Below are 72,089 nucleotides of genomic sequence, written 5' to 3' on the forward strand. Positions count from 1 at the left end.
ATCCTAATGTGAAACCATCAGTATATAACGAGTTATATACATATTATAGTTGCGTTTATGTTTTTTTTAATGCTCAAGGAATCAAGAAGGAAAGGGGAAGAGAAACCATTACTTATTAATTTAAATCCACCATCAGGTGGTCTGCCATTTTCGTCTTGACAAAAAAAAATCTTAATGCCCCTGACGTCATTCAGGAAACCATTAGTCAAATGAAGTTATCTCAAGAAATGTGGCAAAAAGCTTAATGTGCACAAGTATGCAATTTGTTTCGTAATGTGGCTAAGTTACTGGCCATTAGTGGCAAATCGCATTAAAATGTTAACTACACGAATAATTTGAAAAGTTTTTGTATCGTACTAGCAACTACACCTTGTTTGTTGGAATTATTGACAACATTACATGGAATTATTGAGGTTTTTATTCGACAGTTTACTCCAACATGGGGCAATCATTAGCGAGGGGGTATTTAATTACAATAAAACTCTCACAGATTTTATGTTCATGAGAACTGCATCAAGTTGCGTTCGTAATGTGTTCGTGAATTGAGTGTGTTTGACTTATGACTCTTATGGCTTATGACTTATGGTTCTTTGCTGTAAGTCATGAAACTTACAGGTTTAAGGGATATGCATCTTTTTAAGAAGTAAAATAAGAAGTAAGATGAGATGAGATAAGATAAGATAGAATAAGATAACTTATTTCTGTACCTAAGACGAGTCATGTAAATCGGATCAGTGTTTCTTAAGTTATCAGAAGTCGAACAGTAAGAAGGTATAATACGCATAATGATGAACAGTCATTAATAATAGTGTGAACCTAAAGAATGGGTATTAAAATGATGTTATCTGGGTCAAGACTAACTGACAACGTAAGCGTGTACTAATTCCAATTGTTTAACAGCAATTGTTCTCACAGAAACAAGTAAGTGCAGACAGCGACAAAAAATGGAGCTAATAATGCGAGTCAACCAAAATTGTTGAAAAGCGGACAATTCAGCGATATTGAGATTAGTTTTTTAATGAGATCGGATACAATGGGATCGCTGAATTAAAATGACGATTTTAAGAGTGGTAGCGCTCTTTACGGTCCAAGTCTTTTTCGACGACCTTGAAGGCATCACCACGATACCATTTTTTTAAAGTAGTGCCAAACGCTGCTTTATTATCGTTTAAAGCAAAGTGCAAAGGCATACACAAAATATTGCTAATTTGGCCTCAGGGTAGCAAAACGCAAAAATTTGACTAAATTCAGTGGTCAAATTCAGGAGTCCAATCCTATTAATTACCGATGTACATAAGCAGCAGTGACTACTTCCCATCAGGTGGTCTGCACGCTCGTTTGCTACTTAGTCATAAAAAAAACGTTAAGTATGGCAAAAATTGGTAATCGTCCGCGCGACAGTGCTTCGGCCGAAATCTTTTGTCATTTCACAATTGCGTTTTTTTCAAGCGTTCCTAAAGGATAACAAAGGACGTTGTCGCGCTATGGAGTCACAAACAAGCTGAAGAATCAACCCCCAATATAAATAAAAATAAGTAGGATAGGAAATGAAAAGGGTCAGCCCTCGGCATTCCCTGCTGACGTAGGGATGGCAGTGGAGTTTAATTACATATTTTTATTTTAGTGGCAAATTATGATATGCCGACCAGCTGCGTAATGTAAAGTGTTGGCTGATTAACGTATTGGTGGACTGTACATAAGTTTGTACCCCAAAAAGTACCCCTATAAACAATGTTACAGTACCCCTAGCGCAAAGAAAGATAAAAGGTTTCATCCTTGAAAATTCAACCTATTTCTTAAAATATATTCAAAACCAACATACTTATCACTTAAATATATAATACAATGTCTGGGTTACCTTACAATTCCTGTTATAAACACTGTTATAAGTTGTTTCATAAAACTTCTAAATTGCACATGGCTGAAGTTTGTAACTAATCAAAAGTTTAGTGAATATTAGCAACCTCACAATTCAACATCTACTCTGATTTTAACTTTGTAAAAAACCCATCGTATCTCCTTGTGTAAGAGTACTCAACTTGGCAACATCACTATTTTGGCCGAATTTATTTACTTAGCTTACATAGACTCGTGTATTTTACAGTTCCACAACCCTAGGTAAAGGCAAGTATCAATAAACTGTCTGAAGTTATGCTGTCGACGGGCGCAGTGAATCTGTAGCCACGTATAAATTAGTTTCTGCGAGATATTGGGGTGGAGGCGTGTTTATTTTATCTTCGGTTATGTTAGAGATGATGCTCTTAAGATGACATCTGAAAAATATTGAGTCTACTCTCTGTAATAAGAAGTTATTAGCTTACGCTTAATGAACTTATTCTTTCTTGTATTAAAAGATAATATTGTAAACTAAGTACATGAACCACGTATAAGTAGACATCAATAGAATATTATTATTAAACGTAACGTAACATTACTAAGCTATCTATAGTTGTAAGAATCGCTATAAAAAATGTTACTTTAAAAGGTCAAAATAAAAGTATGAAAAGAATATGAAAATAAAAGAGATATCTATTAAAGAACGTTAAAAATTCCTTTTTGTAAGAGATTGCTTTGTAAATTTACATATTCAGCAAGTTTATTGTGAGCAACTATTATCCCAGTTAAGGTGCAGACACTATTGTTACGTTAGGGTGATTTTAGGGCCCGTTATAGAGCGTTACAAAAGGTTTGATAATGGCATTTACAAAATTAATGAAACTGGCTAAAAAAGATTTACTTTTTGTTAGCCCTTGTAAATTCCCTACTTATACTGACGCCGGGATTAAACCTGTCTGGGATCTACAAAGGACGTGCAGCTGGGTTTTAGTTGGAAACCTAACGTCCGAATGAACTGAAAATTATTCTCTCGGTTCTCTCTTTTTCTACGTTTATATTAGTTTCGACATTCATTTCTCTTTAAAGTTTAGAGTTTGAGAATTTAGGTATATATAAGAAATAAAATTAAACCCTTTGAAATAGAACCCAACAATATAGTGCATTATAATTATTGTTATAAGAAACATATACAATTTTTCTTTCCCTAATTAGTCACAGGTTATGTGGGCTGCTATACTGCCTATTTGTAATAAACAAAAAAAACCTTGCTTCTGTACATATTTATAAGAAAAGTTATAAAAATACAACGTGCAGGACACATAAAAAGTTTATACATCTAAAATGTTTCCGTTTGAGATGTTTTTATTCATTCCTATATTTCATCTGAGGTACCTCCATAAATAAGGTACGGTCTAGAGAGACATTACTGTAAAGGGACAATTTATTCATCGAATAGCGAGGTGAATTTTGTATTGAATAGAGTATTAAATATTCGCTGTGCTCTACATTTTGTAGAGAATATTATGTAGAGTATTTAGCGTAGTCATATTCATCAAGACCCCTCTATCAAAGCGTCTATAGATTAATAGGGGCGGCACGTGAGTCGCCTTAAATAAGGCCTCATTAAGGCGCTTGGGAACGGCAAACTGGGTAAGGCACACGAATTAAACACCACATGTAGGTATTAGATCGTTATGCATATAGGGTGGGTAGAGTCCGGCTTTGTATCTCATTGGACCCCTGCTGGAGACACATTCATAAAGGATATGTACCTAGTATGTGTGGTAGTAGATATATTGATGTTCAAAAAGAGTTCTGTAAAGTATCTATTTTGAATAAAATATTTCTGACTTTGACTTTGACTTCACTGTGCGTAACCAAATTGTTGGAAGTATAATACAAATGAAATATTAAAAAAAATTGCGGAATATGAGCTCTACGCGAGACAACAAACGACACTTAAGTGTAAAAAAATGTGGAAAAAAATAAACAATTATTATGTATACAAATACAAATATTCTTATAAAATTTTCATATTATAGATGTAGGTAACATTTAAACACTATATAAATAATATAAAAATGACTGTTTTTGTATTTGTTTTCATATTTGCTCATACATTTCCAATCAGCACCCCTAGCGGACTGTATCAGAATTTATTCATTTTTGTAAAAACGTAAAAACTCATACTAAGGGTACAGATATTTGTGCTTGTAACTTTTACAGTTATGTGGGTAAAACCATCTGTGCAGGGTTGAATTAATACTCCATACCCCTAGAAGATATAAGTCATAATAATAATGATTCCGCCGTGTTCATTCATCTGTACCGCCGATTCGCTACATCGATTGGCAACATGTTTTAACGGCACCCCTCAGGCATCGATGGAATCGAATCCGTGACCGATCTACGAGCTTACCATGAGCTACGGTATCTTTAACCCCCATAGATCTGAGTTTTATCGCAAAGATGCCGTTTGATGAGTTACTTTAACTTACTTTGGCTTGCTTAAAAATATTCTATCCTGAAAGTTCCATGAAAATGTACTACAAAATATGTTTCCGGAAAATAGATTCTAGCGAGATAGAGGAATAGTTATAGTTATTAAGAATAGTTATTCTTTCTTAGTCATCGAGCAATAAGCATATGTTTATTCACCTACTATTTATTGTTGTGCGTTCGTTAAACTTACAATAACTAAAGCATATTAATATTTTGAGAGACGAAATACAAATGATATTTTTTTACGTTTATATGTCCAACAAATGAGACCACCATTACATAGAGACGCATTTTTGTGAAGCCCCTTTAACGCTCATAGCTGTAACTTTAATTTGTCTGATGATATTCTAAAGACAGCTTTTGATAAAGCGCACAAAAGGAGTATGGAGCCGCAGTGATACAAAAACATTTTTCATTATTCAGTACAAAGGCGGCCGAGCAATTTTTGGAACGATTGCAATCAATCTTTTGTATGTTGACTAGGGTAGCGCGTTTTGACAAGTTTTTAAAGACATTCCCATGGCGAGTTCCGCAGACCAGCCCGAAACGAGCTACGTGTAAATTTTTTCATAAAACAGACGTTCGTCCGTCAAGAATAAATCTGCATCTTCTGAAAGGAGCTCTCAAATCAAAGTTATTCGTTTCGGTTTTTGTAACACAAATGTTATTGTGTTCGCCCGCTGTCCCGCGGTCTTGTACCCCTTCCACCCTTCTGAAATAATATCAAACTCGTTCTAACCCTTCAGATGAATCTCTGAGGAGTTGTAGAGAGAAAAATATCTTCTGATGATATTTGTTAAGATCTCTTTGTGAGAATCCCGACGTAATGAAATTCTAAGCCCGCTCCGCAGGGGTTGTCTGTTTTTTTGACATGTTACAAGCAGATGCAATTTTAATCAAGAACTGGGAGTCAGTTTACCGGAAAATTAGTTACTAACGTAATCTAAGAAGTAAATATATATTGAAGTAACATCGTAGGTAATATTTTATTGGATAGGGATTTTTTTTTACCTGAAAGTACTTGTAAATTAAGCTTTTATATTTACAAATTCTAATTCAAGTGAAAATTATTAAAATTCTTGTCGGTATTACCTTGTTACACAATAATATATTTATTTACATTCAAATACTCCTCTGGTGTTGCAAATGTTCATAGGCGACGTTGACTACTTTCCATCACGTAGCACGTATGCTTCATCGTTAGGCTCAAATTATTAAAAAAAACTTATTTTATCCATATTATTTTCAACATTACATAGACACACAAAGTAGGTGCTTCGAGCAATTACATACGTACCGACAATGGAAACTTAAGAAAAGTAGACACTTCATTGTAAGTATTGATAGAGCGGAACAAAGATGTTATTACCTAATTATCGATTGATAGAATGCTGGGAACCGTATTGTGCCTAGCTTCACGGGACACGTGTGACTTCCGAGCCTCCAATACACACTTAGCACACTTACATTATACACTTAGACTTACATTTTACACTTAGGGAATCACTGCGTTTACACTTGAGAAATCACTTTAGTTGTTGTATGTTTTTTCACAGATGTTGAAATTGGAGTTGGTAAGTTGAATGACGTCAAACTTTTAAGGTTAGTTACAGTGACTACTAAGAATAAAATGTTTGCCTCCCACTCTTTTTATCCGTATATAGACTAGACACAAATAGAAAAAATACGATTCAAGTGTATTTTCGTGATTTACTATTATGATAAATGTCATTTGCTAAGGTGAAATATAAATAAATAAAGATATTTCTGTTATATTTTATGATTCTATATATTTTATGATCTGTGGGGCATCTTAGAAATATTAAGTACAGATGTTAAAACTGATATCGAATATATTTTAACCAAAAATATCCGCTAGTATTTTTGTTACTTACTTTGTCTTCTTTGAGTTTTAGTCTTTCTATTTTATATCTAAGTATGACATAAGCGTTCTTGAGACAAATATATAGACTTAAAGCTTACAATCAACAAAGTTACTAATAACCAACCATAAAATACGTTTTTGCTTTCAAAGCAAGAGACTGCGAGCGTTCGATAGAATTATTCAAGATATTTAATCAGAATCAATCTTACTTAGCGCCGGAGCGGTGGACGAGAATATAATTAAAAATGGGATCGTCCCTGGACTCAGGGAGGGGCTTAGCTGGATTATGCTTTTTAGGGATCCGTGCCTAAAGAGTACGGAACCGTACTAAGCCTCCGTTGTCTGTTCGTTTGTCAGTCTGTCATAGGGTTCTCTTGACCGCAATGATAAATACTTGATTTTTTAAACAGTAGATAGGTATTGCTATGACAATTACAAATATCAAAATAAAAAGTAAAAGAGGGCCCTCATACAAGAAACCGATATTTTGCGGCATTTTTCGTACTACAGATTTTGATTCATCAATACTAAAAAATGTTGTACAGAACCCTCTCTGTGCGTGTTCGACTCGTACTTTGCCAGTTATTTCTCCTGATCACTAAGTATGTTGTCGTTTCGTCATGAGAGCGGAGATTATCTGACAGGTCTTAGTAAAAGAGAGACTCAGGTATAAACCCGAGTATTTTCAATCGTCAAACAATACGAAGTAAAAGAAATGTGATTATCCCTTATTAAAAGAACTTTTTGTAATGTCATGGCGTGTTTTTATAGAATTAAAGTAGGAAACGAGTGTACAGTACACACTGTCGCTGTGTATGTGTATAACAATCTCAAATAGGATGTGAGTCGTACCTGAGGTTGGTCACAGACGCATTGATTCTCCTAAGGTCATACCTGAAATTTCACTTCAATATTTTAGCGTCATTGCGCTTTTCAAACTAGACTAGAGTTTATTACCCTCTTACGAATCTGAAAATGTGTTGTAATGTAAGGAGTTGCAGACATTTTAACACAGTCTACTGGGATAGAATCGTATCGTATGTGTGATCCACTAAAGGTAGAAGACCAATTCTATCTGCGGTCGGTTATAAATATTAACGTGATCGTTGAAAAACATTGATTCAAAGAGATTCATCATAAAGCATATTCTGCACCATCACTTCTTCAATGAAAAGTTATTCAGCGCTTAACCAAAATCAATCTTCTTTTCCCCGAAGCGAACGTCAGTATAATTAAAAAATAAGATCGGGTAAGCTCGCCAACGAGCCGGATTATGCTTTCATTAGGGTTTTATCGTTCCCGGCGCAGCAATCGATCACTGCCCACGATTCAATTAACGATTTAACATTCTGTAGCGCTGAGATGCTACAGTTTAAGTAAAGTAATAAATTTTATTCATGAGGTTAGATATTCCTTCATCATCATCAACCTATTACAGCTCTTTAAAGGAAGATATTTAAGAATTTGATTTTGGGTATGTAAGTTTTACGCACTTTTGAGTACTTGAGAAGGTTGTTTGAAGATAGGACCCTTTGTGGTTTGACTATATGGTTTGACTATATGCACCCAATAAAAGCAATGTTTAGCGCTGCTAAGTTCCGCTTTGAAGTTTATGGTAAGGGATACATACTTACCGGAAAGGTTCCAACTTGAGTTTGAGTTTGAGATTATCTTGGGTTGATTACAGGTGTCCAAGGATGGCAATAGCCACTTACCTACTTACTTATTGGGTGGATTGTATACGTAATGTTATGATCATAGTATGTTTATGTTGCAGGATTACTTTCTGGATAACATTTTCGTAGGACTAACATGTAATACGTGTTTTATTTACTGCTGATAAAGGTTTTCCGAGAATCATACAAAGAATTTTCTGATTCCATCTATTCATATAATTTTATGCTTCGGAGAAACACAAACAACAAAACAAATTATTTCTGCTATCCTTTTTGCTGACGGTACTCATACTGAAAGGAATATTAATTTGTAAGCAACTTTACTATTTGTATGATGTTATATGTGTACCAGGGATGTTATGAAGATCCATAACCGTAACCGAAACTATCGGTTATCCAAAATAAAAATACGTATATACGAAATCGTAACGGAATCTGATATAAGTTTCGAATAAATTCAGACAAGCGTGGAGTCAAAATGGGACACTTTTATTAAGAGTTTACTTGTAATTTCTTTACTTTTACAATTACTTAAAATCTAATATCCATAAGCGAAACTATCGGAAACTTCGGGACAATTCGAAATGATTCCATATCCGTAACCGTATCTAAAACCGATATAATATTTCTATTAATCCGTATCCAGATCCCAAATATCATATCCATAACATCCCTAATGTATTCGATACGTGACTAGATTCCGTTTAAGATTTCGTGCGGATTATGTGTCCTTTTTTTAATTACGAAATAATCCTTAAGTAATGTATTGAAAGTAAAAACATGTCTTAATGTATTTCACGTAGTAGTATGTGTAGTAGTAAGGATTATACCTTTGCATGTAAGATCTGTCATTAGTGACTAACAATCACATTTTATCCATAATCAATTAAATACGACAATTTTCAAAGAGGATTCAAAATGTATTTTTAAGTTGATTTACAGTTACAAACGGTCAGTCAGAGTCAGCCTTTAATTTAGGTAATTTGTATAAAAAAAAAACAGACTGCTTAAAAAAAATAGTCATCCCAATTTAGACAATTCCATTGACACCACATAAGTTAAAATCCATGAAGCCATTAGAGCCTACACGCCCTACAGCGTGTCAAAAATGGGACTCACATACTCTTGAAAAATATTACCCTTCGCATCTGGGTAAATAAATACACAAAAATATTTATTTTTTATCTGTACAGATACTTGTAAGTGTTCGTGGAGTTTGCTAGATATACGGAGTATACTTACCAAACTGAATTAATCCAAAATAACTTGTTGGCTGCAATCCATGTTCGGAGTGTCTCCTGATTACTACAAAGCCTTGGGAATACTCTACCTCGCTATTTTAGACCGAGGGAGGAAAAAAGTTTCCTGTTAGGTAGGTACTTATAACAACAGTGTTAAGTTTTAAGTGAGTGTTAAGGGAAATTTGCTATTTCGAGACGTTTTATTTAAATCCTTAGAAGCAGCAGACATCTGTTATGGACTTCAGATTTCCTAATTGTTATGCGGACTATGCGGATGATTATCTAGTTGTTGAAACTTGGCTTCTCTTCTAGGCGTCCAATGTTGGAAACCCAGGCACGCATCGCTGGTGTTTTTTTTAATTATGTACGTGTTATATTCATTGTCACTTGTTTTAACGGCGAAGGAAAAATCTTGAGAAAGCCTACACGACACTACACGTCAAGTTATTCTTAAGGCATTTCAAGTCTACCAATCTACACTTCTCAAACGCGATGAACTATGGCCCAACCCCTCACCTCGAGAGAAGACCTATGTCCTGTATTAGGACCTTAATAGTTTCAAGACGATGCTGTTGGTTAGACATATCCACGGGTGGCAGTGACCACTTAATATCACTTGCTCGTCTGCAACTTCTATCACATAAAAAATCATAACTGGGAACGGCCGTTTAATGTAAATTAATGCTTAATATACCCCACGAAGCAAAGAAACTCATGAATATAACTCAGTTACGGGTGGAGCAGGAAATTTAATAAAACGCAAACAAACGATTAAGGCAGCCTGCATGAGATAGGTTACGTTTTTTCTAATAGAAGTAGAAAATGGGCATGTTCACCTGGTTTTAAATGGTTACTGCTGCCCATCGACATTATAACCGATCAAAAAAAAAGAAAACCTTTATCTTGTATTTGATCATGATTGGGCAGTAGCCCAATGGGCCCATGTACAGTAGTACATGAAGACTAAGTTAGAACGACTCGTGTTAGTATTTTGACAAGTTACTAACTCAGACTCGACCGATGTTCTGTGTACTTAAGGCAAAAATCGTTGCCACCGTCGAAACTCGAAGTATTCTACCACTAAATGTTACTTATAAAGGCAATGTTTTTTGTTATAAAAAATATAAAAGAACTAAAGTCGGATTCAGCATAATACAGCTTCAACGCTGAAACTCCACATCTCTATAAATGGTCCTAGCACGTAACCTGGAGAACCAGTTGGCTATTTGCATGACATTACAGGGTACAGCTGTGTTTGTGTGCGTGACATGAGTGTGGCGTTAGGGCTGTGCAGATTGGATGCCGAGATAAATGTATGTTGTGGTGATAAGGGTATTAAGGGATATTTATACGATATCGGAGAGCTTAAAGCACTTAAAAAGCGCGTGGTATTTTTAAGATAAAATATTTATTATATTAAAGGCGGAGTAATTCTCCCCTTTTAGACATAATTTATTGAATGCATTAAATATTTTTGGATCAATGTCAGTCTAATCAATATCTAGTCGCGACCTTTGTGTCACCAATTTATACCTCAGTCATAATTTTGTACAAATTGTTATAATTTCTGTACATAATGTTAAATTACTTAATTAAAAGTTAGAGTTTTAGTATAAGGGGTAGAATAGAATGGCTACTAACTACTAGTTTACCTATTATTTGTTTACCTTATCTTTCGAACAAGAAAAAAAAGCTCAAAAAAGATATATGTCAGCGACGGTACGTCTTATATATAAAATTATCGTGTCACAATATTAGTTACCGTACCTACTCCTACGAATTATTTAATTTACCAAATTTCACCAAATTTTATATGCATATTCAGTAGGTCTGAGAATCGGCTGCTATCTATTTTTCATACCCCTTAGTGATAAGGGTTGTTCAACCTTAACATTTTTTTATTTATATGGTAACACAACGTTTGCCGTGTCAGCTAGTAATACTATATCTATTATGTATATTATGCACTGTACTATGTACTACAGTTTGTAAATCCAATTACACATAATTATGTATTATATTTACATGTATTATTAAATAATAATTCAACTAAACTAGGGATTGGCAGCCCTAGGTGTATGTTTCTGAAGCCGGGCTCGCGTGTCGGATTACGTCGGCGTCTCAGCGTCCGTGCCTGACTCTCATCTCTGAATCGTATCTGTTTTGTTTTTGCCCCATTTTATTCCGCCCAAGGAATCCTTCACTGAATGGACGGCGCGCGAGATACAAACTGAATCGGATTTAATGATCTTGAAGTTGCTAAGGACGAAATTATGAAGTTTTTCCGACCAGTGAACTTGACTAGGCAAATTATTATTATGTAACATATATATAAATTTAACTTTATTTATTAATTTTGGGATTCTGAAAATCTTTTGGTAAGTTATCACTGTGCTGTTCTATATGTATTTTAGAAAATTAAGGAACATATTTTACTTTTCAATAAATGTTACTTTTATTTTATTACAATTAGGTTTAGACCAAATTTACCTGAACTGTCTGCAAATGACGAGTTTCATCTTAATAAGATAAAACTCATTTCCGACAATAATTTAATCGCCTTTTAATTACGGGTAGTGCAAGTACTTGATTAGATATCAGAAACGGCAAAGCGACAGGGCCGGATGTTTCTTGTTTACGGAACCCACACAAGCACAAAGGGCTACCCACAGACTACCCCTTGTGCGGTCTGCTATCGTGCGCATTGTTGCCCTAAGTACCCAATTACTGTAAGAAGCTTTGGGTACAGTAATTAGTTAGAAATTATGTGAACTGTTATAAAGAGGTTTCTGGGTTCAAGAAGTTGCAAGTTGCAAAAGTTGCGAGTCCATAGGTTGGTGATAAGGTAAATAGTTACTAGCTCATGGAAGTAAGTAATTCTTAATAGAATACATAAGTAAAATTGTCATTAGGTACTAAAGATCATAATGTAGCAAAACTTTAGCCATATAGGCTTCCTTAGGATTGTCCCTGTAGTACCGGGATCAGAATAGGGCTACGGTATCCCCTGCCTGTCGTAGGAGGCGACTAAAAAGGGGCTTCCGGGGTTGCGGGCGGCAGGAGTGGGAGCTCGAACCGTCCAGCAAGCGACCGCGGGAAGGACGGCGGTATGTGTGGTCGCTTACCGTCGTAAACATCAGACGGTGTGGAGAGCGCCTGGGCTCACCTGGGCAGAGCCTGATGGGGCAACACGTTCAGAGGACTCCGGTTGCGTTAAAAAGTGCAGTAAAAATCCCAAATAACCTCGTGTCGCTCCCACGACACTGGGTACCTTTTGAAGGTTTCCCCCTCGTCAAAAAATAAGAGGCTTCCTTAGGATGTTTACTTTTCTTTCCCATTAAATTAAGTAAAAAATTATGTTCAGTAGATACACACTAATTTCTAAAAATTGTTGAAGATAGAATTTGAACCCAAATCTCTGTACTGAAATGTAATGTCATTGAAAGATTTTAAGGTCATCGACAGATCTTATGATTTTTAATTTTACTTCAATTACAGAGACTTCCGAACATCATTCAAAATATTTTCCATTTATAATAATAATAAACTACATAAGGCTCAACACTCAGTTAATTCATTTTCACGATACGTTAATCTCACAAATTTTATTTGTAGTTTATAAATCTGCCAATAGATGGCGTTGCCTGTAGCGTTTGTTGAAAGCGAAGTATCCTACTGCCTTACTTTACGACTAGTGTAGCAGTTTTACTACAGACCAATAACATTCATAATAATTATTACTACTACAATGTAGTGGTTCTATCTTTAGTATTTTGAGTTAATCTTTGATTATTAATTAACATCATTTTAGTAATAAACGTCACATAACCCAAACACAGTATGGGTAGCCATTTAAAAAAATAATGTTGACTTTATTATTTAAATTACGCATAATTATGTAAAGTAAAATATACTTAATTATAATGTTATAGCTACCTACTTCAAATAATGGTGTAGATTACAAAAATAGAACATGTTTAACAATTTGCAACGTACACTCATAATTATGAGATACTGTGATTAGCGAGCGAGATAGCTGGATTACCTGTCTTATTAAGCTTTCTAATTAGCCGGAGTACACTTGCTTTGTTCTAGCTAATTATTTACCAAAACTACCTAGTTTCAACCTGTTTCGTCTGCGTCTTTTTATTATTTGATTTCGTAATTTTCACATCCATTTACTAAATTGAAAATACTTAGTATTGTGTACAAGTTTTTCAAAAAATCATGTTTTTGTAAATGGGAATTGTGATCTCATACAAATTAATATATTCGTCAGTAGTTACGACTTTTATGTACGTAAATGAATCTATTCAAGAGTTTGCAGACCAAAGATCATAATTGGACGTATGATGAAAATGTTCATCTTTGGTTGCTTCGATCAACAATACCAACTTTCTTCTTTGTTTTCTTGATCGAAGTTTGGCAAAAGTTGGATAAATCGTTAATTTTTAATAACGGCCTTTAGACATTCAGAGATGCTTATGAGTAGGTCAGTGACCCAGGTACTTAAATATTATTATTAAATTCTACTAGTTATACAGAATATATATTTAGTTTAGTTGTTACTCACATATTGTAATAAAGATAAGAAAATAAGCTGGTTTTTAACCGACTTCAAAAAGGAGGAGGTTATCAATTCGGCCGGTATCTTTTTTTTTTTTTTTTTTTTTTTTTATGTATGTACAGCAATTACTCCGCCGTTAGTGGACCGATTTTAATAATTCTTTTTTTATTGTGTAGAGACGAGCTGCGAGTTGGTCCCATTTAAATATGGTTAGGATCCATCGATTGGTTCTGGAGAAAAAGAGGGGAACTCCTCCACCCATGTAAATATAACAGCCATAACTTCGCCGTTTATGAACCTATTTTAATGCCTTTAATTTCGTGTGTGGACAATTGCTACAAGTTGGTCCCATTTAAATATGATGAGGATCAGAGTGGGTTCTGGAGGCAAAATATGTAACTCCTCAACTGATGGGTATAATTGAGTTTTGTTTGAAGATATTTGGTGTAGGTTCTAATGAAATTGAAAAACCAGTTTATCTTTGACTATTTAATATGGTGTAGGTTCTAATGAAATTGAAAAACCAGTTTATCTTTGACTATTTAAGGGTCTGATAATGTGGCTCGGAGTCAAAATATGTAACTCCTCAACCGATGGGAATAATTGACTTGTGTTTGAAGATATTTGGTGTAGGTTCTAATGAAATTGCGAGGCCAGTTTATCATTGACTATTTGAGGATCTGATAATGTGGCTCGGAGACAAAATATGTAACTCCTCAACCAATGGGAATAATTGAGTTGTGTTTGAAGATATTTGCTGTAGGTTCTAATGAAATTGCAAAGCCAGTTCATCATTGACTATTTAGTTAGGTTAGGTTGGAACATATAAGACAATATAAAACTAAGCGAGCAGGGCGCGGCAGCGCCCTGCGAGCGGGCGGTTCCAATCAATGTAAATTCAGACCTTACCTTAATTCGTGATCTCGTTTATACAATTTTATATTGTATTAATATAAATGTTATTATGTCATCACTAAAAAGGGTGAAAAAAAATTTTTAACAAAAAATACAACCGACTTCTATGTCACTACAAAGTAAAAAATAATTCAAATAAATGTTGGTTTAGTACATATTTCTGAAGTCGGCGCTCAATATATTTCGTTGGATAACGATGTCAACAGCGTATCTAATATGAGCGTATCAATATATTTCGTTGGATAACGATGTCAACAGCGTATCTAATATGAGCGCCGACTTCAGAAATATGTACTAAACCAACATTTATTTGAATTATTTTTTACTTTGTAGTGACATAGAAGTCGGTTGTATTTTTTGTTAAAATTTTTTTTATTATAATCGTAAAATGATGTTTATACTTTTTTATTGTCGTCAATGAAGCTTAGGGTCAATAGGGGTATTAGGGATATGGCATTGTATTCTTTTATCTTTTGGGTTCCTGTGAAAAGGACAGATAAAAACATTAGTTTGGCATCTCGTCACACGGCAGTGATGGCCTAGTGGTTAAGAATCGCGGCCGCTTGATCATGGGGTCCGAGGTTCAAAACCCAAGCACGCCTCGAGTACCCATAATTTTTCAAAGTTATGTGCGTATTACAAGTTAATTATCACTTGCTTAAACGGTGAAGGAAAACATACCGAGGAATTCTTAAAAAAAAAATTCAAAGGTATGTGAAGTCTACCAATTCGCACTTGCCTAATTCTTCTCATTCTGAGAGTAGACCCGTGCCCAGTAGTGGGACAGTAATGGGTTGATAATGACATGGTAGAATAAGGATAGATAGGTATAAGATTCTAATCCAAGTACAGTGGTGTCGAGGTGACCGGCCACTGGCTGCAATCGATACCAGCGCAGAACAAGCGGTGCTATCAGATAGCTGATATCAGTTGACATTTATATCTCGTGTCGTATAACTTGGCGGCTCCATGTGAAATGTATCGGAGATTTTGTTCACACGATACGTACACGCTTGAAAAATGTATGTACCCCTGGGTTTCTTGTTACGCAACACTCCTAAATATATTCCTTAGTACCTTATATTCTAGTACTCGTTTAAATAGCTTATCTTATTTCATTTAATACATTATCTTATTTCTACCTTAAAACGGAATGACATTAAAATTTTATATATTTGTATAGGTTAAGGTTTAAGATTGAAACAGCTGCATGTTGCTGTGTTTTAATTGCGCGATAACGTCAGTAAGCACTGCAACTTTGTTTTAAGGAGCAGCATTTCAGTGATAGCCTAGTGGTTTAAACTCCGCCTCTCATTCGGAAGGCCCGGGGTTCGAATCCCAGACGCACACCACTGATTATCCAAGTGACGTGCGTATTAGAAACTAATTATCACTTACTTCAACGGTGAAGGAAAACATCGTAATAAAACCTACACGTCTATGTTTTTTTTTAAATCTGAAAGAGGTGTAAAGTCTACCAACACGCACTTGGCCAACGCTGTGGACTATGGCTTTAATTCTCACTTTGAGATTACCCGTGTCTAGAATTTTGATATCTAGAATTTAGGACGGACAGTAATGAGCTAATAACATATTTTAGTAGACTTTCAATCAATATCAACTATAGTTCTATAGTAGTTTAGGACGTTGATGCATGGGCCGGAGTGGCCCCTGTAACATATTTTGTTAAGTACCTGATTACATATTTAAAACTATACGAAGATAATATAATTGCGGACAGAGATAATTTATTTCAACCTCCTGAAGCAGTAAGAATGTAATTAGGTCGTTTTTAATGATCAAATGATCAAATGATCGGAGCAATTATTCGACTAAGTAAATGATGAATATTGTTCTTAATACTGTTTTCCTCTACAGTTCATTATAATTGGTAATGGATATAACAAATTAAACTACAATACAATATATTTAGTCGTTTTATTTTAACTATATTTAGTAAAATGCAGCTCGATGCATCAATTCATCGACTGCGAAGGTGGTAGTACGCTTTGTGGTTCGGCCCCGGTGGCACCAGCGCTATACCTTTTACTGCCTCATAACAGCAGCGTTAAGCGCTGTGTTATCGTCTAAAGAGTGTGGTCTCAGATGTCTATGGGCGGCAGTAGCCTAATCATCAAGTGGATTGCATGCTCGTCTGCTACTCGTGTATTATAAAAAATACTCATTGGTAGTTAGCATACCAGTAGGTATTGGATAGTTCTTCTAAAAAAAGTAGGTGTTTTGAAGTCTCTGCGTTTAGTTGTAATTTGGTGATAGCAGTAACTTTGCTGAGAATCTGCCCTTTGATTAGTTATCTAAAGTGAGAAGATAGTAATACTCATCGAGGTTCGATTCCTGAGGCCCACCGGCACACGTGTTTCTGCCTTTGAACACCTGTATTAAGAGCTGCTGTTTTTTGGTTTGACGGGTATGGTAAGGAATAGTTAGATGTACTAAACACAAAGTGCTGTCAATATCCCAGGGCCAGCAATTCATCTGTGGCTAATCTCATGTATGCTTCTATTATTTAGTATTAAGGGTTGATTAGGAATGTTTATTGCTAGCTGCCCGTCCCATTAAGTGTACCTAACTAATGTATACTAGTTTGCTGCTGCAGACAAAAATGAGTTGGTAAAATAATGTTACCTACCGACCGATATTTATAAGGATGTAGTCACGCAATCTGACGGCACCAGATACCATAGCTATCACGATTTTCATAACATTGTGTCGTATTGCAGATACAAAACATAATTATTCACAACACAGTCGAGCGAAAAACAAAACATTTGTGGGTAAGATAGGTCCTTACTATCAACAGCGGGATATCTAATTGTTTACCAAGGCAACCCATATTCCGTACATTTGCTTGTGTAAATATTATATTACGTGGGTAATTTAAATTTACCTACCCAGTATGACGTGAGTTATGTGTTTGTGAATATTGATAAAGTAAACTTCCAAAATATTATTGAGATTTGTTGATAATGAGCACCTTTTTTGTAATGTAAACGTCGGTTTGACTGTAAATTAAAACAAGTGTCACTTAAAAGGTCCCTCATGTCATTACCCGCAGATAAAACAATAGAATTGCGTAGCGTCTAATGGATAGGTAGGTAGTCACCTTTACTCCTGCAATTACCAAGTATAATACTGTTCTCATTGTTGCGTCGCGTAGTGCAACAAACTTTAAAAACACATCATTGTTACGGTTCGAAATTCAACAGTGCGACTTCCATTGTGCGCGCTCGGAGCTCGGACCCACTGCGGCGTTTCAATAACAAGCGGTCGACGAAACGCATCAAATTCCCAGCACCATTCCAGAGGCGCACAATGCGCGATGTGCGCCAGTTACGACGCCGCTCACGAATGCACGGGATTACATCTCCAAACGTAACGCCGCCGGAACCGGCCCGCTCCTCCGCGACCCCGAGACGCCGCGCGCCTCCTCCCACGCGTACGGAGTCAGCTGTTTGACATTCGCGTCACAGCACCCCCGCGCAGGCCCGCCGGCCGACTCTCGCCGCCATTTTTATCGACCCGCCGGAGCTCGCGCCGGCCGCAGCCGCGCACGGCACTGCACGCAGACACGGAGCAGAGCGCCCGGCGCCGCCGCACCTCTCGCACCGCGCCGCAAGCCGCAGCCGCACACCGCAGCCGCAAGCCGCACGCCGCGCGCGGTGCACTCCGCCCGCACCGCTCCCGACGCATCCTGCCGGATCCCGCTCGCTGCGCCGCGGCGCGTCTCCGGGACCGGGACCCCCGGCGCCGCCGGGCCGCGGGAGGCGGGGCCGGGATGAGCGCGCGGTAGGGGCGCGGGGAGGGCCACGGCGCAGGCGCGCGCGCTCGCGGCCGCAGTCTCGCGCCTGACGCCGACACGCGCGCACGTCCGCGCGCCTTAGCTCGCAAAATCAGCTGATCGGCGCGCGCCCCGCGGCGCACATGCCGTGAGGCCGCGCCCGCCACGATGACGGGCTACGCCCGCGGCGAGGCCGACTACGCCGCCGACCGCTACCGGCGGGACGCGCGGCCCGCCTCGCTCGCCCCCAAGGATTACTCGGTGCCTTTACACGTAGACTGCAGTATCGAATACGAGCTTCCCGACTGTGCCAAGCCGCCGCAGGGCGTCAAGATCGAGCCGCTGCTCATGATCCACCCTTCCCACTTCCGGAGGCTCGAGAGCCTCCGGCGGGTGCCGTTCGTGAACAACCTGCCGCGAGGAGACGTTGGCGCGGCAGGTGCGGCGGCGGCAGCAGCCACGGCAGCGGCGGTGGCGCCGGATGGCCGAGCGCGGGCGCGCACGGTGAGGCGCTGCTGCCGCGCGGCGCCTGCGCCGGCCGCGCCGCCGCCGCAGCCCGCCCAGGCGCAGCGCGCGCGCGCCCCGGCGCTGCCGGAGGAGCGCCGCTACCGGTTCGAGTACGTGGCGGAGGGCGGCAAGCTGGCGGCGCGCGCGCGGCTCAAGCCGCACCCGTACCTGCCGGCGGAGGCCCTGGACTGTGATATCGCGCGCGCGCTGCCGCCCGCCGCGCACTACGAGCGCTTCGACAAGCGCGCGCTGCAGCAGCTGCCGATCTACATGTAGCCGGGGCCGTCTCTGTGATGTTTCGTTGTAATTAGTTAGTGTGATAAGTGCCGCGTAGCGCCACCGCGCGCGCGAAGGACCCGAATACCAAATAGTACCTATGTACGTTGATATCGTTTAAACGTTGTTTTATGTGTTGTTGTGCCGGACGATGAGACGCGCCGAGCGTCCCGCGCGGAACGCCGAAGCCCACCAACGAAAGTATTTATTCGCAGACGCAGTAATCGATGCTTCATGATAAATTATTGTACCGTTGCTGATTCGTTGCGTATTTCTGTATAAGATATCATATCGATAATTATATGTTCAAAAATTGTATTATAATGAATATGTACCTATAGAGTAAAAAATGAAAGTGAGAAAAATATTACGAATAAAACTAGAAATAGTTATGTTTTCGATTAGGCGACGTGTTCTAGACAGTCCCGAGTGGTATCTAGAGACGTACTCTACTCTCATTTTGTAAGCAGTTATGTTTGTTAAAATTATATATAAAAAGTCCTCTCATGAATAGTCTGATTAACAAATATTCGGCATGTAAAAGTCTTTATAAAACGCTTACTTAGCATATCATAGTATTATATTGTGTCATAGTCCAATGCCAAAAATATAACTATCTTTTTACAAAAATCCCTAAAGCATCGTTTTATTTACCCTCGCGTGCGTGCCGGCGCCGGCGACCTGTGCGTGTGTGCGACGCGAGACTTGCGAGTGTGTCAGACCCAGTGCTCGTGATGCTCTAGTGCTCCTTGGATGCCTTTGGATTGTCGGATTGTGTACCCATCCACCCCACACGTACCACCAGTAAGTATGGCTCACCGAGACGCCTGCAGGCTAGCGATCACTGATATGTTCACTTTGCCAGTGTGCCTAGGGCAATACACTTTTATCGAGTGTCCACTGTCGACAGATGTTTGAAGTAGGTGTTGCGAGTGTTTGTTTGCAATGCGACAGTTACTATCAAACATTTGAGTGATTAAGAAAATTGATACGAATAAGTCCTGGTGTCACTTAGTACAGTTCCTTCAAGCCAATAAGTAATCAATATAAGTTGTAAAAAGTGTAAATAAGGCAAAACTAGTGATGTTCCTATACACTATCGATATAAGTATGTCCAGATCTAAATGTAAAATGCAAATAACGCATGCTTCTTATAAAGCAATTACCTGTAACGAAGGCTTGTTATAAAAATTAATGGTTTACCATCAGTCAGATAGATTATGAATAATGATTTGACAGTCCGCTGGTAAATTCATGCTCGCTACAAAGATGAACACTCGACCTATCATCATTCAAGGCTCTTGGCCCACCGGATATTGTAGTAATCGTTAAAGCATGTAAATGGCCAGTTATCAATAACATTGCCATTAGTAAAATACACAATTCAAGGAATAAATTCCTCAACACGATTGCATTGTAAGCATAAAACGTGTTTTGCACTCAAAACTGTTATTGAATGATTTCCGTGTTGCTATTGAGGTAGTCAATACAATACCTATCTCGTTCCTCTGTTATTACCGATGTTGATATTATGCAGTTCCTGTAACATGAAAGTTCTCTCCGTTCAAAATTCAAATTGAGTATTTAATTCGCTGTATTTACCTTGAGCCTTAAGACGAACATACTGGTCGATAAATAATAAATAACCTGTACAGTGCTAAAGATAATAAATAACTCATAACTCGAAAGTCTTTAAGCGAATTCCCTTGATAATATGAATTACAATGAAGTAATTTCGTATACTTATAAATTTATATTCCGTATTTGAATATAGATGTTGGTTTCAGCGGCACATAGCGGACAATAACTTTTAATTCATTGAAAATATAATTTGACGGTAATTGGACGTAATGTAAATAACTCAGAATTGTTTTAAACAATCGAATAAAGAGGACAGCTAACTGACTGATATCTATGCTTTTAGTAAAAATCTAGTCCATTAGTTGTTTACATAAGCAGTATTAGTTGACGTGATATTGCTATATACCTTGTAATATAATCATTATTGTTTACTTACCAAAAAGTGACAAAGTTCAAAGTTGCTTGGAAATAAGACAGAATTTTTATATGATTTCAAATACGTTAACTAATACTTAATTGAGAGTTTCGACTTTGATAATTTCATTAGTAATCGAGCGATGAGTGTTTTAAGGCATTCCGATAATAACTATAACATTATATTAGTTTTGAATTACAGTAACTAAATAAAACTACTGCCAATAACAGTCGTCTTAAAAGCCTTAAAGAATTATTTCCTTGAATGTATTATAGTTTCTTTAGAGTTAATTATGTAAATTTTAGAGCTAAAATGTAAGAGCTTGTATATTAGAATTGATATGATATTTATCAAAATAAATCTGATCATTAAATCTTTATGAATCAGTTAACCTTTAAACCTCTTTTATTTGTACTACTATGATATTTCTATACACATTTTTTACATATTATACAGACAAACATAATTTACTACAGATATCTTGAAAATATGACACATTATGTGTTTATTATTATGTAGATATAGGTGATACAGAACTTTTAATACTCATTACATCCCTAACCGATTAAAAAAATCTTTCAATAAATTATAAATAACTACTTGAATATAATTGGAGCGTCTTTATACTCAACACATGATATTTTTACGAACACAATGTTACCAAAAACAGGATCTAATCTTGAGAAATAACTTGAGCTGAAGTAATGGTAAGCCTGGACCGTCGTTAATCTGGAGGGCTCGGGTATCTGAAACTTAAATAGCGGAGTAAAGTATCGGATGGCTTTGTGTGGGCTCAAATAACTCTTGCTTAAGACGATATCGATGTGATACGATCGTTTGTTACTTGGTATCTATTTCGCAATTGGAAGAACATTGCGAAACTATATTATTTTGAATTCAGTGACAAAAAATGGTTTTACAGAAAATACTATCGTGTCTCATATACAGTGAAGTGACATGATACTGTAGATGAATATGATAGAATATTGCGATAAATTCATCCGCTTGTCAGCAGGACTGTTGATAAGTTTATGTTCTTTGTCTTATATCAGAAGATCATACGACTCAAGTATTTCTATTATCCATAGTCCGTCCTATTATCCAAGCTATGTTCAATTCACTATTCCTTATCAATAATCGGATCATGGTATCGTGGTTTTGTGCGACTTTCTTTGTTAGCAATAATAAGGTATTCGTCCGCTAATCACAATAAAGCCCCAATGAAAACAGTAATTGCAGTTTCGGTTCTTGTAAGAAGATTAAAATTTGAAGCAACTTATCTGTCCATACAAATCACATCTATTGTTCCACTATGTTACAGCGCCTCCAAAACATCTATCGAACAAAAGGCTAACAACTCATTCAAGCCATGTTTCATTTTCTATTTGAAAGGCACTTATACACAATGAGTCGTGAATAATCCACAATGAGTGTTGGGAAAGAGATTGTTCGTCGTGAATCGCTGTTCGGGGAAATAAGACTTCAAACGGAGTCATTACAATAAAACGTAGATTATTATGATTCGTTACATGCAGAGAAGCGTCTAGGCAATTATCCGTAGCGAAGCTAATTAAGACGCCGAATGGATTTGAGTTGCACGCATCGCCTCAGTGGGAACCGCGGTCACGGGGCGAGCGGCAAATCGACCATTAGCTCAGCACGCACGCTCGACAGTGCACTCCATTATCCGACAACCGACATCACAGCCAGCGACGGCGGTAAATTAGCATCCACGTAATAAACACGAAATAAACATCGAGACTAATGGATGATTGCCGCTTCGTCCCTCCCGCCGCGCACTCAACCTTCTCCGGCACGTTTTACTGCTGCATTATTTTCTCCAGGCTTTATGCCTCGTCATAAGAGAAAAACGAAATAATTCCCCACCACGGCGAGGGGCCGAATTAAAGCCGTATTTATTTTATCTTCGTTGCTATCATAAAAAGTTTATTGTTACTTTTTATGGCTTTGATATTGCCTCTACCCAGATTCGTGGTGCGCGCCCATCTCGAGCCGAGAATTCTGCGAGTACAAATGAACACTAGTGACTTCCGAAACTAAATCAGATAATCGCATGTAACGATCGTATTATATAACGCAATGCTATCGTTGCAATTAAAATCTGTCACGACTTATCACCGCACATAAACGAGAAATATGGAAATTTAATATAAGTAACTTAATACATGAAAAGGAGGCAGGATTATGTCTAAGTAACTTAGTCACAATTAATTAGTGTGCAGCGTAATATCCTAAAGAATTTAATGACCGTACCGGCTCAGTTATTGAGGCAACTCGGGCCGTCTCACGGTATTAAAGTCTCAGTAATATAAATGGCCGCACTAAAGTCATGTATGTAACGGTAATCACTAGTATTTGCGAAGAATAATGAGCTCGAGATAAGTCGAGACGCACTCGCGAGAGGCAATATGAATAATGGTCGCAAAAATGTAATGGCCTCCTTCGTCACGGTCTGATAACGTCGCTTTACGATCAAAGTAGCAATTCCGTAATTACCGGCTTCCTCGGAACGCGGCGTGACTCCACCAGCAGTTACGGCTAAACGCTCGTTGTTGGAATCGAATAAAGTGGAGTTCGTTCGAGTTCGATTCCCGAAACGCAAGTATAATTTATTGTCAGTATTATCTCTCGTAAAACGAAAACCCAATTTATGTACGCCCGCGCCCGCCGCCCGCCGTCATAAAACATAATATTATCGACATCGCCCCCTCCCTAGGCGATCACGAAACTAAGCAAGCATCGGCCATTTTAAGTGCCGAACTTGACAGGCGTCGGTCCCGGTCCCTCTATCCTTTTCTAGTCTTTTTGAAAGTCACTAGTGTAACAGGGATGCAAGAGGGGAGCGGAACTCTTTCATGTTTCGTTTGCAAAGGAGCGTTCTGCGTGATTTCAGATACGTTATAAATAAATACGCACAGTAAATAACTCAACGGCGAGCGTACACGGTGTTATTTACTGAATACCTCCGGTGTTATCTGAAGCGGTTGGCGTAAGTTAAACCGATGGTTTAAACAGCGGGCTATCTACGGATTGCCGATGAATAAATAACCGGCTCACAGTAGGTGTTTTCTGCTGCTATCTCTGTATCAACATTAGCATTAACATCGATTTGGGACACTGATGAATGAGATTTAAATCCGTAGAGTATTTTTATACTAGGCTCATTATACTGAGTGGTAGGTAATTTAGCCGACTGATATGATTCAATGATAGTCCTATATTTATCAGTATGGGCGGAGGTGATCCGGATTCAAATTATAAACAAGCAACTCTAATTTTGACGTCATACAACAAATGAATGAACAATTAACAGCAAGGAGATCGTTATGATGGGTAGACATACCTAGATATATGTTTTCCCACAAATTATTCAAAGTTTTATATCCACCAATTGATACTGCCAGTGGCCTTAACCTATGGAAAAAGTAAAGAATTCTAAAGGTTTATGATGAAACAGCGAACACGATTTATAGGCATTTGATAATGGAAACTTTGATTGAACGCTACGGCCTATTCATAGCGACGGTAAACGGTCCGTCAAGCTAATTGACCTAAATATATCGATCACGGACGCACACCGTGCTCTGATAACATGTAAGACGCTGTCGCAAACTCCACACTATAAGCAAACTAACATAGGCACTTTTAATAAACACTTTTTATGCGATTAGCCTGAATTAGCTGATGTATAAAATACATCAGCGATGAATACAATTCTTGCTGTATATCATTTCATATTGACTCATTACTTATAGTAAATTGTCCGTTCTTATTTTAAGATTAATTGAGACCACTGTCTATAAAATATATTCAACGATTAACAAAATAAAACAAAAGGTGCAAAAGCTTTTAATTCCATTAAAAAGGATTGTCTCCAAAGTAACAATAGCGTGAAAGAACGAAGATGGCGGCCGGAGTGTTTGGCAGTCGCGACCTACTGCGATCAGCTGATTGGCGCGCGTGTGTGTGTGCGGGGGCGCGGCGTGCACGGACAGCGCGCTCACAGCCGCGCAGATAACGTACTAGGGCTGCTACTGATACACCGATGTTACGATATAAACTATACCGATTTTAAGATTGAACTTTCAGATAAAATATTGCAATTAAAGCTTTCTGTAATCTGGATTGAATCCTTATCTAATAATTAAGTGCTTTGAAGCGCTATTATTCGCGGTGAATTATTACTGTAAATAATTTTAGTACCTAATTAATGTCTATACAGATGATTGTCAGGGTAATTACAAGTGTTTGTGAACACTCGCTAATTACACGTATCACATATTACGAGACTACGAATATAATATGATTATGTTGTGTACAGATCTTATTAATGTCATTAAGTTGTTTACTATCTAAAACTTATTTATTCTATGTAATTGAACTTGTAATCAGTATAAATAATTGTAATAAATTATAAGTTGGTATTGAACTATTTTAATTTAATAATTACGTTTTAATAACTATTACTATTATTGCCTAGTAAGCGTTATCATCAAATCTCGATATGAATTCACAGAAAAATTACATCACCAATCATCAAAAACGTGATTATGATTATAATTTATTATCACGTTTCATGAGTAACGTATATGACTATTAATTAAAAAGAGAATTATATTATATTTAGAAACAACAATATTGCTTATTTAAAATAATATTATGATATTCGATTACAATCATTTGTGTTAATTTTTAGGTAATAATTACAATTCTATCATATTTGAATTCCCTTTTAACATTTTTTAAACAAAGGTTTTTAACTAAAACTACGTAATATTTACGTTGTCCAAAATTTTAACTAAGACTAAAACATAGGCAAAATGAAAACATTAAAATAACCATATAAGTTAAATGGCACATTAATTAATAGAATAATACGAATATGACAAAATAGCCGTAAAATATAGCGGTTATTTGAAAATAACTACAATTAGTTATACCTATTACTTTTTCTTTTAGTATTACATTTTATTTATAAAAGCACTAGATTGTAAAAAAGAACCATTCCGACTACTCCACTCAACTGGCAACCATAGCCGCGGGCGGTAATTGAAGACCGCTCTCGAGGCGTTCCGCTCAGCTGTCTATTGTACTCAAGAATGAGCGGTTTGTACAAATGAGCTATTGAGAACTTCGGCCACGCTGCGATTTCGTTTTGAGTCTCATTACGTTAATCAAACGTTTTTACGATGTAATTTTAGGCCGTTTGAGCGGTGTGAAAGGTTTGGAAATACTTTTTATGTGCTTAATAAGAGTAACAAAGCATGTTCAACTGATAAGTGGCACTGCCGCTGCCGCCCGTAAAATCTGTAATCAACGCCTAATAAAACAGGATTCTACTGAATTAATCATAGATTCGTTTGGTACGTGGATATTTTTTTAACAAATTGAACTAGCTAATACCTAGTAGTAATTAATTAAAGTAAGTAATTGATGCTGATAGTGAGTTATCTCTGTCGCCAAAAGGATGATTTTCAAAAGTTCCATTCAGGAGTCGAGTTCTTCGTAAAGTGCGATTCAGATACGTTGTTACTTCCTAGCGCCCTTTGGTAATAATCAAGTGTAACTATTTTTTGTCAGCCATATAATGACATTTGTCAATTCTTGCCTACCTAAATTGTTAAACCGAACTTTAAGTGTGACAGCCAAAAATTTGTTAAGATAGATTATAGGGCATAAGTTGGATTGTAACACCTACTCGAAAGTAATCAGCTATTTCATATCTTATAACAACCATATAATATACCTATCACACCATTTTCTTGAAAAATATCGACTAAGATAAAAATTACATAGACAAAAATAAAAATAAATCTTGATGAGCTTCCATTCCTTCTGATTATGATGACTACACCGGACTCAAGCTCGCAATCATAGCTCCGTTGAGTCACGCTGCTCGTTTTTAAGGCTTGGTTATTTGTGTGCGTCAATTACGATGCTAGCTTTTGACCGTGACTTCATACACACTGACTGTATCGTGCTTGGATGATATTTATATCCGACTATGGAGGGTAATGTTTTCCCAGCGTATAAACCTATATCTATTTTTTAACATGTCCTGCAACTCACACGGCATGATGTAGTAATAATTGCCGCTGTTACCATGCAAAATCGACTACTACGAGTATTGTAGAAAATTCAATGTATGTATATTGTATAGGAGTATAAAGCATCAGTCCTGAACATGTCCTAAATAACTACACTATCGATTTTAATCTATTTACTATCAGTATTATTGACATTACATAAGTAGGATCTAGACATGGATAGATCCTACTTATATAATGTTATATGAATTTATCAATATCGATATTATATTAACATACTCGGTGTTATTTTCAGCTTTATACGTGCCGACAACTGAGCAACGTTTTATTATAACTTATTAGTAGCGATTTATCTTTTCATATTTGATCGACTGGCATTGTAAATCGTTAATAAGATTTAGATTTAATCTAAGAAGTAGCCATTGTTTTGTTTGCGGTGAAGTAATGAGAACTCGCTCCGTGTAATGAGATTCGGGCATACAATATTGTTTTTAATCGTTTTCTTTACTAATCGCTTATTTATGAACCGTGGTTCAATAACTATTATGTATTTACATTATTGCAAATACGGTTTTGTTATTTAAACATGCTCGGCTTAAGAAATTATTGTTACGCATAGCAATTTGATACGCAATTATTATTTAGGTACTTAGCTTTAAACAAACAAAGAATTTAGTTGCAAATTTTATATGTTTAATCTGCGTATAAAATCATATATTATTTCTGGAAATTAGTGACTTTATTAAAATGAGTTTATATAGGAGTGCATGCCTCCTATATAATGGAAATATCTAAGGATAAGTGCTATAATAACAAAATATATGAAATCTAGACACCAATTAGTACATTACCGTTATTATCGACACGACAAAGCTAAGTCTCCTCTGCGCTTTATTTGAGTTTTTTGCAATTACTCGTATTTGCGCATGTCTAACTCGTACATATAGGTAATGTCGAAATTGGTGTAGCATATACGAATAAGTAAATTTGTACCTACCTATACCTTTCATAGGTAGGTACATGTATATTGTGGAAATAAGTCTTTATACAGGTACAATAGTACATTACAATACGAGGACGAAAATTTTTTTTCTGACAAGTGTGAGTTTGCAGGCCGAGCCGCAGGCGAGGACTGCAATCACACGAGTCAGAAAAACATTTTTCGTCCGCGTGTTGTATAAAATTTTATATTACGGGGTCGGAAATGGGGGTTTTGCGCACGCGAATATAAAATAATTTTTACATTCGATACGGTTAATAGTTCTATTGGCCGATAAAACAATATTTTTTTCTAGCTTTAGGTATATCCGACATAATTTATACATGCATTACTTAATATTCACACTTTATAACTCAGTAAAATATTTAATTTCCAGTATATGAACATTAAATACGATAGTTCGTGCCTTTAGCGTCGCTCGCCGCTTTCAACGCAGTTTCACACGTCCGAGCGAAGCGTGAGTTATTGCGTATCGACATCCACGCGATTCTGGGCGCGTCACTAATCGCTGACGAGAATTACTATTGTTATTGATGTCGCTGTGAATTATTGTGGTATTGCTATTGGGGAAATTTCTTCTATTAATTGATTTGTTATTTACGGTTATAGAATTCTAGGTAGATTCTACACGAGTAGGTAAACAACTTACGCAACTATTCTTAATTAAATACTGTATGTATGTAAGACACAGCACTATTAATACCAACATAAAAAACAAATATAAAAACCACAAAATTGATTGATCAATTGAATATGACGCTGAGAGGTGTAATGGAAATATTTCTGACCTAAATCTTCTCGACTATTTAGATAAATGTATAAAAAGTATATCTTTTTTATACATTTATCGATTCATTAAATTCAAATAGTTAGTTTCTACCACAAATTTCAAACAGGGCTTTTTATGTAGAGTAGATCAGTATTAAGAAATATTTTTTAAGAATTCACCTTTTAACAAGGCGTAGCTGGAATGAGGATAGTAGCTGGTATTTTAATAAGTATGACAATACCTCGCCTTCGATATACTTAACACATTTCCGTACGAAGCACGTTATTGCGAATGAGTTCCACGCAATTCTGGGCGCGTCACTAGCGAGTAGAATTAATGGTATTGCTATTGTAAACTGCTCGTAATAATCGTAAATTGCTATCGAAGCCGTTTACAGAATTCTTGTAAGTAACAACATAAACATTTTATTGATATCATCGGACTGTTAAAAGGAAATAAATGATAACCTTAATGAAAATACCTGTGTCGTTAATGACGCTAACGACATGATAGTGATTCATTATACTAGTTATGAACATAATTTTTATCATTCACGCTGTAATATTTTTATTATTTTTGTATTTCTTATATTATTATATGCCCGCTTGCGGCGGGAATGTAGAGGAATATCATTTTATGACTGTACATGTACCTAGCTTACCTACATTCCATAATAAACGAATTTGATTTGATTTGATTTGATTATATTCTTAAAACGTCTTCAAGGTTTCTACCGTATCTGTATACGAAAACTTCACAGATGTATTATAAGCAGGTACCTACTCTTCGTGCTTCAACTTATATTGCTCCCTTGTAACTGCAGTGTTAAGCTACAGTGGAGTGGAGTAGAGTGGTTAAGCGCTGCTTTATTTCATGGTAATAAACGAGGAAACGTGTTAGACTCGCACTTGTTGTTAATCTTAGGTAGGACTCTATTTTTTTGTTTTATATTTAACCTAACGATAAGGCAGACGGGCTACCTGATGGAAAGCAGTCACCGTCGCCTATGGACATTTGCAACACTAGAGGAGTCGTCAATGCATCGCCGGCTTTGAAGGAGAGCTCTTTACACCCCTCTTGAAGAGCCCCATGTCATCTTCAATTCTTAATCCTCAACCAATTCTGTCCCACTATTGGACATAGATCTCCTCTCGAAATGAGAAGAATTTAGGTCATAGGCTACCGCGCTGTCCGAGTGCGAACTAGGGTTTCACATACTTTTGATAACTTTGTTTTACAATTCCCAGGCTTTTTACTTACGATATTTCCTTCAGCGTTTAGCAAGTGATAACTAATTTATAATCACTGGTGCAAACCGGGAATGTTATTGCGACAGAAAAAAGTGCGTTGTCTGTATGTCTGCTTCCTTTTTTCAGATTTCGACATATTTGTAATACCTGAGTCATCACAAATTTAAATTTAATAAAGTAAAATAGGTAGGCACATATTTTATGGTATAAACTTTATCAATTAATATTAAAATTCAATATGGGGGTTTTTATATCTTACTTACACATTAGTTATAGAGGGAGAGGTTAAAATAAATGTTACCATTTCGAAATACAACCTTTATTGTAGTAAGTTATAAGCAACGGTGACCTTGTATGATTTTATAAAATGGTAATGTGATTTAGTGCATAATTATTTTAATTAAGATGTTACAATTATAATAATATGAGAATGTAAAAAACTTACATCCATATAATATTATGCAAATGTTATAATAATTTGAAAATTGTGTAATCTGGTAACTGGTCATAATTATATGCGAATATATTATAATAAATACCTTTAAGTATAAAATAATTATAATTTAATTATAAACAGCAGATGTCTAAAGAACACGTTGCAGGCGGACAAAAGTATGCTCCTTCCTTCCCATTTTTCTGATATCTTAAACTATGTATATATTACTACATACAGATTTCTTCTTTGTAGTGCGAGTGCCAGCAATCTATTATGTAGGTGCTCACTTTCTGTATTTCAAATACCTAGATGATTTACATAGCCTGTCTTTCGAATTACTGACATTGTTATCTTTAGCCTGTCTAGTATTATATTAAACCTACCTATTTAAACGATATACCTACGCAAGATACCAGTAATGTTAAGTTTTACCTTCTGTCTATATGTCTATAGCTAATCTTGGACAGCAGCAGATTTTTGTGTTTAGTTAAGTTCTAAAAGTTTCTATGCAATAGATTTCCCGTGCATGCAGGGTGGAGTCGAGGTACTAAATGATTTTTATTCTTATTCAACTAGGTCTTAACGAGACGTGTGGAATGTCGATAAGAGTGCGAGGTTAGACGCAATTGTTTATAAACTGCGCCCGCAACGTAAACGTGACGATTACGCATGCCGATAACTGCTCACGATTGAGATATGAAGTTCTTTATTGAGTTTTAAATTAAATTTATATATACCTAGGGATTTTTTTCGTTTTGGTATTAATTTGCTGCGTACAGATACATGTAAATCTGAATCTAGATATGTCTCAGTTAAGGTTGAGTACAGAGGCACCCTAATTAGCTGGAACGACCCGTCTTGTCATAGTTACACATACATACATAGACACAAAATGCTTCGTTTCTTCTATAATATAAGTAGGTATACGTGCCGATGGAGTCTAATTAAGTCCAATTTGAATTTCTTTCATCCTCCCACACGTAGCGGAAAGTCTGTGATGTCTTAATTACTATGAAAAATGCTTTGCGTTTTAATAGCACCTAAAAATCAATAATCAATAAGGTATCTGTAGACGACAATAATATTAATACTTGACCACGAGGCCGCCCTCATGTTTACTAAATTATGAAAGCATACTCCAGTTATGGTTTGGTTATTTTAAGTATGATCAATAAAAATAACTTATTGAACTTACTTGAAATTAATTGGTCACGCATTTTGTAATTTTGCAATTAAAATTGAAAACGTGAACGACATTTCAACATTATTTTAACCTATTTACAAAGTTTCATCCCGTATTGAGTCACCTTGAACTTTGTAAGGGATGAAATTCCAAAAGTTTTTTATAACTTCGTGTCCACGTCGTATTTTTGTGCAAAAATAATGTTTTTGACACCCGTAATCAATAATTAATCTATCCATACATTACCTATTAAAGATAGAAAATTAGCAATATCTAGTATATGCACATAAATTATCAAAAGTCGATCTTTGGTAGGGATAAGATTGGATAGATTGATTATTAATAATGGACATTAAGTAATCTGTCAGATAGCATTAGATATATATTACAGCAGTAATCAGTAGTTTAATGCAGTAAGTATATAGATTTATACGGAGTTAAGTACCATACATACCATATAGGTCTTCAGTAAACTAGATTAAGCTCGTCTAATCCCATCTGGTGCTCAAAGGATTTTTGTGCAATCCGCCATCTGGCTATCCTCAATACAGTTACGGCACGATTATACTGGAAACTGCTTGTGTTGGACTTTTTATAAAGTAATATGATCTCTACATATAGTCAATGTGAATGTGTTGGTTGATTTGTGTGGCAATTTTTTTCTTATTGTCCTAGCACACTAATTACAATAGGAGCTTTATTTAATTCATAACATAGTTAAGGGAGACATACTTTTCCGAGGCATTCTAGCTTCGTCCTCAGGGGTTAAATGGCGGCTCGGGTAGGAATTTAATCTTATCTGAGGTAAATCACATATGTCCATGGGCGGCAGTAGCCACTTGCCACCAGATGGATACACGCGTGTTGCATGCTCGTCTGCTACTCATATATTTTAAAAAACATCGATCACAGATTCATTCCGTGAGTAAGTTGTAACGAGTCTGATATGTCTCCCTTGCCACACTTTTCCCAAAACCTTGCCAAACCGCAAAACAGTAGCGCTGAACTCTGCTTATATAACAGAAAAACGGGATGCTAGAAGTGTTTTCGAACCTCAAAAGGTTCTTCCACTTATTACCTTCTATTCACAGTATTCGACAGTTTACCTCAAGTTTACCTCATTATTGACTATTTTGCATGTATCGATGGAGATAACATTCCCGGGCATTCATTATTCGTTCCTGAGGTCTGTTTAAATAACTCATTCAGTGTTGGTTTTAATTAGCTTTTTAATGGGAATTCACTTTTTTCCGACTGCTTACAGACACAATTAAGGACGGAAGTATTTCGTCGCATTCTTTTTTAATTAAACTGCGTTTTTGTTCCCTTCAAATTGTGTTACTTACGATTTGCTAAGTAGTTAAGAGGGAAATAAATTCAAGTCTTTTTTTATCCAGTAGGTACTCATAATAGACACTATTTATTGTTGTCCCACTGTTGGGCTTCAGTAATTTCAGTAAAAATAATTACTTTGGTATATGCAGTCTTACATAACCATAAAATTAACAAAAACAAGAAAGGCATCAAGTTGAGCATTCATTTTGCACATTTTAATAGGTACATAAAGACAGGAAAATAAGTTAAAATTACAATATTTAAAAATAAAACATCGGAGTCGTCAAAAAAGACAACGAACACTCTAGAAAAGACCTTATCTAGACAGAACCAAATTGCAGTTTATAAAAAGTACTCTTATGTAGTAAGATTAACTGACGCGAAGGATTTGGCCCACGGCGGTAACACTCACTGGACCCAAGCGGAAATTATTTAAGTTGATTGACATCTCTGACAGATATTTATCGATAAGCTATTGTCATTTATTTCTGATTAGTTATAAGGTGTCTTTGGTTTTCAAACTAGATTTGTAATTATCGAAAGTTAATTACGGTTTCTATGTCGGAAATGTTATACAAAATATCATTTATTTTATTCAGGTTTTGGTTCTAGTATTGATTAGTGGTATTAGATTGGGAAGTAGTTAGTTAAAAATATCAATTATCAAATTTAAAAAAAATCTTTTGATATATAAATATAGTTTGCAACGTTCACGTAGCATATAAATGTACATTACAACATAAAATAAATAATGTCGATCTTTTCTAAACAAGACAATAAAAGCCAAAACCCAAATATGCTAAAGTGTATCACGTTACTTATCACGTTTGCGATGACATGAACTACTTTTATATCACGTCATATAAATAAAGAAGATAAAAGATACTTTACTTGTAACGTTACATCTAGATCGCTGATAGGAGTGGGTATGCACAATACTGCTTTAGGGTACCGTAGTTTGTATCACCATATCTCACTAATATATGCGCTGGTTTCTAATCACTAGGTATTAGCGATTATATGCCTGTAGTTCCGGGACTAGTAAAAGGCAACGGTATCCCCTGCCTGTCGTAAGAGGCGACTAAAAGGGGGCTTCCGAAGTTGCCGGCGGTAGGAATGGGAGCTAAAACTGTCCAGCAAGAAACCCCGGGAAGGACGGCGGCACGTGTGGTCGCATGCCGTCGTAAACACCAGGTGTCCGGGAGGAGCGTAAACCGCTCCTCCTAAGGCAGAGCCCGACCGGGGCATCGCGCTCGGAGGACTCCGGTTGAGTTCCATCGGAGATCCCGGAGTTCTTCACCAAGCGCTTAGGACGGCCACCGGGGGGGTTTGGCCAACAAGGTGGACTATGCCCCAAATCAGCCGACGACGTATGCACCTATACCTATTATGTAGGAATTTGTCTATGTATGTGTAGCCCACGCACATTAAGTAACTGTCTAAATATAACATGAAACACTAAGGCTTGTGGCTGCAGGCTTCGGTTTTGAAGAAATAGAAGCCGCCGGTGCTCGTGGTCGCGGGGAATAAGGACAGCGTGCGGGTTTCCGATCAAATCATACCGCTGCTCATGTGTCTACGTATCTACAAGTATATTTTTAATTATAGAAGTAGGAAATGTCATACAGTTCTGTTGATGTGTCGTATTGCAGCCCAAGGACATCTGTAGATCTACCTACGAGAATATATATTTTTATATTATCGAAGTACGAATGGACATGCAGTCCACTTGCTAAGGTAATAAGGTAATGCCTCAAATGGACATCTGTAATCAACCACTGATAAGATAAGATTCCTTCCTGAGTTGTAGTAAGTTGGAATGCCTCGGATTTCTCCTACCACTATTCAGACCAGAACACAACAGCGCTTAACACTGAACACTGAACAAAGAAGGACAAAACCGGGTGGATTCGTACATAATACATTAATCATCTTTAATGTGTTTTACATTTACTTTGCTTTATGTACCAACAGATTTGACAACCTCTGACACGCAGCGGACTGCGTACTCTGAACTTCCTGTTTATTACATATAGGTAGTAAGTAATCGGAAAAACAATCTAATCCATACAAAGAAAGACTAAGAAATGTTCTAAAAATCATCGTAAGGGGTTAGTTCCTTTACGGATAAGGTTAATCCTAGATTACATTTTATAGCCATACTTATGTAAATTATGATCCAGTCTAATGCTTGTATAATTGATAGGTAGTGTTAGTGACTGATAGTAATAAATTTGTAGGTCATTAAGATAATATATTGCTTTGCAAAACTTCTCGCCTCTACATCACTATTCTGATGAAATTTACTGACTGATCTTGTAAGGTAAACTTTACCGAATATACCGCAATGAACTTACTGATTAACTAAAAGGGGTGTTGGGTTCAATCTAAAATAAATAAAATAATAACGAGTTCTCCATGCATAGTCCCATATTAGAATTGCTTGTGTCATGGGTGCCATGGATATACACAACGTCGATTACACAATTCCGTCAATCCATCATTTAGGTATATGTCTGACCGGGGGTCGACCCTGGAGCGCTCTGCGTGTCAGACCCGTATGAAGATGGCTACGCTACACAAGTCGTAATTTTTTAAAAATTGTTTATCAGAATTTTTGTGAACTTGTCTTTGTGTCTAACCACTACAAAGTACTTAAGCTTTGAGTCGAAAGCTTTGGACTGATAAATGTACATATTTTAATTTTGGAGTACCAAAATAAGTAGGTAGGTAACTGGTTTGCGAAATTAACTTCACGCAAATTATTATTAAAGACCAAATGATTCACGAAAACTGATTGTTGGAAAATACTTTTTAATACTCGTACGCCTACGCAAAAAACTTTATTTCCTTAAGCTCAGAATGCCCCAAGCGTAAATTAAAATGGAATCTAAGAAAACCCACATTAAATTAATTCATATTCAAAACAGGTATTGAATTGTGATATAAATACTTAAATAGATTAAACTGTCTGCCTGTAATTTCGATCTAACGACAAAAGGATTTTTGTGCAAAGACCACAACAAGACTACAAAACTTTACCTAATATACATAGGTTAATATACATACTTAAGGTTACTTTATCCGATAGTTTCTCGGGTTCTAGGTTTTCCGTTCAAATTAAAAAGTATATGTAAACATCCAGTAGGCGGAGCTGGGTGAATACACAATTATTACACATAATATGTATGTAGATGTTTTTCTAGAAATTATTAGTCACTTTGCTTACGTAAATCTGAAGTTACCTATTGCTTATATTAAGCGTAACTGCTATAATTATGTTCTAATAATATTGTATTGGTGATCCAATATTGAAGCCAAGACTGTACTTATTGATTTAATTATAAGACACTAGCATGCACCAAGTGTCCAGTGAAGAGACGGCGACACTATCAATACATTTATTGGCATGGGTTGCTTTCACATCTGTAACCAACTCCATTTTGAACCGAGGCTTTAACTGGAGTCGGATCCACAGATGCGTTGCTGCTCCAAAGTATTAAGGTATTGGCCTCATATATAGGTAGGTGGCGTGTTCCACCGAAATGCACGAGCTGTTTCAAGCTATGAAAATGGGTACGGCAATGTGAGGTACATTCCAGGTTGAGCCATCTATGAATTTTCGAATCTACCTATTATTCCAGAAGGCTCTTTCACTGCTTATACAGGTCTTGTAGTTGCAATGTTTAGGTTTCGAACCCTCTAGAACGGTGCAAATTTAGTAGATTTGGCTATCGCCTCTTATGCACATGTCTGATAACATGAATAACCGATAACAATTTCTCAAAGTGCTCGGAAGAAGGAATCGCTCACGATAACTGATCACTAGCGATCACTCATCCTTATCATATTGGATTCAGGCGCTACTGTGCTATGGGCGTTTGTATATCGCATAGTCCAGGTAAGGCCAACCTTTTAGAAGTTGCGACCAAATTAAAATAAGTTAAGGAAGTTGTGTGCCATAGATAATAAAAGATAATAGGTCGTGGAAAGAACTCGACTTTGCCCGTCTGAAACGTATGCCGCCCTAGACCCGAGTTGATTTTTGCACTATGGATACTTCGACGAAAAAAAAGGTCTTGTTTTCTTCCATATACGAAATTTTGCAGCCGCCTAAAATTTGCCACGGACCTGATCCTAATTCGGGCCGTATCTGACCGATCGACCGGCGGTTGCCCATATGTGGTATAGTGTGTTGTATATAATCCATTTAATAACAAGTATGTATCTTGTTGCGAAGTGAACGTTCGACGCAGTACAAATAATCGTAAAAATAATTGAATTTTTAATAAATTAACAAAGAGAATGTACATATTTTATTACGAGAGTAACGAGATTTAATTACTTACTGTAAATTCTTGTTATGCTAAATAAAAATTTATGTGCGCGATTGTACTAATTAAATTAACTAGTAAAATTGCTTTCATGTTGCGAGTGTACTCGATAGATTATCTCAGCTGATTGTTTTGTAATTAAAGAGTGATTGTAAGGTTACTTGTTACATGATATCTACAAATAACGTTATGTTATAAGTCATAGAAGTAGCCAATGAGCTTGCAGTCCACTTGATAGTACGTGGATGCCGCCGCCCATGGACATCTGTAATTCAACTCCAGATAAGATTAGATTCCTACCTGAGGTCAGACGACGCGTTGCTACCCTGGAGGACTAAGTTGGAACTTTGCGGAAAAGTGTGTGTTACACAGAGGATTCTATCACCCTCTTACTCAAATAAAATCAAATATTATTATGAAATAACCAGTTGAGGTTAAAATCTATGATATCATATTAACCTACATATCAATTAGGAGAACGTTTTTACAACTTATTCTCTTCAGCTGTAGGTAGATGAAACTGATTATCCACGAGAGCTATTAAATTAACATTTTAATATTAAGCAAATGAGATGTATCAAATGAAACGAGTAAGATGCAGTTAATTAGGACTACATTTATTTAAATAAATTAATTAATAATCATTTTAGTATTCGTAACAAACGAGTGTATATTGCAAATTATTTTTATGCTATTTCTAAACCCTGATTAATGGTAAATGCTTCAAAATTTAATGGTTAGGTCAAAACCGTTTTTAGTTTTTAATTAATGAATTGGCCTAAGAGAGGCTATTTATAATTCTTTATAGGATGTTAAGTGGTAATCTGTGTGTTGATGGTGAATAGTAAATAGCTAATAACAGGTTATTAAAGTCTTTATTCTGAAGACGATTTTTTTAAAATGGGTAAATAACCACTCGTTATTTTTGTATATTTTGACCTTACCGAGCAGAGCACCTCTGTGAAGGGTACCTATGATAGTCCCTTTTTTAAAAACGAAACGAGCATACAATCCGCCTAATGGTAAATAATGTTTGTCATTCATGAACATTTGTAATCAACTCTAAATACATTGGAGACCTACTTGAAAGTTACAGAAGAATTATTTCATTGAAGATGCATTGTTACTAATTAGGAAGTACATCTCATTTGAGTGTCCACACCCATCGAAACAACTTAACATCGCTGTTTCAAATCTGACATAAACTTAGCAATTTCCTTCTAATACTAATCGTAGAAAATTTCAGATTTAACATTTTTTGGGTGTGTACAGTATATCGTGGCTATGTAATCTATTGCAAAATCGCAGAGTATAGCTGGTACATAATATAATCAAGAGTGGAAGACACATGCGGGCTGCGTGCACATTCGCCATTTCTTACTGCAACAAAACCTATTCATTAGGAGTTTTCTACTTAAAAACGACACGAATACAGATTAGATTTACTCCAGTACTACAGTATTACAATTAACATTCTACAAGGTTGGAGCACCTTGCATGTAGATGATTTTAAGAATAATTTAAGTATTTATTTTGATTATTAACAGGTGTCTTGCAGCCTAACTTGTGTTTGACTGTACGGGTCTCTTTCTACCGGGAAAGGATTGTAAGTAAGTAGGTAATGTAAGTTTCTGGGTGGGATAAGTGTAAAAATACACGAGGCATTAAGGCAACTAAGTCCGTGGGTAACGATACGTCTATTGCCGAATCCGTCTGGGTTGGTTATTAATGTCCATGAGCAGCAGTTCCACTTCCTATCAGATGAACTGTATGCTACTTTGCTACAAAAAGAATATCTTTCTTTACTGGTTCCTATTATTTATGTTCGTTCATAGCCCAGGTGCCGAAGTCAACGTGAAAATACGCCGGAGATTCGAACCTCCGATCCTATTTTTAAAGACTGAATTTCATACCACAACGCTATCACAGCTTTAATAGATAGTGAGAGGGAAAATAAACAAAGTTATTATTATTATCGTGTCGCCGCGGCTTCCTGCTCCACTGCGGTCAGATTAGTAATGCAATTTGTTACATTTGCAATTAGGCCTTCCTTCCGTCACTAATTAACGTCAAACAAACAAGCGAATAATCGCTAATTATGGAATTTAATGTAGCGAACAAAATAACAATGACACGAAACCTTGCAATTTATAGTCTAACCAATAAGTCATCGCCTATGTTGGACTAAATCCACTTATAGCGTGAAGTATTCCTCGCGTTTCGGCTAAAGGGTGTGAATGCCGGCTGATTTACATTAAGCGATCTTAGATATCAGGAGTGATCAACGCATCTGTAATCGGCATCGAGTAAAACCCCAGTTTAAACATGTGTACCAAGGGTGGCAGTGACCACTTGCCATCACGTGGACTGCGAGCTTCGTTCAATAAATTAAAAAAATACCACTACTTTACATTAAGTTTGCTACTTCAGTTTTATAAAAAATGTTGTGTGTATAGATAAGATTTTTTTCACCGGAAGGAACCAACGTGTTATCAGCGATAGTTCCTGATTGATGAAGGTTTATCTAACTAGGAGATGAGGGCATATGCTGAATGTCCCTCGCTTTAACAAACATGTGTACCTATTTATATTTCAATATAGCGATAACGGTAAAATAGTGTGATTTCGATACTATTTCTAGCTCTATTACTAAATTAGGTACCTACCTACAATGCTATAGATAGTTGTTTGTTCAATCCATGTAGATGTGAAGAAGTAAAACTCAATCCATGTGAATTACCGAGGTATACAGATATATACAAAATAAAAACATTTTATTTATAATACAACAAAAAAAAAAATCGCAAAAAAGACTGCGTGATAATAAATAAAAAGATAAATGACATACTCGGTTTTGTATATAAATATAAGTAAGTAATATGCATATAAATTTCTTGCAGTGGGCTCTAGATTTCTTAATCATAGCTTATAACAGTTATAACACTTCTGAGATGATGACAAATCTAGCTATTTCATTTTACATGTTAAAATCCATCAAGTTTAGAGTGCTAAAGAAATATACATTTACACATATACTCCAAGAACATTAGCCTCCTTTCTGGAAGTCGGGTAAAACCTCTTTATATTTTGGCATATTATAATGAGTTTAGAAAATGACAGGTTATTAGAAATCTCAGTAGGTATGCCTACATCCAAAATCATTTAAGAATTCCCTCGGAATTTGTTCATTCGTGTTGAAATCAGGAAATCGCAAATTTTGTTACTCAAAAATTTTATCATTTAATTTCTACGCAGGTTCTACATTGATTTTTCTGATAGACTTCGATTAAAATCTGACGTAATGTAACTTATCGGAGCATAACTGGTATACGCACAGTACGTGATTGACGCAAGCCACTTAGCAAATTTTGCTAAATTAATCTTATCTCCAGTTTGAAAGTCATTTATAATGCATTTCATTAAGGGTGTTGTACCATCATGGGCGATTAGCGAGCGAGCAAATAAAAGAGTAAAAAAGTTATCGTATATGGGTAAAAATTATGACATGCTTTTTAAATGCCACCCATAGACGTAACTAATTCCAAATCGAACAGGACGTCGATCACAGATGAGTTGCCACTCCTAAGAACTAAGATGATTATCTCATATGTAAGTCATCCGGCATCCACACACTTCCACCAAAACGCAGGAACGGCTTCACACTAGACATATTTTGTATATATTTACTTGCAGTATGTCTATCAATGCCTGACAATCCTTGGGGACTATTATTATCCTTGGGGATATCTATGACAAATGTCCCACTGCTGCGGCAGTTTGTAGTAGACAAATTTGCTGCAGTAAAGACGAGTACACCTATATAAACTTTTACACTTAGCACACAACCAAAATATTACTGTAGGAATTCCAATATTTATTTACTTACCTTGTATTATAATATTATAAAGATCATAATATTATCGAGTATATCCGGGAAAAATAATGTAACATTCCTCCAAATTTTTGCTTCAATTTATCGCGTATCGCTTAATCGATAATGATCGCACCAGCGCCTAGGCACACAAAAACCTGACATCATTCAGAAATGTCGAAGATGACCCACATAAAACGTGTTGTCGGTGTCAATAAGAAAATTAAATAAATGAAGTGGGCATTAACATTATGCTAAACAGATTGTTTCTCGGTGAAATCTGGTAATGACTACACGAGGCGACCCAACGACTTGTGATATGTCAAAGATGTGGACGGAGACTTGCACAATGTTGGCAATCAACTATCGTTATCAAAAATTGATGAAGAAAGTTTCATACATTTTAATAAGTAATGTCACAAAATCGTTTTCATAATGGTCGATATAAGATATTATGTGAAATGGTAATTTTCGATATAGATGTCCACACACGGACCTGTTTGTTTTGTACTCAATAAAATCTCACACTTTGATAGTTTCATGAAAGACAAAAAATACAATACTGAATTATAGGTACAATATAAAATGAAACAATGAACCTAATCCTTATATTGTTTAAATTATTATATGTACAATAAATGTGTATAATTTTATACGGTCAAGATAAAAATATGTAATTTATTTAACAATGTTTTAGATATAATAAAATTACAAAATTAAAACTAAGGACAAACATGCTGTTTAGTACATTCCCAATTAACTAGACCATAACTAATGTTCTTCTTACCCAGTAGATAGTAGTAAAGTATTTTGGTGACCTCCCACTCAAATGACCTGCCCACAATGTATGAGAATAGATAACACGACAACAAGGACATCTACAACATTACAGAGGGCAGAGTGAATCATAATATGCTGGGAGTTTATAGCCTCGAATTCATCGATTTATTGCTGCTGTGTTGGCTCTGTATATCTTGGATATATTGCTTTCTTATGCAAGATCAGCATAAGTTCGGGAACGCCCAGGGCAAGGTTTAACTTTTGTATGTTCCTCCAAGATTTAATAGAAGATTATTTTCTATGATTACTTGGAGTGCTGCTGTTATCAATTACTATTTTTTAACTTCATAAATTCGTGTTTTGATGTAATTTTGTGTTCTGCTATTGGAAGGTGCTACGAAGCTGAAATTTGATCATAGGTGCATTACACACTATACCTACAATTGCAACAACAACAACCCCTTACTGTCCCACTGCTGGGCACGGGTCTCCTCTCATAATGAGAAGGATGAGGCCATAGTCCACCGCTCCAAGTGCGTATTGGTAGACTTCACATACCTTTGAGATTTTTTTAATAAATCTCTCAGGTATGCAGGTTTCCTCACGATGGTTTCCTTCACCGTTTAGCAAGTGATAATTTATTTCTAATACGCACATAACTTTGAAATAACAGAGGTGCCTGGGACCCTCCGATCGAGAGGCTGAGTTTCTTAACCACTAGGCTATCACTGCTTTTTACACACTACACCTACCTAAGGAATATTTTTAAACTTTTGAATTTCTCAGTTTTACTACATTTTGTAAAAATATATTACAAAAAAATATAAATATGATGGAAGATGGCAGAACCCTTTTAAAATTTATATTAAAAACAAAGAAAAAATCGCATAAGATAAGTAGATCTGTAGTGCTAAGTTTGATATCAACTGCCACAGTCGACTCAATGCCAACAATTAAAAACATTAATTAACAATAATCGAACTCACACCCGAGGGGTTCTGTACCTACCACCAAAAATTTTTTTTTTTTTAAATTTCTTGTTTTTGTTATTATAGCAGCTATTGGAGTACATACCTACATTGTGAAAATTTGAACTGTCTACCTATTACGATTCGTTCGAAAAATATATTCCTTTTTATATTCAACTTTTTTTTGTATTTGTTTTTTCTAGCGGCCACCGTTATACATTAAAAATGGGTAAAAAATGGGTACGCAACCCTAAACACATCCGAGAAAAATGACGTCGTGAAACCATTCGAAATACCATCGCTCAAGTGAAATCAAACTCATCTTGTAGGTCTTGAAGTCATGTAATAATATAGTCACATAAACGGTACAGAGTAACGATATAACAATTATACGTAAGTAAGTTCACACTAGTGATTAGAAGTATTATAACTACACAAGTATCTCCGTTATTCGACTGCTCTTGCTGAAGTCTCCGACCAGAATGTCGCTCTCTGTTAATTCGAGCGCCGCCAAGGTGTCGTCCCCACTTCACCTACCCGCATCTGTTTTTAAACTGTAGTATCAAATGAGTCACTTATTACTTTAATGTAACGTTATAAAAATGTGATATCGTTAATATCCAAGCTTCTTATTAACGACGATAACATTCGGCCGTCCTGCTCACACGTTCGTCCTCGATCGTGTATGGTCTGATGCAAGAGCTGCAAAAGAAAACCAGTTGTTTAATGCCTAAGTCCAGAAGAGTTACACATTTTCTTGTAATACCGACTCGCACGTAAGAGGCCCGAACTGTTTATCAAAAACATGGCTTAAACTCTACGCATTTTCTTGCAATACCGACTCGCATGTAAAAAGCCCGAACTGTTGATCCGAACCAAGGCTTAAACTAGGTGATGTTCATATAGAATCACACTAGTTGTGTATTACCTAGGTTATAAATCTGCCCCAACAGTGTTCACCACGGATTTCTGTTGCAGGCATAGTTCATAAGGACTCTTTACATAAATGTCATATGCGCGACAGGTATTGAAGCGAATGCATTAGACCATTGTTAAATAATAAAACACACGGTTTAAACTAGGTGATGTTCATATAGGATCACTCTAGTCATGTATCACCGCAGTTTTTATACCTTGTTTACGATAACATTCGGCCAGTGCTCAACTCAAATTTACTCTAAAAATGCAATATTCACTCAATGTAATACATCCACCCAACATACATACATACATACACCCAACCATATGCATCACCAAGAGACACCCGCGAACATTACACTGCTCGAGGCATCTGCACTAATCCATCTTAACTACAGATAAATAAAAATCAAACTAAAAAAAGTTTCCTACACCTACAGTAATGACAACATCTAGCTGCCCACTTTACTTATGTCTGGATTCTAAGTCCAATAGTTAAATCTCCAACAACTATTGATTCGATAAAGTTACGCATCAGAATAACGACGTTTATCTTATTAGTCCATTTCGGAATGCTCAACAACCTGTTCAATAACTGTTATACTGATAGATAGATAGATCTATAGTTGGCCACTAAATGAATCTGTGCGACTCAAAATACTATTATAAAATTATTTTATTACTACTTAGTACTTCTTTTAATTATTACAATGTTATTTTATACAAATAGTTGCCTTTCCAATGTACGTCTTTTATCAACTGATGAAGCAGTATCAAAATAATAATATATCGTGAATATTTGAAATGAATGATATCAAAGTTAAAGACTAAATAATGGTAAACTAACCATGAATTTCACACAATATAACACGTATAAGTTGTATGAACCCAATTTTTTTACGTTATTTATCACAAATTCAAATTATTTCTTTCAAAGTAGGGCCACATAACCCACTTTTGAAAGTCAGAAAGAAATTTCATTACATTAAATTGAATTTATATTCAGTTATAATAATACATACTATTACATGAATTTCAAAATTTAATTAACAAAGCAAAGGACCCATGCGTTCACGTCAGCGACATACTTGTCAATTGTGTATGGCTTAACTACTTAACTTTTTTTTTTTTTTTTTATTTCACCAAAAGTTTTAAATTAAGATTCCCATAAGGAAGTTATAGTTTGGGCTATTTTACTGTAAAAGTTATGCATTATACTAAGGAAGATTTGCTAGACTTTACGCAAACGTCGTTTTTAAAAAAAAATCAAATAATGTTATGGAAAGAATAAACACATTAAAATGGTCCGTTAATCTAAACGGAGTTTAAACAGACCTTGTCTTACATTGAGTTCCTCGGAAACGGATTTTTTTTTTCCGTAGGTAGTTATCAAACGGATAGTGTTATTGAATACACACTCGTAAACTACCTACCAAGAAAAATGACTTCAGAAACCGGCCATTATTTAACTATACTTATTTGTGTCTACAGCTGATAAAAGATTTTTTTTAAACACGCTTTTATTTTTGCCACGCTTTTATTAACTTGACCTGTATGTATGTAACGGAATATTTGAATTCGATTTTTACCTACTTTGAACGGTCAGATTTATTTAAAAATTTTGAAATACCTATGACATGACATGATTTTAATAATCTTGTCCGATTCTAATTTTGTCTCATCACGATCGTCAGATTTAAAACTATAACTGTTTTACATAACATGTGGCTCCTTATCAATCACAACCTAAAATTTCTATGACCTGAAAAAGGTCTATTAAAGTTGATCATGATTTTATACCAGCCAGCCAAACAAACAGTTAGTCAAACTATCTTATGATACACCTTATTACCGAACAATTCATATTCATTATATATATTTCAAACGCCTCGGCTTCACCTGACTTTTATATAGTTTGTAATAAAAATTATATTAGTGCGTAATATCTATATAGATTATATTAATATAATATGTATCATTTACAACCAACACTCTCAAGGAGATGCTCGATGTTTCTATAGAGAAAACCTAGACATGACGCAATTGTGAACCGTATGAAATTTATATGAAAAGTAAATTATTGTATAAGAAAATCCCATCGAAATGTACCTATGCTTTTATTTGATTACATTATTATTCATTTGGCTATGATATACATATAATAAGAATGAAATCTTCACGTGTTTACATCGAATATATTTGAAAAAGAAAAATTGTCTGTCGGTTTGTATATTTGAAAATGCATTAAAACCAAAACTACGAAGTCGATGTCAAAAGTATACATTTTTTTTAAAAAAACATTACATGACCAGGTAATGGACAATTCCAAATTACTAACGTACTCCGTGATCTTGACAGAGGGCATTGTATAATTCAAATTATATTTTGAATCCACATGAACAAAGTCGCAGGCAAGACTCGTTTTAAAAATGCAATTCAAATTATATTTTGAATCCACATGAACAAAGTCGCAGGCAAGACTCGTTTTAAAAATGCAATTCAAATTATATTCTGACTCCACATGAACAAAGTCGCAGGCAAGACTCATTTTAAATATGGTATACAAGAGACTATCTAAATTTATGTAGGCTTCAGTGACCGTTTCTCACTTAATACGTATAATAACTTAATTGCTGTAACTTGTAAATAGAACTAAGCTCAAGTTATAAAAGCATCAATTTATTATTATTATTATTATTATTTTACTTAAAATAATTTATTCTCAATCCCATACAAAGTGGATCCCGTTTATCATTTCGTAAATGGCTCACATAATTAATAATATCGATAGTCTAAGCGTCTCAACGTTTAAGGTACAAACTTCATTTACCAGTATTTGATAGTGCCCAATTTTCAAACCAAAAGGACGTGTAATGTGTCAAATTCAAATTGAAATTTAAAGATTTAAAATTACGAGATGTAAAGAAATATTAATACAAAACGAAACGTTGCATACTAAATTTAAAACAGACATTTAATATTATGTATAAGTGAGTCAGTCTGAAGTAGAATGGGAGATAAGAGAGATATTTTTATATATAATATTCCAAAGACCGCTGCGCATAAGTTTCTCAGTTTTCTTATAGATCATTAACTAATGTGCATTTATACTTTATGGGAGTCAAAACACAGTAGTACACAGTACTGCGTGAATTCGCCTAGAATTGATGGAAATCTAAATTTGGCAACGTACGTATGCTTCTTTCATAACAATTACGTATCAAGTATATGAAATCAAAAGGAAACTTTCATTGATTTATAAAATGAAAATGTGAACAATGTAGATGTGAATGCAAGTTTATTTTTAAATATCGACTGCAGCAATTAACATAGTCGGTACTACATTTTGGCAAATTTTGTTTTATTGCATTAGAAGTCTTAGAATATCCATATCTTTGACCTCACAAAGTATCAAGTTTCAAAAATATCATTTTCTATGTTTTTCATTTGGAAAGAAGTCGGATGTTTTCATGGCGCTCGATTAACAATGTCGGTAGATATGTTGCGACACTGTTCCCGGAGAGCGCGGGGGTTGAGGGGACGCCTGCGCCGCGTGGATCTGCCAGTTCCCACCTAGTTAGCGGGGAAAGCGCACGCTCCTTGCTTGCCCGACTAACTTGACTATTTTAATGGAACCAATGCAATTAAGTTTATTATAATGATGTCAAGGTCTAAGCGAATGTTAGAATTGATCGAGAAACATGTTCCGGCGGAAGAAATTCCATTTAAAACAAATTTAAACGATAACAGTGTTCAAACTTCGTCCGTCCAGAAAAGAAAAAGTAAGTATACAATATATTAACTCCATATTTTAAAAATATACACAACGTAAAATGAGTTATATTAGTATTTTTATTATTTATAATCACACTTTTCTCTCGTAATTTTCAAAATATGTATTTAGCGCTTAATATTGTCGTATGTGCCAGACCCTACAGTGTTAACGGATTTTCTTTTATGTTTTTGGATCGGAAGTACCATATCCTACAATATTACTTGTTGGATTATTTTTGGCGTTTGTCGTATGTGGTACTACCGACTTTCTTAGCTGTCTTATATCGTCAGATTTTTGTCGGATATGGTACTATCGACTCTGTTGCTTGTATTAGTTAATATCGGAAATGTACTACCGACATTGTTTGTTGTAAATCATTTATTTTTTAAGTTGAATGTGGTAAAACCGACTTTATTAATAGAAAATTCCTAATAATATTAGAGTCGGATATGTCGTATCTATAGTGTTTTATAACGCTTTTTTCTATTTTTTTTCTTTTCTTATGACTTACCAGTTGTTGCCTGCAGCTTTATTTATTATTTGTTATTTGTAGGAGAAGAATCCCCCCTTCCAGAAGAATTTCAAGAGGATCTTATACAATTGGAAGACCTACTAGGAGATGTGTTTAACGATAGCACTATGAACCTGACAGAAAACATTCCTCATGCCATGGATCAAGAAATATCAGCATCAGCCGATTTGAGATTGTTGACTTCGATGTCAACTGAAACCCCAGATCTTCCAAGCATTCCCGCTCCGGAAATATTGATTTCTACGTCAAATGAAACCCCAGATCCGGATCCAATTTCCATTACGTCTTCAGCAGAGACGTCAGGCAACACACAATTCGATCCTAATAATAGGAGGGATGGTAAGCGTGGCATTCACGATAATAGCCCTGAAGAATTTTTGTTCGACACAACACCTGTGCCATCACCTACTCCACCACACTGCCAAAACTGTGAAAATCCGTTTTGTCCTAGTTGTGTCGATTGCATAAAGCCTCAGGATGATTATGAGAACATAGAGACACCATCGGGTTATTCAGAGGTTTCTACTAACGTACCCACACCATCATCTACAGCCAGTTTCAGAACGAAAACTTTTAAAATTGATAAAGGAAAGAAACGTCTAGTTCATAAAAATAATTGGGTCACAGTTCAAAGAAAATTAAAGAAAAACACCGGAGAACAGTTTTTAAATAAAAATGGTAAAGTAATTGAAGATAAAAAGTTGAAAGAACCATGTACGCCTAAATGCAGATTGAAATGTATCCAAAAACTATCTCATGAACAACGTTTCCGAATCTTTAAATATTTTTGGCGTTTAGGTGAGAAGAAACGCCACTGGGAGTTTGTCATAAAATACACCAAAAAAATTCCAAAACGCCGTCAAACTACTAATTTGACAAAGCATGACAGACAAAACACATTTCAATACTTTCTTCCGGATGCTGATAAAAATGCAATTGTGGTTTGCAAGACCATGTTTCTTAATACAATATCACTAAGTGAGCGTGTAGTGAGCACAGCATGGAAAAAATATGACGGACAGTCTGTCGTAGAAGAAGATAAACGAGGACGATATGAACATGTGAAACGTGTTTACAACGAGGACATGGTTAAGAGTGTCTGTGATCATGTCAGATGTTTTCCAGTTGTCGAGGCCCACTATGTTCGAAAAAATTCAAATAAACTATACTTAGAAGGAATAGAAAGTATCTCCCGGATGTACAAGCTGTATTCAGAATGGTTTGATTCCAGCAAATATTCATCACGAGCAAGAACAGAAAGACAATACCGAGAGATCCTTAATTTGAATTTCAATCTGGCATTACATAGACCAAAAAAAGATAGATGCGACGTATGTCACGTGTTTCAAAATAAATCTACACCTACTGATGAAGAAAAACACGTATTTTCTAAACATCAAGTTCGTAAGAATAAAGCACGAGATTTGAAGAAAGCAGACAAACACGAAGCGCAAAACAACAGAAACGTCATTGCAGCTACATTTGATTTTCAAAAAGTTTTAGTGACTCCTTATGGTGAAGTGAGCGTGCTATACTATAAAAGGAGACTGGCTACCTTGAATTTCACCGTCTATGATCTGAGTAGCAAGGTAGGCACTTGCTACATGTGGCACGATGGTATTGCTAAGCGAGGATCTGTTGAAGTGTCCAGCTGTCTTTTAGATTTTATTGAACATCATGTTGAAAGAGGTGTTAAAGAATTCAGATTTTGGTCTGACAACTGCGCGGGACAGAACCGCAACAGAATTGTTTTTTCGCTTTACTTGTTTGTGGCTAAAAAATTCGGAGTGACTGTCACTCATCGTTTCCTCGAAAAGGGCCACACGCAAAATGAAGGCGACAGTGTCCACTCAACAATAGAACGAGCTTCCCGCCATAAGTCAATTTGGATTCCTGAAGAATGGTATTGCTTAGCTCGATGGGCTAAATCCGATGGTGCCCCTTACGTTGTAAAGGAGATAAAACAAGAGGAGGTCTTCGATTTTAAAACGCTACTTGCTAATAAAAAACTGGACTAAAAATACGGCGAATCAAAAGGTCATGTGGACCAATATAAGAGAGGTCAAAATTAATGCTGAACATTTCGATCGTATAGAGTACAAGTACGATTTTGATGACGAGCCAAAGACAATCGTCGTAATAAGGGCGGGAAAGCGAAACAAACAACGTTTAGCAAATGAGTTTAATTTGAAACGGGCCTATGACGGACATTTACCTATCAGCAAAGACAAATACAAGGACTTGACAGATCTCTGCAGAAAGGGAATTATACCTGATCGCTTTCATACATTTTATATTAATTTACCTAACACTGATGCTGACAATTTGGTAAATACTCAAGATGATGACTCAAGTTAATTTAGTTGGTATTTGCATTTTTTAATTTTAATAATATAAGTATAATATTGTGCCATAATAATTATTGGGCTGTGATTCTACCAACATAGTAGATAGTTAGGATTTAAAATAATGTCTGTCGTAAATAACTAACCTATTTATGTAATTATTACCAAAGTAAATGTGGTAATTCTAGTTTCCTTCGGTGATTATTTTTGTTTTATAGACTTTTAAGAAGTTTTCTGTTTAAGTTAACAGTTGAAAATTAGGAAAATATTTTCTGTTATGTTTATTGCAGAGAGAATGGACTGTTTTAGCTAAGTAAACTAAGATATCTATTTGATAATTACCTAAATAACTACAGTACTTTCAGTTTTTTCGTTGATTATTTATTTTTGTTTTATAGAGTTTTAGGAAGTTTACTGTTTATGTTAAGTGTTGATCATTGCTAGAAGAAAAGTTATTTATGTTAAACATTAATTAGTTGTGAGTTTGTTTTTTATAATTAGTTATTAAGAACGCTCACCAAAGTGCCTTTGTTTATGAAACATTTATAACATTCGACAACTTCCCATCTGTCGTAATGTGCGTTTTGATAGTTCCTATTCTATAATTTAGTACCTGATTTAGACTTAGAAGTAGGTACTCATGTCAAGTAAACAAACCAATTGATTAAAAAATGTAATGTGTTTTCATTTATAGACCACATCCTATGTCGCTTATCGTTTTTATTCACTTATTATCCAATACCCTGAGAGAAAATGGTGACAAGTAGGTACACTCGGACTAAGCTGACAATGTCTGCCAGTTGGCAATCAATATGGTTTATAAGTGATCAGGACTAAGGTCTCATGTGGTAATTACCAGATGTAGGTGTGTCAAATAATATGAGTCATTAGAAAAGTTTGAAAAGTTAAAACCTGAATATAGTATAATGTTAAATTAGGCATCGTTTGGTGATGCATGTAGTATCTACATGAAAGTGAGTAGTTGGTGTGCGGTTAACAGTGTAGGATTTACCACTTCCAACATAATTAATAATAAAAATTCCGATAAATATTGTAGGATATACCACATCCCACAAAATCGATCGATACAACTCCAATGAATATTGTAGGATGTCCCATTTCCGACATTTTATTAAGGTGTTCAGACGGTGAATAATGTGGCATATGCCTTTTTTCAACTTTCCTGTTTATATTTACACTTTTTCACTGAATTATCTTTTAGAGTACTATAAACTATATCATCATACCAAATATAGTACAAATCCAAGGTCTTATGTCGATTTTATTCTTCTTAAAAACTTCATTCGGCCGTACTGAAAAACGAGACTTTTTCACTTACGACTTTGTTAATTGCTGCAGTCGATATAGTCAATTAATATCCAAAAAAAAAAAAAACAATAAACCTTAAACTCATTTACCATTTCCCTCCTGGGTACACTCAGCCACTCAATACCGTGGTCGTGATACTTTTTTGCAGGCAGTTAAATATGTACCACGTAGATATTATACATTTCTGTACAATTATGAATAATCAAAATTTTGCAACTTAATAAACGTGTCACTTATATCAAGTAGGTATACTGTACTCTGTAACTGCGTTTGTTGCTACCGCATAGTCCCTTCCATACAATAAAAACAAACGCATATACGTAAACCCCGTTTGAAACATTAAAAGTTATCAAAAATAAATTCAAATCTAACCTGTATGCAATTTCTGGCGTACATTAGCCTATATTAACAACCATTAGGTTCCCATATCTATAAAGCCTGACATTTAAGATTAAAGATCCTTAAAATATTTTCATAAGTACGTGTATTTCTATATATTTCAAAGTAGGTGTAACTTTAGAACAATTAGGATTTACTTTTTACACCACAGAATTTAACCAAATGGACAGATTTACCACAAGAACTGCCTTGCAAAATTACTTTTAGACACTTCTTCACAGAAAATGCACTTATTTTGAAGTAAACACCTCAGTTTACAATGTTAACAAGTAATTTGATAAGAGTAAAGTTTGTTCACAAAATTTAAGTATATCATTTTCAGAGGGTATTAACATTTCATTGAATTACTAGTCTCAATCTATCCATTTTCTTAATTCAAATGAGTTTTCCCTTACATCAACGACATTTATCTACCCTCATTTTTACTTATTCTACCAAGATGAATTCACATATGACATAATAATGTTTTAACTCACGGTTTTTATTCCTGTGTCAAGTATGTTCGTACTTACGAATCGCCGTCCATGATTGTGAGCTGGTTCTTGTACACTTCTGATGAAATCAAACTCATCTTGTAGGTCTTGAAGTCATGTAATAATATAGTCACATAAACGGTACAGAGTAACGATATAACAATTATACGTAAGTAAGTTCACACTAGTGATTAGAAGTATTATAACTACACAAGTATCTCCGTTATTCGACTGCTCTTGCTGAAGTCTCCGACCAGAATGTCGCTCTCTGTTAATTCGAGCGCCGCCAAGGTGTCGTCCCCACTTCACCTACCCGCATCTGTTTTTAAACTGTAGTATCAAATGAGTCACTTATTACTTTAATGTAACGTTATAAAAATGTGATATCGTTAATATCCAAGCTTCTTATTAACGACGATAACACAAGTATGAAGCTACATACATATATACATATAGAACGTTCTGACCTCGCTGCTCCATTCATGATAGCCAGCTATTTATGATTCTCACAGTATCTCGTGTCAATCAGTAATTGGATTCTGGCGACTTAATCGAATTACATTCCGAACGCGGCGGACAGGAAATGATCGTTTCTGTAATACTACACATTATATCCGATTTATAGACTGTCCGTCAACAATTTAACACTTTCGGATATTATTACTGATTACTAACAACTAGAGAATTGTTATGAAAACAAAAAAACTCAACTGCTAAAAATATAAATAAAAGTTTATTTAGATGATTTCAACGATATCTCTTATTTACAGTTAAGTTTACTAATGCCATATTTCGGAAATCCTACCTCCATCATGTAACTCATGTATTTTTTGCATATTTCGTTTTACTATTGTTAATTAATGATTTTTTATTAAAAATCGGTATTTCAAATTATTAAGTAGTTAAAATCCATCAAGCCGTTTGACTGAATGGATTTTCAAAGAAAGAGACATAAGTACATTGGTATGACCCGCGTAAAACTGCTAGTCCGATCTGAATATAGAAATGAATTGCGTCGCCATAGCAAATTGTATGACTACACCTGTTCGCAACAACTTCAGAGCGGACTAGCAGCTCTAAAAACATTATCCTTCATAGTCGGATAAAAATACGCACACAATGTCGCAGCGGAAGGCTAGTATGTCTGAATAGCTAGCTGAATAGTAAGAACGATTTATATGGCGGTGAGCGTCGACGTCAGGACTGGGGCAGGAAGCGGCCCGCGGTTTTTGTCAATAGCGGATGCGCATCAGATCCCTCGCCTTCAGTAACTAGGATAACGCATCTTTTCCTGTGCCACGGAAATTGTGTAGAGCAATGAAAAAGGAGATTGATTGAATAGGAGTAGGAAGTTAGCAGAGTAAATCATAATACTAATGAACAGAGTAGTATAGAGGTAAGTTATGTATGCTTAGCAAAACGGATAATCCATGAATGAAGTGTACTTATATTTGGTGATGAAAATCATGAAATAATAAAAATATGTAAATATGTACAAAAAAAGAACAACTCAATTAAAAGAAAGCTTTTTGGTATGATACATTTGGGTAGGTACCTATGTGAAAGGGTCGATACAGTGGCCGTATACAATTTTGTAATGACACTTTCATTAAAAAGGATGGAAAATTTAAAATCACACCATATACGCAAAAAGTTCAACTTATATCTTCTTTTAACAGCCTTCGTCAAGTTGTCGCGGCCCCGAACACCTCCTCGCGACGCTGAATACTAAATCGCACTTAATTCAAAACGTACGGCCATCAAACCTATTGGCCATATCAATTTGCAGATACATATCAATGACTATCGCAGAACCATCTAATTATGCTAATTTCAATGTAACCACACATTCGGAGACTGCTATGGCAGTGTCGCTTCCATCGACCGGAACGCGTCAGCGTTTCACACGAAACATTACCCTGAAGCTACAATGCATATCGCCCGCGCACGAACAACCGACTCACTTGTATTAACCATTCAATATGATATACCGCATTGATAAATATTCACGAAACTCATAACTCGCACGTTAATGGTATTAAACCTCACATTCTGCTGTGCGAGCGTAGAATGCATAATTAGCGCGAAGTAAGACGGTAATTGGCGCGGTTTTCATGAAATCGCCGCGCAACGTGGCTCGTGTGACCGGCGTAATGGCCGGCTAGCTCTTTATGTTTTACGTTACGGCCTTCGGTATCGGCGCCCCTAATAGCACAAGACAAATTGCTCTTATCATTCCCACTTAAGGGTCTACCATTGGGCGCGGCGGCACTCGGCGCGGCGACCGCTTCAGCGATATTCGCCTCTACTGCCCCGTGACACAGTTGACCGGTTACACGAGATGGGTGTGTAGGGATCCGTGTAGATTCCTTGAACTGGGCGATCAACTCTGTTTGAAATAGCTAAGCGCAGTGCCGTATGTAAGTGGAAATTGCTCGGCGCTCGGTCGGTCTCCGCGGACGTACCGCGGCGGTCGGAAAATGGAACATAATTAACTCGGCGAAGCTGCCCGGGGACTGCTGGAAATGTACTTATGATCGAATCCTTCATCCCATTCGAAGTTAATGAAGTTTATGTTATCGATGATAAAAGCTGTGGCTTTGATGATTACCTCAAGCGTACCGTTGGAAATTTAGGCGAAAGATAAATTCTAAGATACATATATATAGTATTTTTTGTTAAAATATTATTACAAACCATTAATTTTATAAGTCCATATTAGTCGCATTGGACCAAAACTATTCACAACGTCAGTTTTGTTATTTTTTGTCAGATTTTATAAATTTCACAGTTATTATAGCTTCAGTGATTCCAGTTCAACGTTATATTTTATATCAAAGAAAATAATATTTTAGTGGTAGTTTCTCCAACTCACTGTAATAAATCTCGTATGAAAGGAGCGCTGCAGTGAAAATAATTGCAAAAGAAATAATGTGGAGCTAAATTGCTACATTTGGAGGCGAACGGGAGAACTTTTTGCGGCGTCTGTCGTACCCTCTTTACAACTTATAATGAATACGGACAATATCTGACCATTTTTTCTCGAACGTGGCGCTTCTACGCCAACAGTGTAAGCGACTTATCTTACTTTATTTGGATCCCAGTTCCGACAGCATTCTCGCACGATAACACCACGCCTCGGTCCGTCCGTCTCTTTCTCTCGTGAACGAAGTGTGTTAGTCGGAAAGAGAGGATGGTACAGTGCTTCAAATAAATTATAGTGGCGGGCATAAGCGAAGCACGTAGCCCCTCGGTATTCCGAACTATTAGGTACGCAACTCATTTCCAGATGCGCATGGCGCTGTCGGGGCAAAAACTGTCGAACAAAAACTACATTACGGCGTGCGTGCGGGGACATAATGAGCCTCTCTACGGCTTTACCAAATGGGGTTTTAACGGACCGCAGCTGACGAAGAAATATGGAAAATATGGAAATGGAGCGAAATTGCAGCCAAGTGACATCATGCGAGCCGAGACCGATAAGGTAATAAAGGCGGTCCGGTGCCCAATGAAATGTCTTTATTGTCGACGAATGCATTTCTAGGCGAGTTATGTGCTTCGATGCAATTTAAGTGCGGTGTGATTGTGTAGGTATGCGTGCTTGTTTAAGGTATTCTTAGTTTATGGAGAAACGGGTTCCTGATGCCGAATAGCCGGTACGATGGCTATTCCCTGCAATTTCAGAAGAAAATTACACAATCTCGTCGCTCGTGAGCATTAAGAACTGGATTTTAACGTGTACGCTCTCCAAAATGAGATAGTGAGTGCACACTGTTATCAAGCAACGAACGAAACTGAAGAACAGTAAAAAGTAATGGTATGAGCGAATGGGGTCGTCAATTTCTTAACGGCCTTCGGGCGTCTCCGGATGCATTTCACCGAAACATTATAAACGAGGTGTGGAAGACATGCATTCTTCGTTACTCACAAAGTAGACGAAAACTGTTAGCTGACACGTTCGACACATTGTTTGCTGAACGCTGACACCGTTCGCTATTTTTGTCGACCCCTCGATAACTTTTGCTCCTAATATGTGGACCGCTTGATATTGGAGTGAAATGGTTTCTTGATTTATCGCAATCATAGCGCCCCACTTTTGGATATTATCTACGTGTTGCTAATCAAAATTGTTTTGAACCACTTCCACCGGAATTAGGGTCGATGCACACACATCAGTTGTCGGCTCATCGGTCAAAATATACATACATCGGCGTTCAAATACACTTAACTAAATCGAAACATATCATTTATTTTGTACATAGATTTATGAAATAGAGTTATTAGACCTATTATCTGTATTGTGATAACATTTTACAAATATTAAAACAAATATATTGACCAGTAAACCAATCAGGCATTTAATCAAATATACTATAGTTATGTTTCATCGAAATTAAATCATAATTTATTTCGGCGTAATATTATCCAGAAAAGTATAAACGGGGAAATTCCTAATATTCTTATTATGTGTGAAGCTTACTCACTCACACTTTGTCATAGTTGTGTCATTAATCCTTCTCATTTTGGTAGGGCAGAATATATAGTATAGTTGTGGCAAAATACTTCGTGAGTCCACTGAGGCGTATTCCTTGTTTGTTCTGTTGGCAATTAATTACCTACCATGGGCACCAATAAAAACTTATGATTTAATAATCAATTCGCAAACCAAGAAATTGAAGATATTTTCCCATGACAACATATAGTAGATACGAACAGCAGTTGTTACCAAGGCTACAAGACAGCTCAGTTAAGTTTTGAAGAGAAAATAAAAACTAGATAACGCGTTGATTGCTTCGCAAGTCACTATGAAAGAGCAAGCGCTTCCCTGACCTCGTTCGCCCACAATGCTACACATGCTTCCATTATGTCCAAAATTGCTTCGCGAATAGCACAATGGCGCTTTCCTTGTTGAGTCAGAGGAGGGATGGGAGAACGACTGAAAAATCGATTAATTAAAAGAATCGATTACTCTTTCGTCAAAATAAATAGAGTTATTAAACTGAACTCAAATTGCCCAGCGAATAAAAAAAATGTCGTCATTAAATTTGTTTTTAAATAGTACGTCGTGGGTTGCCAACCGCTCATCTAATATAATCGATTAAAAAAAATGATAAATTAAGTTTATTAAAGATTGATCTTTACTATTTGAAAATTTTACATTATAAAAAAGCGGCTAACACACAAAAATATCATTTAAAAATCGATTATTATTATGAAAATCGATTATTTTTTCACATCCTTTGTCAGCTGGAAGCGCCCTTATACCGGATTCACGGAATCTCACCAGCTAATAAACTGCCGTGAACATTACACGATTAATCGTGGCAACGCTCACTAGTAGACATTATATTTATTTCTTATGAAATTGTGCCAACGGCGGCCGTTAATCAAAATTTATGGTCGAATTACTCACGCTATCGTGTTTCGATACATGTCGTTTATTGGCAAGTATTAGTGTTACAAGATTTTTATATTATTATCGACATATTACTAAATGATCATTTAGTCCACCTGATGGTAAGTTTCTATAACCGCCCATGGGCATCCAAATAGGAATACCTGAGGTCGGCTGTAGATGCGTTGGTACCCCTGAGGATTAATTTGGAATACCACAGATAAATACAAGTATATCTCGCTTAGCACACCATTCAAACTTAAACACAGCAAAGCTTAACACTGTCATTATGAGGCTGAAAATAATACGCCCCTGTGGCGGAGTGGCCACATTGTATGGATTCGAGCATGGTTCCAGGTTCTTTCGTTTTTCTACGAGTATATCCTTAAAACCAGAATAGAACTCGCAACTTGAACTGTTGTCTCGTGTTATAATTTACCTAATATTATTTTTGTAATGTATGTATGTTTTTGTTACGTTTCAGTATAAAGTAGCTTAATAATAGCTTAACCGATTTTGAGGGCATTAAGGAAACCCATATTTTTTACATAAAACATGAAAAACCGTATACGAGTGTCCAGATTATAATAGTGGGTACCAATTGATTGTAGTAACCAGTAATAAAGTACCATATATAATATTCGTTTACATATAACCCTATATGTAAGGTTCAACGGAGTATGTTTGAAATTACATGCAAGCGTGTGCGGGACGCTAAACCACAAACACTTATCGAAATTATAAAGTCAAGAACGTTTTGCACAGGGCTGTCAAGTGTGCTAATGACGCAGAATTCCAATTTTTTTTTTTGCTTTGTTTGTTGATCTATTCAATTATTTGAGTATTTGAACACAAATTTTGCAAAGAGCTTTGGCAAAAGAGACAGCCAGTGTTAAATGTTGTGATATAAATAAAAATCTAATTGTAAATAAGGTCGATAAATTAATTTATGTTTAATGTTTTTTTTTTACGTTCTGGAAGTAGCCACCAAGGACGCTATGTTAAGAAGAAGTGAAAACGGAAATAATACACAAAGTTTATTAATATTAAACCTGCGTTGCTACGCTTAAGGACTAAGGTACTTGAAACGCAGGAGTAAAAACGTGAACTTGTTTCGCCATGATACCATTTACTTACTTACAGCAGAAGACTGATTACGCACTAAACTGTTGCTAGACGCAGGAGAATTTAAGATACTTACTTCTACCACCTTTATCATTACTTGTCAATATTTTCTCCTCCATATATTTGCCGTGACTATGATCCTTGCAACTACGTCGAAATGTCATCGTGTAAGATAGAAATTTTAATAATATTTTTTGTTATATAATAAAATTAAACACCTTTATTTGTGTCAAGTGTCAACCCAACAGCCAGTTCGAAGCTAGTTGGGAAGCAAGCGGGAACTACTATCGATTGGGGCCCTTCCTGCACCGCCACCGGATGCTGCCTCAGCACGTACGCACATTACATTACCGTTCCACTTCGCTACGCTATCTGACTAGTCACGCAGAACCCGCGATGTAATCGCTTTAGTTTTCGAATCGAGTGTCAATCAAATGCAGCTACTGGGTCAGTAGACGAGACAATAACATTAATTTAGTATACATTGCTCGTTCTTGTAACTGTAGAATAATACAAAGTGATAGTAACAAAGCAATGTGTATGAAACAAAGCGATAGTTTAAGACGAGTTCACCACAGTTGTGGAAAGCGTTAATGGAAGTTCGATGTGGCATACTCGTTCCGTCGCGTGGTGTCGCTCACAGACAAAGTTAAGTGCTGACTATGTAGCGCATTGAACTGTGTTGTATTTTACTTGCTTTTTATTTTTCTGTCTGAGTGAGGGTTAGGTACCTTTCAAAGGTTGCCGAATTCGACGTGAACATAACGTGTGTGTAATTTTAGGTTCAGTAAACATTGTACTGTGAAATGGTGGCATCTCTTTTTACTTCTCTTTCTGTATGTGTGCGAACAGAACGCATACAAAAACAAATTATTTTTGTTTTTAACCAAATCGTGGATAGATTGAAGCAGGCACAATCCGTCTGCATGTCACTGCGGCGGTTTGAAGGGAAGGTAAGGCAGGCTTATGTAAGATATTCCAGCTTAGTTCTGAAGTGTAGCGTCGCTTTTGTGGCCGACCGACGGAAAGACCCAATGTATCCTGCAATTTTAATTAATCTGTATTGGCGGTAGGCAAATTTTAGCAATAAATACGCATACTCTATCCTAATTACTTGACTTACTCTACGAGTATTGTTGACATAGAGCTTTACAATTCAGCTCCTATGTGGATTGAAGATGGAAATACGTTAGGCAATTTACTTAAGACGTTTGATTGTCGTTTAAGATGCAGAAATTAATCAGAATCAAAGGGAGCATCTATTCTAACAGAGTAGCCGCACACGGTTGGCATTGGCCACCGCTAATTGTCTGATGTAGCCGACCCTTTGTTTGCTGACGTCATCCTGGACAGTCGGCGCTTCCTGTCACACTCCTTTGTAGTTGTCATATTTTGAAAATGTATCACAGTAATCCTCGGGTACATGGAGGTACTTTAGTATAGTTTGTATCATAATTTTAATTTTCGTGCTACAAACATTAATATTACATATGTTATATGTATAATCTGTATATGCATTACATATAAGTATCTAAATGGTACAAATAGATCGTGAACGAGAAGTAAAATTATAATCTGATACATATGACCAATTGGTAATAAATTGTTGTCGGTGTAAAATGGGATAAAGTTTTTGTATCAAGATTATTCAGATCTTCCATTTTATAGCCCTTCGATGTATCTACCTATAATTAATGTATCATTAACTAAACGAAGCAAGTAATTTTTAAGGTTAGACTTCGGAGGCACTAAATTCGATTCGAATCCCGGACTTATGAGCGAGAATTCTCCTCCGAATTTCAAACCCTTAGGCAATCAGTAGTTTTGACTACACAAATGAACGTCATTCGTGTAGTACCAAATAAATTCCTAGACAGTTAACGTTTCATCCGCGAGTCGTTTCGACTACAAATGTACGAGCAAACTCCTTTGATTTAATAGCCAGTAAATGTCTTAAACGTGATTTGTAAAACTGTAATGTTGTGTAGGAATAAAATGAACTATAAACACGCTGTAAACGCGTCGTGTTGAGTTATCAATTAGCAAAGAATTCGTGTTTTAACCCGAAAATATATTTTCTGCAAATTGAAACTCGTAAAATGACTCATTTTTGGAACTTTATAACTACCTCCGTAAAATTTAAATGCTGTATGGTATACATATACAGAATATGCACTTGTAAGTTACAGAAATTCTATGAAACTTAGTTAAAACTGCAAAAAACACTTCTGCAGTCGGAATTAATATTCCATTTCCACTACAGAACCCTTCGCTGTGAACTCAGACACACTCTCGCTCGGTTTTTCATGGCTGAGCCGATATCACCGAAATTCGTAATCCACATATCGGAAGTGAAAAGTTAAAAAGGAATACACGAAATCCAACAACGATACGGTTATATTTTTTCAATGCAATGCCGCTACGCGAATGAAAGCTAAAGACATAGGCTACAAATTCGTGTGGGTGAGGGATGGAAGAATATTTCTAAGAAAAAACGAACAAAGCTCCGCTATTTTTGTAAAAGACATAGAGAGCCTAAAATTTTTAACTTAGTTTTAATTGTTATTTGCAGTATATTTTTATTATTATTATTTTCTCTTTTAAGTTTTTGGTGTTTTAGTATTTCATTATGGCTATAACTACATTTTATCAAAACGTCCGTGGAATGAGGACTAAAACTGAATATGTTTTAAAAAATATCTTGCTTAACGAATATGATATTATAGCACTAACAGAAACATGGCTAAACTCTTGTATAGAAAATAGTGAATTTATTGATAAGCGCTATGTCGTTTTACGTAAAGATAGAAAATGTCACAGGGAATCCAAAAAAGACGGAGGGGGGGTTATGATTGCTGTTTCGAAAAAAATTCAGTCATGCCGCCTTCTTAAATACGAATCGGAAGAAGAAGATCTGTGGGTGACAATAGAATTAAGAAATAACAATACTGTACAAATTATATCAATATGTGTTGTGTACCTAACCCCACCTGTCAATTTGGATTCTCTCAAACAGTTCTTAACCAGCGCAAATGAAGTTATTGAAAAATCAGATCAAACAATAATCATCGGTGACTTTAATTTAAGTTTTATTAGTTGGTCGCGGCGCTTAGATGATGACTCTTATGTCCCGAGTAACTATAACTGTAAATTGGGACATACTTTTGTCGATTTCTTATCTATTAATAACTTAAAACAAATGAATGGTGTATTAAATACAAATGGCAAATTATTAGATCTTGTACTCTCTGATTTTAATACAGTGCATGTTACTCAATCGCCTAATACATTAAGCAGACTTGACCCACATCATCCTCCTCTCCTTATCTCCTTACTTGATCATAAACCTACATTCATAAAACCCTGTATATATCCTAGGTATAATTATTTCAGAGCTGACTACACTAAAATTATACAAGAATTAAACAACGTGAACTGGAATCTTGAATTCGATAGATCTCCAAATGTTAACGAAATGACCACTATTTTGTACAAACATCTTATTAAAGTAATAGAGTTGCATACTCCAATATCCAAGCCTAGAAATACAAAATTCCCACCGTGGTTTACCAGGTCACTTATTAGATTGCTTGCCGAAAAGAATAGATTGAGAAAAAAGTATCGTAAATATAAAAACCCACGCGATAATTTTGAATATGAAATTCTTCGTGAACGTAGTCACAAATTACAAAATATGTGTCTAAAAAGTTACAAGACAATGATAGAATCTAACATCGCAAAAAATCCTAAAATATTTTGGCGTTTTATGAAGGATAGACGAAACGGTGACTCAACAATTCCATCAGAAATGCATTTAGACGATCGCGTGGCAAAATCAGCTCCTGACATCGCTGAACTTTTTGCCTGTAACTTTTCTTCGGTATTTGGCAAGACGTCATCAGATTTAATGAAATCAAGCTATACGGAACTTACGAACGACTTATGCTGCATTGTAATAAGCGAAAATGATGTTCGACGGGCCATCAAAAAGCTCAGTATTTACAAAGGAGCCGGTCCTGATGAAATTCCTCCAGTATTAATAAAGCGATGTGGGTCTGCTCTCGCCCTACCACTCTCTATAATTTTTAATAGATCCCTAAAGGACGGCGTATTTCCTGACGAATGGAAAAGAGCAAAAATTGTTCCAATTTTTAAACGTGGTGATATCCACGACACAAAGAATTATCGACCAATTTCAATTTTGTCATGTCTTTCAAAACTATTTGAGTCGCTAGTTTGTCCGATCGTCACGCGACACGTAGATCGGGCTTTATCCGAACACCAGCATGGTTTTAGAAGTGGACGCTCTACTCAAACCAATCTAGTGTGTCTCGTCACCTATCTAACGAAGCAAATTGACAAAGGCCAACAAGTTGACGCCATCTATACAGACTTTTCCAGTGCTTTCGATAAAGTGAATCATCATCTCTTAATAAACAAGTTAGGCAAATTTGGCGTACAAAATTCCCTGTTGGACTGGTTCAACTCATATCTTTCAAAAAGACTTCTCGTAGTGGCAATTAACGGATATAAATCACGCGAGTATTGCGCTGACTCTGGAGTTCCACAGGGATCTCACTTGGGCCCCATCTTGTTCTCTGTCTTTATAAATGACATTACATTAGCCATCAAAAATTGCAAATTCTCTATTTTTGCTGATGATTTAAAGATCTACCGACAAGTGGAAACCGTAAAAGATGCCCAGCTTGTGCAAGATGATCTTGACAGAATTAATAAGTGGTGTGAAGAGAATGGTATGAATATGAATTTAAAAAAATGTTTCCATATAAAATATACTAGAAAACACAAACCTATTAAGTCTTCATATATCCTAAGTAGTGAAAATTTGTCTGAGGTGACTGAAATCCGAGATCTTGGCATAACACTAGATACACATCTCAAATTTACATCTCATATTGATACTGTTATTAAAAAATCAGGCAGAATGCTGGGTTTTATTAAAAGAAACACCAAAGGGTTTTTTTCTCCAAAAACAAAAATAATTCTTTACAATGCTCTGGTAAGGAGTCAACTTGAGTATTCGTCTGTAGTCTGGAATCCCCAATACTGTATACATTCACAGCGCTTAGAAAGCATCCAACGATCTTTCACAAGACACCTGGCGTTCCATGCAGCTGATATTTCACACAGAGCAACTTATGATATTCGTCTAGAACACTTTAAAATGACATCACTACACAAACGTCGCGCACTTGCAGACATATTATTTCTCAAAAAACTTTTGAGTGGAGTCATAGTTTCCAACAGTCTACTGAACGACGTTAAACTGAACGTTCCTTCTCGGTACCCACGCCATCACATTAGTAAACTTTTCCACATTCCTGCGTGTAGAACTAACATCCTCAAACACTCCCCTCTTCCTCGAATTTGCGCCGAATACAACCGACTATGCAATATAGATAAGGAATTCGACATTTTCTTTGATACATTATCTATTTTAAAAAATAAAATTTTAGCACATAAGTAGCACTTATCATCATCATCAGCAACCCTTTACTGTCCCACTACTTATATCAGTAGAACTTATATCATAGTTAAATGGCACAGATTGAAACTAGTGGGCAACAGTTGCGGTTGTTTCATTATTACCATGCTCAGTCAGCATTATAATGGTTGCGTATGGTTCGATTTGTTCCATACAAATTAAAAATACAGACTAATATATAAACGTTGTTCATGCCTATAATTGGCACTCATACGAACCTTATATTATTAATACTACTATAGTGTACTTCTAAGTACTATATAATGTATTGTGTGTGTTGCTGTTGGCATGTAAATAAATAAATAAATAAATAAATAAATGCAATTCGGTGCGGTCTGCATGTGCGCTAAGCTTTAGCACCTGTAGTTATGACTCTGGGTGAAGTAAATAAAAGTTAATAAAGAATATAGGGATTTCAATACGATTGTATCTCTTATTGCGATATATAATACTTTTGGACATGTAGGTTTCCTTTCAATGTTTTCTTCACTATTAACGCCAGTCATAATATTATTAATTTGTACCACGAACTTTGATAAGGCAGTGATTTGATTTTCAAACCCCCAATGTGAGATCCCGAATTTTAAGCAATTTGGCTATCATTATTCCTACTGGGTATCATCAGTCCTTTATTTCCTAGTGTTGAACACGGGTTTGCTCTCAAAATGAAAAGGGTTTAGGCTAGAATCCATCGCGTTGGTTACATGCGTATTATTAGTAGAGTTCACACACCACTTTTAGATGTAGATGTATATATTGCCTCACGACATATACGAGTATATATATACCTAATAATAGTACAATAGATAGAAAATACAGTTGGTATTTACAAAGTACTTTGTGCTCACAGGAAGTGGGGCCGTTGTCCAGTGCACAATGAGCATTCATTTAGCAAACAAAGCGATCGTTTGTGGATTCATACGGTAATTAGCCGTTGACTGATTGGCACGCTCTGTGTTCTGAGCGGCGCGTTGTTGGAGGAATTCTAAATGAGTTGTCTAAGCGATGCGCGTCATCAACTGACAAGGTGTGGATCCAAATTCGTGAGGTTAACCGGAGTGGACGTAGTTTTATGGCCAGCGTCGTAACCCATAGGAATTAAATCAACGTTTGGGTTTTGTCCGCGGTTACATACAATAGATATACGAGTAGTAGCAAACAAATTCTAAGTCTATGTTACATACCTATTCGGGTTACGCCTGTTAAGTGTCAAGAACATTTCCTACAATTATAGCTCTAATAGAATACCCAGTGCATTGTAAGCACAACATATTGACAACATAAACACTAATTCAATCATTCAAAATTTGCTTCACCGGGGATCGAACCTTGCTTGTTGCCTGCTCTGCGACAAACATACGAGTATCTTATTAACATACCTATCAACCGATTTCAGTGATAAGCAACCGCATTTATTGAAATTATTATTTTATTATAATATTTACTAACAAAAATCAATTCACATCTATTTTGTTACTAAGTAAACGGCACTAAGTCTGCTGCCTAATAGATAAACTGGTCACGTGCCAAGAACGCTACATGTCCCGAAATCATATTAACTCGCCAATCCGCTGACGCAAGGTTCTTATCAAGCATATTTCCAGCTCGCCCTCCAATTCCCAACGCATTTGGAATTCAGCTTGTCGATAATTCAAGAGCAGGCTGCCAGTGCGATGGGATTTGCTCGCTAATAGGATTTCCTTTTTGACAACCCCAAAAACTTCCAATGAGATTAATCCACGTCCGTCCGTCCTGCTCTCTGATGGAAACCTGTGGTCCCAGCGTATTGGATTACGTTTTGAGTTGGAACGGACGGACTACGGTATTTAAAAAATAAACGATGTGTTCAGAATTCGGGATCGTTTGACGGTGCCGTGTTACATATTGAACAAGATAATTAGTAAGCTTATTTTATAAGGTAATTATGTAAATAACTACAAATATCAATAAGCTTATTATTATATAATTCTATTAGATCCTAATTATAAATATTTAAAATTTAATTTCTATTTTACATACACTTGTAGATCAAAGGATCGATATGTACATCTTCTTCCAACTCTTGCTACACAACTGTAGGCTAAAAGTTACTTTATATTCGGAATATTACAGACTTTAATATACAAACTCTTGGTACGGTTCTTTTTTAAATGATACATAGACATGATAGGCAGATTAAATCAGTTTTTTACCACGCTTTTATTAGCTTGACCTGTATGTATATAAAGGAAACTTTGAACTCGATTTTACCCACTCTGAACAACTATCAAGAAAAAGAAAGAATTTAAATAATTTTATCCCGTTCACCCCATGAGGATCGTCTGGAATAAGGATTAAGGATTTTCCTTGTGCGATTTTAACGTGGTTTTAAAATGACGTAACAAACGAGATTGTCTGATCTTCCGAATGGTATTTGGTCATCGGCGCCTACGTACTGTAATCCTAGTTGACTAAGTTGGAACGTTTCGTCTCACCCTATAACAAAGTTCCCTAGGCCCGCAGCCCACCCGCAAACGGAGTTTCGTCGAAGCGTCAGTAAACATCGCACAGGTGGCCGTGTTTGTGTAGGACGGGACAAAAACTGCGCGGCCACAGGAAATGACGGGTGAAGCGAACTTGCTGCTTTGTGCTGATTCTGTTTGGGATAGGCTTTTAGAGGTATGGAAAGTGATGGGTACTTTGTAATCTTAACTAATTGTAACTAAGGGCGTAGATACCTTTGTAACCATTTTAACCGACTACCCAAAGAAGAGAGGCAATTACGCGTATATTTTTTGTTACGTTATTATATCTGCGGACGTATATCGCTCTAGCGCTTTGGATCGTAAAGTAATGTTAGACATGGTTGGCAGATGTATATATGCGCTTCAGTATTTCTGAGAGCAATTTATAATGTCAGTCCCGATTGTAGTTTGATACAAGTCATTAAAACTTGTCTCAGATCTTTAGCCGGTTTGAATCCCACATGGATTGGTCTTCCGTACCTACTTCCCACCATGTACAAGTGTTTGAACTTTCAAATTATTTTTCAAAAAAATCAAGCTAGTAGGCATTAGCTGTCATGGTGCCTAATTAAATAACTAATCAAGATAATACTTTAAATACAGGATACATACAAATAAAACATAAATAAAATTGCTATGGTTCGGAGAATTCATTACGTTGTTTTTACAGAGAAGAACATTCAAAGTAGCGACTGACTTCTTAAAGTTACTTAGTGGAGTTAAAACCCTTGTAATAAAACTGAAGTTTAATTGGCGTTTCTTGATAAAGTTATTGATTGTGTTAACGTGAGTCGGCGACCGATTTCCTAGAACTTCAGATATAGTTAAGAAATAAATTTGAATTAAATTTTAATAAATTGAACTAGGTAATGAAAACGTAAAAATTGGTAACCAAATATTTGGTTTAATTCGGACCACCGCTGCACGTACTTCTGTTTCATATAACAACAACTACTTATTATTATGAAAACAAAAACCCGACTGCTTAAGAATAATTAACTAAATAGGGAAGTAATTTAAGAATATGTCCACAAATTCTTACCAAAAAATGAGATATACATATCTTTAATCTACATACGTACGTCCATAATAGGTACATACGCTCGAAAAACAATACCCTCCGGTAATATAAACATAACAATAACAGCGCTGTACTGTGTGACAACGAATCGAGGGGTCCGAGGTTCAAATCCCAGGCATGCAACCTCTGATTTTTCAAAGTTATGTGTGTATTAGGAATTAATTATCACTTCCTAAACGGTGAAGGAAAACATCGTGAGGAAACTTGCATACCTGAGAGATTTATAAAAAAAAATCTCAAAGGTATGTGAAGTTTACCAATACACACTTGGCCAGCGCGGTGGACTATGGCCTAATCCTTTTCAGTATGAGAGTAGACCCGTGCCCCGCTTGGGACAGTAATAGGTTGTTGATGATTCCTTTGCTACCTGACTATCACATAAATACTAATTTGTTTATTAAACAATCTGTTCAAAGCAGTTCAAATCTATACATCAATATTATGTACAACTGAAATCCCCAATAGAATCTCTACATACGAGTACATTCGCGTTACAACGCGGTTGGTTTGATTAGAACAAATTACCATACTCGAGCAAGCACGGATGTTAGCATAACTATTGAATGTCTTTGATTACTGCTAATTAAGATGGAATTAGTATGTATTACGCTAATATGGGGCTTGCTTTGAGAGGCTGTTTGATATCGAATGAACGTAATCAATGGTCTCTCTGTGGGATATTTTTTGTGAAAATGAATCGCAAATGAGTATGTACCCATTGATGGCAGTGGACACCACAGCCCATGGGCATGCATAATTAAGCTCAAAATGGGATTGAATACATTTTGAGGTAGGTTATAAATACGTTTCTATGTTTGAGGACTAAAAGAGCTAATACACAAGCGACAGATCATGTCGATGACGGTCGTCAGCGACAGTCGACGGACTGTAATGTCGTTCGTATGTTATGTTCCTTAGTGCATGGAACACCTTGTAAGTTTAGGCATACCTAAAACATACATTTGACCTTTTTTTAAACCGGCGCTACACAATAAATGTTGGTTTTCATGCACGTTTTCGTACCCCGAATATGATAAGCTGTTTGTGTTGATTATAATAAGTGGCAGTCGTTGAACCTCGTTAGGATTTTTAAATTTTAAAACATCCAAACATTCTACACGAGTTGGTCTACTGCAGCACCACCGCCACACCTATTTCTACCACATAACAGTAGAATTAAGCACTCCTGTGTTCTGGTTTGAAGGGTGTGGTAAGGAAAACATACTTTTCCGAGGAGTTCCAGCTTAGTCCTCAGGGATAGCGGCGCGTCTGTAGCCGACCTCACGTAGGAATATCTAATCCTATCTGGGGTAGATTACAGACATCCACGGGTGGCAGTAGCCCCTTACCATCAGGTGGACTGCATGATGGTCTGCTACTCCTATATCATAAAAACCCCAGAAGGAAAGGTACCTAGCGCTGTGATATAAAGGTTGCATCGATACCCAGATGAGTAGTGTATCGAGCAGTTAACGCCGCGCATGTAAACAGCTGTTCAATAATGCAGTCGATCTCCACACGAGAACGTCATGAAAGGCTAAGCAGTCATCTATTTCCAATCCGTATAATAAACCATCAGATTGTAAGTCCGATGCGCAGTTTGTTAAGACATTTTAAATATTATGGTAACCTTAAGTAATGGTTAACATTTCTGCAAAAATCCACTGTTGGGTATTGGTCTTTTTAAAAATGAAGGGCCAGGTCTATTAGTGAACTTTCATGCATGCTATTAAATTTTCATGCAGATAGAGTTCTTTCTTTTTGACTAAAATAAAGCAATCAATTTCAAAGAATTAAAAGAAGAAAAGATATAATTTATTGTATTTTTGTAAATCAATGTTGCCGACGAGTCTGAAATCTATCCCATAGTCAGGAGTCCTGAATCTTTACTCGATTTAAAATCGTATGTAACTATCTAAGGTGGGTCACAAACACTGATGTTGTAAGACTATAATAGATGTGGCGGTGCCATGGTACACAATTAATGGACGGCTCTCCCAACTTTTACAAGCACCTTTTGGTGAGATGTATCTTCACTTTTTATGTATTAATTTGATCTACATCATAGCATGAACTTTCAAAACATCTCGTGTTGTATATGCTGCTGACATCTCCGTGGCCGATTCTCATGAAGTCCTCGGCAGCGAACAATGCAGCGGGTGTCGTGTGACAGCGATTGTTGCCGCGATTGTTTGCCACTCATTGTCCGCAATCGATGACTGCGACTCATTGTCGATTCAACGGAAGCAGATACAATGATATAATCAGCTTTGAACATCTCCATTCAAATCGTGTTCGATTACTTGTGATCTTGCTGAATGCGGCGAGATCAGAGGCTTCAATACTTAGAAGATTAGTACGGGTTAGAAATGTATTGTCAAGGTGTCTATAGAATGGCTTATAGAATAGTTCGTGTAATTAATTATTCAAAGTAACCGAGCATAAATTATATGCTCGGTTACTTTGAATAGCTTTCTATTAATATTGTTCCACCATCAGCAACAAAATTAATCAAAGAAGTGAAACTGAAATATGTCTCTGTGATGTATGTATGTTTATTTTTTCGCACTACCAGCAATCCAGACCTGGACGGATTTTAACATATGATGTCGTTGGCCTCGTCTAAATTGCCCTATTAGTTATATTATTTGCGTAATATAAAAATATTAATAATATTATAATGTTTTTTCAGCTGGGCGAACGTAATCACGAACGGGATTTTGACAAGACTTCATCTAAGCAGTTTTAATTTCGAAATATTTAAGACTTGTATATGGGAGTAAATGTAAGCAGAGCCGCGTGCAGATGATGTGTGAGAAATGAATCACACGGCAACTCAATACACTTGAACTGCTGAACGATGACAGAAACCTAAAAAAATAAACATAGAAAAGCTTCTCGCGGAGTGCCCGCTGATGGACGGATACGTAGTAATATTACACGTTCTCGTCTTTGCCAACTCGTGGAAACATTCTCTGTTCAATGCATTCTTGTTTTAAAGTTCGTGACACACGCTATTTTAGATATTTCTCTTTTTAATATTAGGCTACGTACGATTAGATACTGTTAATGTCGCCGCAAAGCCGTAGAACTCTTTGTAGCCCACACAGAGTTCTTCGGACTACATCATACTATTATAATGTACTAAGCCTTTGTGGTATTTTTTTGTAATTAGATTGTGCCGCGAATGACTTGTTACATTTTTTATTATACGTGAATTCCAGTATTTTTATTTTATTTTTTTTTATTTTATTGTATTTTGGACACAGACAGTCATGTATTACATTACAACATCTTAAACTAACTTAATATATGTTATTCTAGACTTTGAGTGCCAACAATTTGTGTATTAAAAATACATTAGACAAGTTTTTAAGATATTGAATTGTATCTCAAGGTACATTTTAGTGTGTTTTAGTAGTTACATATTACAAGGTATAATACATTTTTTAAATAAGGATTAATTAACTTTTACTTTAAATTTACTAGTTTTTAAATATTGAATTGTATCTC

General features: G+C 36.2%; 1 protein-coding gene across 1 annotated transcript; it reads left to right on the forward strand.

Moving 5' to 3' along the window:
* Positions 1-18,414: 18,414 nt before the first annotated feature.
* Positions 18,415-19,842, forward strand: LOC140743001 (uncharacterized). The gene has a single exon (XM_073074129.1). It carries the CDS (start codon positions 18,590-18,592, stop codon positions 19,202-19,204), a length of 615 nt encoding a protein of 204 aa, XP_072930230.1. The 5' UTR covers positions 18,415-18,589; the 3' UTR covers positions 19,205-19,842.
* Positions 19,843-72,089: the final 52,247 nt, after the last annotated feature.

Source organism: Epargyreus clarus, unplaced genomic scaffold, assembly GCF_041222505.1.
Source record: "Epargyreus clarus isolate Ecla_fem2 unplaced genomic scaffold, WU_Ecla_fem_2.2 ptg000006l, whole genome shotgun sequence".
Lineage (NCBI taxonomy): Eukaryota > Metazoa > Arthropoda > Insecta > Lepidoptera > Hesperiidae > Epargyreus > Epargyreus clarus.

Bases quoted from the DNA above. Each gene is read 5' to 3' on its own strand.
- LOC140743001 (XM_073074129.1), top strand. From the start codon at position 18,590: ATGACGGGCTACGCCCGCGGCGAGGCCGACTACGCCGCCGACCGCTAC.